The sequence below is a fragment of the Somniosus microcephalus genome, chromosome 15, assembly GCF_052327205.1.
Source record: "Somniosus microcephalus isolate GS21.2 chromosome 15, FLI_Smic_1.0, whole genome shotgun sequence".
Taxonomy (NCBI): Eukaryota; Metazoa; Chordata; class Chondrichthyes; order Squaliformes; family Somniosidae; genus Somniosus; species Somniosus microcephalus.
Genome location: NC_141001.1, coordinates 27184440 through 27256528, shown reverse-complemented (window position 1 = coordinate 27256528; position 72089 = coordinate 27184440). Strand labels below are relative to the sequence as shown.

The following is a 72089-nucleotide window of genomic DNA, read 5'->3' as shown; positions in this document are numbered from 1 at the left end:
AAATGTAATTAGTTAAATAAAATACAATATAGATGGCAGGGGAGGTGATGTGTTGCAGCTGGAGCACATGGGAGCTGGTGGACCCCAGTGTGATCCACAGCGACCACATCTGCAGTAAGTGTCTGCAGCCCGAGGAACTTCGGCTCAGAGTTGATGAGCTGGAGTCCGAGCTTCAGACACTGCGATACATCGCGGGGGGGGGGGGCGCGGGGGAGGGAGGGTTACCTGGACAATTTGTTCCAGGAGACAAGGAGACAGTCACATCCTTTAGGTTAGATACTTCAAATTTGGACTGTGGTCAGGGACAGGATGTAATGAGCAGGGTGGATCAAGGGGAACCAGTAGATGTAGTGTATTTGAACAATTTCCCGTTTGTTCTGTAAATTAGCTCCACTTGTCCCAACTCACATCAAGTCCCGTTCACCCCTGTGCTCGCTGACCTACATTGGCTCCCGGTTAAGCAACACCTCGAAATAAAATTCTTATCCTTGTTTTCAAATCCCTCCATGGCCTTGCCCCTCCCTATCTCTGTAATCACCTCTAGCCCTACAATCATCTGAGATAGTTGTGCTCCACCAATTCTAACCTCTTGAGCATCCCCGATTTTAATTGCTCAACCATTGGCGGCCGTGCCTTCAGCTGCCAAAGCCCTAAGCTCTGGAATTCTGGTAGTGTCTTACTTGGGGGAGTAGTGTCTCAGTGTAGGGGGAAGTGTCTCTGTGAAGAGGGAGCAGTGCTACTATGGATACAGTAGTGCCTCAGTGAATGATTGACTCTGTGGCTCGATATAAATACAAATGATTGAAATACAGATTCTTATTTGTCATGTGGCATGGGGATGAAACTCGCACCTACCCTTCAATTCTGGATTAGGAGCGTGAGCTAGGATTAAATGGGATAGTGATGGTGGCAACACAGTAGAAATCTAAAAACTATTTGTGCCAGGTTTAAACAGAATGCTCAGTGTCTCCAATGAAATGTATTTGTTCTGTTTCCAAGATTGTGGCTGAACTTCCAAGTGGCGCTGTCTATCACTCACTGTGTTTTCTGTGGTTTCAATTTGTTTGTTTTTTTTAAATCTGTCTAGTCTGCGAGTTATCTTTAAACCTCTGCGATGGAACTGTGGGAACCTACCCACTGTTTTCAGCTTCCTGGCCACACATACTTGTGAGTATCGAGGATGTGTTACCTGTCAGAGTTCTGTTCAGTCCAAAGAGGTACTGTGAGCACAGATCGCTGTGATGTGCCGCGTTCTGTGTGGCATTCTGTGGTACCATGCCATCACACAGCCACTCTGAGTGTATTCACAAAATATTTACTCTGTGAGCCAACTGTGAAATTCCCACAGTCGTGTTACTGTACCATCAGAGTTGAGAATACTGTGGAGCACGGAATTTATTCCAGGGGTGAGGAAACTATTAACTGACTCATCAACATCTCTCCCGGGGCTGGAATTAATTCAGTGTTCTGCAGCTCCCTGTGAAATGTTGTTTGTGGATTCTCTCTACCTTTTTCTCTCTCTACCGCTCTCTCTACCTCTCTTAAGAACATAAGAAGTAGGAGCAGGAGTAGGCCATTCGGCCCCTCGAGCCTGCTCCGCCATTCAATAATAACATGGCTGATCTGATCTTGGTCTCAACTCCACTTTCCCACCCGTTCCCCGTAACCCTTGACTCCCCTGTAGCTCCAATTTGTTTAGTGACACAATATCAGGGCTATAATCAGGGCTCACATGATAAATATGAAAATTTTCAGTGGCTGTGAGTATTTACATTTACATCCGCAGTGCTATTTATAGTGGATCCAACAAATTCTTCGAAAAAAAACTGTTTACCGGATGGAAGCAATAAATTCTTTATCTTGTAAAGTTTTGCATCACCATAATAAGAAAAAAAATAAGTCTGTGTTTAATCTAAACATTAAACTATCATTGTTACCCTCATCTCACCCTCAGTAAGCTCCCCGCTGGAGTGGAGCTAATTTACAGAACAAACGGGAAACTGTTCAACCTCCATCGCCACCAGTCCAGATCCAAGGTCGTCCCATCCTCTGTCATCGAATTACAGTATGCAGACGATGCTTGCGTCTGCACTCACTCGGAGGTCGAACTCCAAACCATCGTAAACACCTTCACCGAAGCGTACGAGAGCATGGGCCTTACACTAAACATCCGTAAGACAAAGGTCCTCTACCAACCTGCCCCCGCCACACAGTGCTGCCCCCCGATTATCAAAATCCACGACAAGGCCTTGGACAACGTGGACCACTTTCCATACCTCGGGAGCCTACCGTCAACAAGGGCAGACGTCGACAATGAAGTCCAACACCGCCTTCAGTGTGCCAGTGCAGCTTTCGGTCGCCTGAGGAAGAGAGTGTTTAAAGACCAGGACCTCAAACCCGGCACCAAGCTCATGGTCTACAGAGCAGCAGTGATACCCGCCCTGCTGTATGCCTCAGAGACATGGACCATGTACAGCAGGCACCTCAAAGCACTGGAGAGGTACCACCAACGCTGCCTCCGCAAGATCCTGCAAATCCACTAGCAGGATAGGTGCACCAATGTCAGTGTTCTTGCTCAGGCCAACATCCCCAGCATCGAAGCTTTGACCACGCTCAATCAGCTCCGATGGATGGGTCACATTGTCCGCATGCCCGATACGAGACTCCCAAAACAAGCGCTCTACTCGGAACTCTGACACGGCAAGAGAGCCCCAGGTGGGCAGAGGACTTCAAGGACACGCTCAAAGCCTCCTTGAAAAAGTGTAACATCCCCACCGACACCTGGGAATCCCTGGCCCAAGACTGCACAAAGTGGAGGAGAAGCATCCGGGAAGGTGCCGAACACCTTGAGTCTCTTCGCCGGGATCAAGCGGAAGCCAAGCGCAGGCAGAGCAAGGAGCGCATGCCAACCCAAGCAGCCCACCCACCCGCCCCTTCAAGCACCGTCTGCCCCACCTGTGACAGAGACTGTAGGTCCCGCATTGGACTCATCAGTCACCTGAGAACTCATTTTTAATGTGGAAGCAAGTCATCCTCGGTTCCGAGGGACTGCCTAAGAAGATGGGTGAACGGGACTTGATGTGAGCTGGGACATGGGCCGCTGAGTTTTGGATGACCTCAACTTTACGTAGGGTAGATTGTGGGAGACTGGCCAGGAGTGCATTGGAATAGTCAAGTCTAGAGGTAACAAAGGCATGGCTAAGCTGAGGCAGGGCAGAGTCAGGCGATGTTACGGAGGTGGAAATAGGCGGTCTTAGTGATGCCGCCAATATGTGGTTGGAAGCTCAACTTGGGGTCAAATATGACACCAAGGTTGCGAACAGTCTGATTCAACCTCAGACAGTTTCCAGGGAGAGGGATGGAGTCAGTGGCTAGGGAACGGAATTTATGGCGGGGACCAAAGACAATTTAGTTCGAGGACATTTCTGCTCATCCAATACTGGATGTCAGACAAGCAGTCTGGTAAAAAGTGGAGGGGTCAAGAAAATTGGTGGTGAGATAGAGCTGGGTGCACTGTTTCCCTTAAGCTGCGCGGCCACACAGCTCTCTCAGTGTCGCACACCACACGTTGCAGGCCTCGAGCTCGCGCGGTCCCGCAGGAGCAGGCTTCAATGTACAGGCGCCGAATCCCCCAGAGAGTGGGTCCTGGACAGTGGGGCCTGGATGTTGATCTGGCTTCAATCGGGGGTCTGTGCGCCCCCACCCCCCACTGGCAGTCATGAGAACATCGCAGGGTTTTTAGTTGGTTTGCTCCATCAATATACAGGCAGGACTACTGATAATACCATTATATCAGCGGCAGTCTCTCCTGTCCCATCCCCCGTATATTGAGTGGAATAGTCACCGCCACTGTTCCCTGTTAAGGTGAGTGGGTACGTGACCGCGCACTGATCTGTAAGATCCCGCGCACTTAAATTCAACGGTCGTGCAGCCCGCGCACAGTGAGCTGGAGCGATGGGAGGGGTCCAACACACAATAGCCCAGGAATCCTCACAGAGAGTCGCTTGTGGCCTGAGTCAGAGCCGATCTGAATTGGAACAGCATTTGCTAAAATACGGAGCCCCAGAACCTGGCGAGCGTTGTCTCGGGATTCTGTCAGTACTTTTTCTGTGGAGACATGTAGTCCGTTCCCGGGGACTGAGCGGCGGCCGCACTTTGAAACAACACAGGTGGAGGCACAGCACGTATACAATGGCTGCTGGAAGGAGCCTAAAGCAAACAATTTTTAGGCCCGCGCTAAAACAAAAATATGAGAAGAATTTAAAAAATTCGGAAAATTGTTTAAAGCCAGAGAAAATACAGGAAAGTGATGTTGAATGTCCCATGGTAAGTTCCAGTTAAATTTTGCCAGGTGTTGTCCCCTTATTGAAAGAGTATATCAGGGTTATTTAAATCATGTTGTGAGAGAGGGGAAAAAGTTTGTGCCCCCATTTGTACCTCAGAGTCTGTGAGAGACGGAGGAAACGGCAGCAGAAAAAGAGGAAACAACTTCTCCAAAACTGATCCCAACTCATCGCCAAGGCTGGGGATAGATAACCTCACCACCTTCTTAGGAAGTTTAACCACTTTATTCACTTTCTTATTTGAGCTCCGTTTGGAATTAGAATTTATTTTATTTTGTTGTTGTTGTATATTTAACTCCGCAAACATTTAATGGATGTTCAGGAGAAAGTGAAACATAAGGAATTATTACTGAGTAAAAAGGCAGAGGAATGTGATCACTTAGTCGAACAGCTGAAGTCACTGCGCTTTCCAGAGGATGCGGAGAGTGAAGCCCCGGTGACTGGGGTTTGTAAGGATTTGGCCAAGTGCAGTTTGCCGTAAAAGAGTGTCAAGAATCAATCTGGGAGCCATTCAGATCCTCCCTCCCCTTCGAACGATACCGACTGCGACCCGGGGAACTCCACGCACAGTAAGGCCTCAGACCCGCCTTGTGTCAAGGTGTTTTCGACTTTACAAAATTATTTTTAGTAGTCCTCAATGAAACGCAGCCTTGTGGTTTAGTCGTAACAGAGTAGGAGGGACAATAGTCCCTCTTGTATGAGCATACGATGTTTAAAAGCTACTTCATATCGTTAGATATTAGATGTGTCTTAAAGAATGCCCAGAATATGTGACTTAGACTTAAATTCAGTACGGAAATGGATTGTTCCACCAAAAGATTTACTGAAGGTGACATTTGTCCCTTTCTTCAACTGTAAGTCATTACATTGTATTTTGAATTGATAGTATTTAAACAAATGCAATTATTAAAATACAAGGTCCGGACTTTCCTGGTCACACACTTTAGAGACAGGGATTAAACAAATTACTTCATAGATAACATTTTCTGGGATACAATGATGCATTACAAAAAAGTAATCCACTGTGTAAGAAACACAAAATGGATTCAAGTCGCAAAAGTCATTTGTGATCCATAGAAATAGATTATAGCATAACCCTCACCCTATTGATTTAAAGATTTAACTGACATCCTGGCAACTTCATTAAAGAATTGGAACAAGTTCCAAAGATTGCAGGGATCCATTCTAACAGTCTGTTGTGTGTAAGACTACAATAAGATTGCACTGCTCTTTAAGATGTTGATAATGCAGATCAAGGAGTCTGTGGTTGTGTAGGGTGATGTAGTTTGAAACATTAACCTACACACAGTGCATCGCTCCTAACTGTACAGCTTCTTCCTACACACTTATCTTGGACATACCCATTAAGAGAAGTTCATGTAAGTACACTGTAGTACAAAATATATAATTCAGATGATAGGTACTGTGAACAAAAGCAGACTAAAATATGTTTTATAGTTACCATAAAATGAATGAAATCATTTAAAATTGACATTTTTTTGCCAAAGATGCCAATAATAAACAATAAGGTGTTAGTTAAGACTCATTTTGGTGAACAATTAACAGAGTGGCATTTACAAAAGTGAGAACAGGCTGATTATTTTGCACTGTGTATCTGGGCTGCAATATCAGACATTTACATGTGATTTTATAGAACAAAATAACTCCAATGAAAATGAGTAATGAATACTGGGATTTTTTTGGCATGTTAACATATCAGAAAGTGAAATAGACTATAGAACATTTTATAACGAGCCAATAAAAAGCTTATTAGTTTTAATGTGACCATTTTACAATACTGGCATATTGGAGAAGAGTTTCATCTTTCCCACCTGAGCGTTAAGCTCCATTTGGGCCGAGAGCAGAAAGGAAAATCTGGTGGGGAGGATTGTATGCAGTGACAGAACCTGGCTGAATTTCCTTTCCTTGAAATAAACAAAAGAAAAATCCAATTGGTTCTGTGAGGGGCATGCAATCCCCTCTGCCAGATTTTCCCTTGTGCATTCCACCCAGGTCATGCTTAACAGACTGTAAAGACAGACATCTTTATTTTAATCTTTACTGTAACTGTTTTCGGGATTTTAAAATGAGTCTGTCCATTGTGTTCTGCCCTAGAGCAGGTCCTAACAGAGGTCACACACATGAGATTGTTCAGCCTCTTACTCGGGAAGAGTAGCTCAGGTGGTTTCCTGTTGCCTTCCTCGCGGGTTTTTATCTTCAGGTGTACCTTTTTCGAGGTGGGTCGCAACCAACACTAAAGAACCCCACCGATATCGAGGGGCACCCACACACATCGGACTCAAGTACCCCTGCTGGGGGTTAACCCAGTATTCAGAGTTTCAGTTCTTCGCTCATCAGGGTTGTCTGGAGTGGGGCCCGAACCCAACCCTTCTGACTCGGAGGTGGGAATATTACCACTGAGCCAGTGGTCACTCAATCTGGACACAAGTACCCCACTGGATGTTGTAATGTATATACCTTTAAGGGGGGAACTATGTTTTACAGCTCATGTATACTGCAGTACCGGCAGTGACCACACCTGTATATAGCACTGAGTAGTAATCTGTACAGATCAGTTGCAGTGTGAGCCATGTTGAGTAAACACCTGTTGTACCGTTCTCCGCAGTCTGTGTCTTATTATACACGGATGCAACATTGGCGACGAGGCAAGTTCGAACCTACCTGCAACTCTGCATCACCTCCCGGGGATTCGCTCCTGGAGATCAGTGGATTGGAGGTCAAGGCCAGAGACTTGGGCGTCGACCACGGGCAACCGCCCAGTCATCCAGCAGAGACTCGAGAATTGCGGGGGAAGCTGTCGAGAGCCAGGCTTGGCTTTCCAGTCGAGGTGGTCCAGCGAAACGGGCTGGCAACAGGTAGTGCGCAGACCCTTCCCAGACAGCGGCGGGCTAGAGCCCGACCGAGCGGCACAGCAAAGGGCCGAGCAGTGTCGACGGGGGAGAGAGAGAGAGGGCAGAGCGCACAGGGCGCAGCCGGTGTTCAGGGGCCGAGCAGCGTCAGAGAGAGGGAGAGACGCGCAGAAACACGCGAGGTGCCGCCATTGCCACGAGGACCGCCGAGAGCGGCGTTGGCAGCAGCACAGGAGAAGCGCGCGAAACCTACAGGGCGCCGCCATTGCCACGAGAACCGCCGGGAGCGGCGTTGGCAGCAGCGGGGGAGGAAGGAAAGCGTGGGAGACGCCATTGGGAGACACCATTTTAAACCACACCCAAAATGCCGAAGAGTGGCAGTATCACCGCATTTGACAATGAAGTCGAAGATTGGACTACATATGTCGAACGAATAGAGGTGTACTGCAAGGCAAATGAGGTGTCAGATGACAAGAAAGCGTCGGTATTGTTAAATTTAATGGGTGCAAAGACGTATGGGTTATTACGAAATCTAGTAACCCCAACGAAGCCAATGGAAAAGAGTTTTGAAGGCATAGTAACGATACTAAAGGAACATTTAAACCCCACACCACTGCTGATAGCAGAAAGATTCAAGTTTCACAAACGGAACCAGCATAAGGATGAAAGCAATGCTGATTATTTAACAGAACTGCGCAAACTATCGAAACACTGCCAGTTTGGAGCGGGACTGGCAGATACCTTAAGGGACAAGTTTGTGAGTGGGCTTCAAAGAGAAGGAACCCAGAAATGGCTTTTTTCTGAAAAGGACCTTACGCTGGAAAAGGCTTTCAGCATTGCGGTATCATATGAAGCAGCAGCACGGGGCGCTGCAGAGATACAACAGAGACCACAAGAATATGGCACAAACGAAATGTCATATGGAACAGAGAAGTGCTATCGCTGCGGCAGAACAACACACGACCAGAATGATTGCTGGTTCAAAGACAAAGTGTGCAGACAGTGTGGAAAAGTAGAACACATAGCACGAGTCTGCAGGTCGGGAAAGAAAACCAGCAATAAGAAACCTACCAAAGGAAAGTACAAGAAGGTACATAAGATGACGGAGAATAGTTCAGACAAACAAAAGAGTGATAACGACTCCGAAAGCAGGGAACTGAGTTGTTTGAAACTACATAATGTGATCACAATGGAGGATCACCAAACCATTTGGGTCACTCTCAAGTTAGCAGGAGTCCAGGTAAAGATGGAATTGGACACAGGATCAGCCCTAACAGTCATAAACCGATGGGACTATGAGCGGCTATTCACACACATACCCTTGAGAGACACAAAAATTATTTTGAAGACGTACACGGGGCAAAAGGTCTACCCCAAAGGAAAAATAAGGGTGACCGTTATATATAAAACGGTAAGGAAACACCAAAACTAGACCTGTGTGTATTGCAAGATGGAGGACCACCATTACTGGGACGTGAATGGATCCGGAAAATACAACTGGATTGGCATTCCATACAGGCACTGACTGTGGCTGACAAAAAGGATGATGACGTCACACCTGGGTGACTGTCAAAGATCCTAACTGACGCGAAAGAAGTGTTCCAGCAAGGACTCGGAACACTAAAAGGCATGACAGCGACAATTAAAATTGAAGAAAACGCAAGCCCAAAATTTTTTAAGGCCAGACCGGTACCTTATGCGATCCGCCCAGCCGTCGAAGCAGAGCTGGAGAGTCTGGAACGTTCAGGTGTACTGTCCAAGGTAGACTGGAGCGAGTGGGCTACACCCATCATCCCTGTGATGAAAAAGTCGTTGAGCAGCACGCCTGGGGAACCAAGGAAGGTTCGCATCTGTGGGGACTTTAAGGTAACAGTGAACCCGGTCCTTCACAACGTACAATATCCACTTCTGCGGATTGAAGATATTTTCGCCTCGCTATCTGGAGGGAAACGCTTCACTAAGATTGATCTGGCCCAGGCGTATCTGCAAATGGAGGTAGAAGAAGCATCAAAAAAATACCTCACAATCAACACCCATAAAGGTCTCTACCAATACAACCGGCTGGTATTCGGGGTAGCATCAGCTCCGGCTATTTGGCAGAGGGCAATGGAACAAGTCCTGCAAGGGATCCCAGGGACCCAGTGTTATTTGGACGACATCCTGGTCACGGGCGAAAATGACAGTGATCACCTTGCCAACCTGGAGCAGGTGCTCACTAGATTGCAGGAATATGGGCTCCGAGCTAACCGCCCCAAATGCGAGTTTTTTAGAAAACAGGTCTCGTATTGTGGCCACGTTATCGATAAAGAGGGGTTACATAAGTCCCCAGAGAAGATTGAGGCAGTAGCCAAGGCTCCAGCACCGGAAAATGTGTCACAACTGAGGTCGTTCCTCGGGCTGGTAAACTACTACCATAAGTTCTTGCCAAATTTGTCTACAATACTACACCCACTGAACACCCTACTGCAAACTGGGGTGCCATGGAAGTGGAGTGATGAATGTAGACGAGCTTTCCAGAAGAGCAAAACACTAATCACATCGAAAGAGGTATTGGCCCATTACAACCCGGCATTACCAATTCGGTTGGCATGTGATGCGTCACCCTACGGCATTGGAGCGGTGCTGTCGCACAAATTCTCGGACGGCTCATAGAGGCCAATAGCCTTTGCGTCATGATCACTAACCTCAGCCGAGCATAACTACACCCAGATTGACAGGGAGGCCCTCAGCCTAGTGTGGGGAGTGAAAAAGTTCAATCATTATCTGCATGGGCAGAAATTCACCTTGCTGACTGATCACCAGCCTCTTGTCTCCATTTTTAATCTGAAGAAGGGCGTTCCGGTGATGACTGCGCAACGACTACAAAGATGGTCACTTTTTCTAGGGGCGCACCACTATGAGATTGAATATAAGGGCACGAAACAGCATGGAAATGCTGATGGGCTATCACGCCTGCCACTGCCTACTGTGGAGGAAGCACCAGCAGTGGATCCTGTCGAAATATTCCATTCGACTATAGTTGAATACCTACTGGTAACTAACGCTTGTATCGAAAAGGAAACCCGAAATGACCCGACACTGTCTCGGGTATATGATTTGGCGGTGAAGGGATGGCCAGCACATGGCGACTCACTGTTACCAGCATTCTCGACAAGGAGAGAACAGCTGTCAGTGTGCCGGGGGACCTTGATGTGTGGATCCCGAGTGGTAATTCCACCCAAGTTAAGGGATAGAGTGCTCAATGAGCTTCATGAGGGTCATCTGGGAGGGGTAAAAATGAAAAGCCTAGCCAGGGCTTATGTGTGGTAGCCGGGAATCGATAAACAAATCGAGGACCTGACCAAGAGCTGCTCAGGATGCCAGAAAGTCCAAAATGCACCACCACAGGCCCCTCTACACCCATGGGAGTGGCCCTCATCTCCATGGCAACGGGTGCATATTGATTTTGCTGGTCCATTCATGGACTCAATGTTTTTAATAGCCGTGGATGCGCACTCGAAATGGCCTGAGGTCATCAAAATGTCCTCCACCACCATGGAGAAAACTATTGCAGTCCTACGGACCATTTTTGCCAGGAATGGCTTGCCAGAACAGATTTGCTCCGACAACGGACCACAGTTTGTGTCCGAAGAGTTCCGGAGGTTCTTGAAAAAGAATGGGGTAAGGCATTACACATCCGCCCCGTATCATCCAGCCACAAATGGATTGGCTGAGAGGTTCGTACAAACCTTTAAGAAGGCAACAAAGGCTATGTACAATGACAACATTCCGCTGCAGCACAAGGTGGACAATTTCAATTTCCTGTTCGCCTACCGGAATGCGACACATGCAGTCACCAACCAGGCCCCAACCATGATGTTCTTTAACCGAAGGTTAAGATCTCGCCTGGATTTGCTCAGACCAAACGTACGAAGAGATGTTGAGAGTAAGCAATTCCAGCACATCCATGAGAAGCCAACAAGGAGCTTCAATGTAGGGCAACCAGTCTTGGCCCGCGACTACTGAACAGAAAAATGGCAGCCAGGAACGATATGCACACGGCAGGGCCCACTAATGTACACAGTGGACGTTGGGGAGAGCATCGTGAGATGCCATGCTGACCAGATCCTAGAGTCACAGGAACAAGTCAACCCCATGCCTCGCCCATACGTACCTGGTGATGAACCCGACGTACAGGTCGCATCTACCCCAGAAACAGTAGCATCGGAAGCTGATGAACCAACCGACGACAGGGGGCCAGAATTGCCTCCGCACCAAGAGCAAGACACTCGGGAAAGGCGCTATCCAGAAAGGATCAGGAAACCTCCCCAAAGACTGAATATATAAATAGACTTTTTTCAGCTAATGTTGCATGTTAAAAGTGTTAATTGTAATTAGTTTGATATTTAATTGTTAAATGAGTGTTATGGTACTGTTAATCTAAAAGGGGAGGAATTTTAATGTATATACCTTTAAGGGGGGAACTATGTTTTACAGCTCATGTATACTGCAGTACCGGCAGTGACCACACCTGTCTATAGCACTGAGTAGTAATCTGTACAGATCAGTTGCAGTGTGAGCCACGTTGAGTAAACACCTGTTGTACCGTTCTCCGCAGTCTGTGTCTTATTATACATGGACGCAACAGATGTCAACCCAGTATTTAGAGACCGTATTCTAGTCTCCACCCGCCGGAGTTGTCTTTAATGGGGCTCGAACCCATCACCTTCTAACTCAGATGGAGCGAATGCTACCACTAACTAAAGGCTCACTGATTTTTCAGTTTGTTTGATTGTCTCTTGATTTGAGATGGTGGGGTGGCAATTAGAGGGTGAGAAGGTTGGATCTCAAACAAGCGTGCTAAGCTTGAATAAAGGAGACTATGAAGGTATGAGAGCGGAATTGAGTAGAGTGGATTGGGAAAATAGATTAAAGGGTAAGACGATACATGATCAGTGGTGTACATTTAAGGAGTTATTTTACAACTTCCAAAAAATATATATTCCACTGAGAAGAAAAGGGTGTAAAAGAAAAGACAGCCATCCGTGGCTAAGTAAAGAAATTAAGGATAGTATTCAACTAAAAACAAGGGCATATAAGGTAGCCAAATCTAGTGGGAGGATAGAGGATTGGGAAAACTTTAAAAGACAGCAAAAAATAACAAAAAGATTGATTAAGAAAGGGAAGATAGATTATGAAAGTAAATTAGCAAAAAATATAAAAACAGATAGTAAGAGTTTTTATAGTTATATAAAAAGAAAAAGGGTGGCTAAAGTAAATGTTGGTCCCTTAGAGGATGAGACCGGGAAATTAATGGTGGGAAATATGGAGATGGCAAAAACACTGAATGAATATTTTACATCAGTCTTTACAGTAGAAGACACTAAGAATATCCCAACACTGGACAAACAGGGGGCTAAAGGGGGGGAGGAGCTAAACACGATCAAAATCACTAAGGAAGTGGTACTCGGTAAAATAATGGGACTCAAGGCGGATAAATCACCTGGACCTGATGGCTTACATCCTAGGGTCTTGAGGGAAGTGGCGGTAGGGATTGTGGATGCATTGGTAATAATTTTCCAAAACTCCCTGGACTCGGCAAAGGTCCCGGCAGACTGGAAAACTGCTAATGTAACACCCTTATTTAAAAAGGGCAGTAGACAGAAGGCTGGAAACTATAGACCGGTTAGCCTAACATCTGTGGTAGGTAAAATTTTGGAGTCCATTATTAAGGAGACAGTAACAGGACATTTGGATAATCATAATTTAATAGGGCAAAGTCAGCATGGTTTTATGAAGGGGAAGTCATGTTTGACAAATTTGCTGGAGTTCTTTGAGGAAGTAACGTATAGGGTGGATAAAGGGGAACCAGCGGACGTAGTGTATTTAGACTTCCAAAAGGCATTTGACAAGGTGCCACACAAAAGATTATTGCTTAAGATAAAAAAATCACAGGATTGGGGGTAATATTCTGGCATGGATAGAGGATTGGCTATCTAACAGAAGGCAGAGAGTTGGGATAAATGGTTCATTCTCAGACTGGCAATCAGTAACTAGTGGTGTTCCGCAGGAGTCAGTGCTGGGTCCCCAACTCTTTACAATCTATATTAACGATTTGGAGGAGGGGACCGAGTGTAACATATCAAAGTTTGCAGATGATACTAAGATGGGAGGGAAAGTAGTGAGTGAGGAGGACATAAAAAACCTGCAATGGGACATTGACAGGCTAAGTAAGTGGGCAGAGATTTGGCAGATGGAATACAATACTGGAAAGTGTGAGGTTATGCACTTTGGCAGGAAAAATCGTAGAGCAAGTTATTATCTTAATGGCAAGAAACTGGAAAGTATTGAAGTACAAAGGGATCTGGGGGTCCTGGTGCATGAAACTCAAAAGGTTAGTATGCAGGTGCAGCAAGTGATTAAGAAGGCCAATGGAATGTTGGCTTTCATTGCTAGGGGGATAGAATATAAAAATAGGGAGGTATTGCTTCAGTTGTACAAGGTATTGGTGAGACCGCACCTGGAATACTGCGTACAGTTTTGGTGTCCATACTTAAGAAAGGACATACTTGCTCTCGAGTCAGTACAAAGAAGGTTCACTCGGTTAATCCCGGGGATGAGGGGATGGACATATGAGGAGAGGTTGAGTAGATTGGGACTCTACTCATTGGAGTTCAGAAGAATGAGAGGCGATCTTATTGAAACATATAAGATTGTGAAGGGGTTGGATCGGGTGGATGCGGGGAAGATGTTCCCGATGATGGGTGAAACTAGAACTAGGGGGCATAGTCTTAGAATAAGGGGCTGCTCTTTCAAAACTGAGATGAGGAGGAACTACTTCACTCAGAGGGTGGTAGGTCCATGGAATATGCTGCCCCAAAAAGCTGTAGAAGCTACATCATTACATAAATTTAAAACAGAAATAGACAGTTTCCTAGAAGTAAAGGGAATTAAGGGTTACGGGGAGCGGGCAGGAATTTGGACATGAGTCTAGGTTCGGATCGGTCATGGCCCTGTGGGTAGCGGAGCGGGCCCAGGGGCCGTGTAGCCTGATCCTGCTCCTATTTCGTGTGTCTAATTCTGTTAGATTCAGGAGATGGTTCTGTGATAGTGGATTGGCGGTTAGGATCAGATCAGCCATGATCTTATTGAATGGCGGAGCAGGCTCGAGGGGCCGATTGGCCTACTCCTGCTCCTATTTCTTATGTTCTTATGTTCTTATTACTGTATATATATATATGCTTTTAAGTGGTTGTTGTTGTAAAAGTTGTTGCAAAATTTGCACACGGACAAAAAGGTCGCGCTCAAAGGAGTGCGTGGCCCGCTCAGTACCAAAAACAATTAGAGGGAACATTGGCTGGGTGTCGTCAGTGTACATGTGGAAACTGACGCTGTGTTTTCGGATGATGTCGCCGAGGAGCAGCAGGTAGATGAGAAATAGGAGGGGGCCAAGGATAGATCCTTGGGGGACACCAGAGGTAGCGGTGTGGGAGCGGGAAGAGAACCCATTACAGGCGAACTTCACTAAGGCACTACTCCCTTCACTGAGGCACTTCCTCCCCAGAAACTTCCTCCCCTCAAAGAGGTACAGGATAGTGCGGCTCAGCCATTTTGTATGATGGAAGATTCTGCAAGAGTGTTAGATATAGACTGTACATGGGCCTCTGTCAACTACAAACTGACTATAGTTTACTTAATCGGTTAACTTGTGGGGGACTTTTATTCGATTCATGCAGCACATTCCATTAGCCTTTTAAGTTATTTTTTGTACCTGTCCACTAGGTTTTAGTGATTTCTGTAGTTGGATTCCTAAATCTCTCTACTCCTCCAATGTTCTTAGCTTCTCGTCATACTCTGATCCATCTTTCTTAGATCCAAAAGTTCTTAGGACCTCACACTTTTACAACATTAAACTCCATCTTCCACAGTTTTGCCCACTCACTTAATCTATCAATGTCCCTTTGCAACTTTCTGCTCCCATCTACATTATTTACTGCGCCAGCTAATTATGTGTCTTCAGAAAACTTAGATATATGGCTCTCTATTCCTTCATCTATATAATTGATAAATATAGCGAAAAGCTGAGGCCCCAGTACAGTTTCCTGGGTGACAGCACCAGTCACCTCCTGCCAATTGGAGTACATACCCATTATCCCTACTCTCTGCCTCCTACCTCCTAACCAATTCCCTACTCATGCCAATAACTTGCCTCCAATTCCACATGCTCTTTAACAGTTGCAGCATTATGTGCAGTTCCGAGCACCCCACTATAGGAAGGATATGAAAGTAGTGGAAAAGGGGCAGTGTAAATTCACTCAGACGTTACCAGGGTATGAGGGGATTGTGCGTATGAAGAAAGGACTTGAGGCGTTAGGACTCAGAAGGCTAAGGGTGACCTGAAAGAGGCTTTCCAGATTATGAAGGACTATGATAGGGTAAATGGTGATATACTGTTTCCACTGATTGGTGAGACAGTAATGGGAAGGCACAGATTTAAGATAATCACAAAAGGAGTTAAAGGAGTTTTTTTTAAATCCTTTACACAGAGGCTGGTTAGACTGTGGAATTCTCTGCCATAAACCACTGTTGAAGCAGAAGCCATAACTTCTTTTTAAAGGGAATTAGGTAGCTGCCTGAAAATTGGGTATATTAAAGGATATGGGGAGTTAGCACGATACAGGGATTAGACTCGGTGAGTTATGTGGAGGAAAACGCTAGCACAGACTTGATGAGCAAAATGGCTTCTTTCTGTGCCATAATGTTCCATGATAGAATTGGCCTCAGTGTCCTGATTAGGGAGGGGAAAACTGCCCAGTGTTTGTCAGTTTGCTTGCTACCTAGCACACCCTGCTGGAAAGTGTGCATGTATGCAGCACCTCCCAAACCTGCGACCTCCACCATCTGAAAGGACATGGGCAGCAGGTGCATGGGAACACCATCACCTCCAAGTCACACACACCATCCTTACTTGGAAATATATCGCTGTTCCTTCATCGTCGCTGGGTCAAAATCCTGGAACTCCCTCCCTAACAGTACTGTGGGAGTACCTTCACCACACAGACTGCAGCAGTTCAAGAAAAAGGCTCTTCTCAAGGGCAATTAGGGATGGGCAATAAATGCCGGCCTTGCCAGTGACGCTCATATTCCGAGAATGAACTTTATAAAAAATGACTGTCAATGAGGACAGGATGGGGATCAGCTCCGCTGCCTGTGGTGATCAATTAGCCTGCTGACAATCAATGTCAAGGCACACCCATGGAGAATGGTCACTAGGGCAAGGTGTCAGAAGATGCTTAGCCCTTGTGAAGTTAAACTCCAGCAAGTGGTGGAAAAAAATAGGGAAAAATTTACCAAAAAAAATTATAGCTAAAATAGTGTCAAAATCTTGAATAATTAGTTTCCAGTCTCCATTGTGAGGAAAATAAAGTACACATTCGTAAGTCGATAATATCAAACCTTGGACCATTTAAATAATGAAACAGTGAGCTCAAAGTCAGTGTAAAGTAAAAACAAGAAGGTTTCCAAACAATTCAAGGAAGCATGGAAGGAAGTAGATTGGGAAATATAGAAATGCAAAATATAGAAAAGCAAAATAAGAGATGCCAAAAAGATAAGGGGTTGAGACAGGGCATTGGAAAAGCAAATAGTAACTGACTGAGGAAAGAAAGAGAGACCATTTGGGTAGGTTTATGGGAGTTCAAGTATTAAAGAAAAATAGGTCCCTTAAAGAGGGAGTTTTACTTTTCATGTTAAGTGAAAGGGGAGTCTAGGAGAATACTTTCTTTTCAAAGTGCTCCTCTTTAATTTACAAGAAAATGAGAAGCTTACCGCAAATTTATTCGACTTTTTTTTTTTAATTGTCAGTATGAAGACCCTTGGAAAAGTAGGAGGATTTCTCTCCGTTAGTCCACTAGGGTGAGGTCAATTATTGGGAACCAACCGATTCATCCTCCCACAGCTCAATTGTAAACAGTTAATGGCACAACTTCAAAAATGGCCTGAGGGCTACTCTGGGAGCAGATCTAGCTCACTGCATGAATGATGCCGGTCTAGTTGGGTTAGTATCAGACTTGGCTCAGTGGCAGCACTCTTGCCTCAGAGTCAAGGCACCATGGGCTCTAAGCCCCATATCAGGTCTTGTACACATAATCTAGGCTGACACGACTGAGGGAGTGCTGCATTGTCAGAGGTGCCAATTTTTAAATAGGATGTAAAACTTATGCCTGCTTGGGCAGATGTAAAAGATTCCATGGCGCTATTCGAAGACGAGCAGGGGAGATCTCCTGGTGTCCTGGCCAACATTTAGCCCTCGGCTAACACCTCCAAAACAGATTAACTGCTCATTCACCTCACTGCTGTTTGTGGGGCCTTGCTGAGTGCAAATTAGTTGCTGTGTCTGCCTACATAACAGCAGTGACTACACTTCAAAAGTAATTTACTGGCTGTAAAGCCCTTTAGGATGTCCCATGCAAGTTTTTTCATCAAATCCAGCAATACTCCTGTGCACACTTAGTGGTCCCTCAGCCTTAGATCTTGGCAACTTGTGCCTAAGTCCTCGGAATTTAGGTAAGTGGGTGTGTCTGTACAGGGAGAGTGTGAATTCTGAATCAGGCAAACAGAAACTCCACCCGTGTGGATCTCTTAGTAGTTTAGTTTAGAGCCTCTCAACCATGGTGGTGGGATTCTACCTGTGAGAGACCCAGGTTTACCAAAACAAAGGGCCTCTAACCAGTTCACCGTCCTGACTGTAAAACGGATCTCCAATCCTCTCATCTAAGCTGTTTTTACATTGCTGCCATTTTAATTTTAATTTCCAGGAGACTACTGTCTGTGACCCAGCTTCCAGTGTTTAATCTGGTAAATCTGGCTCCCTTATCCTGGCCTCAGAATTGTAGATGCAGCTTCTCATCGGTCAAGAACTCTGCCACCAGACAAGGTGTCGGTCTTCCTACTGACCTTTAGTGGATTTCTTCATTGATGTAGATTGTTAGGTGAGGTTTTCAATTGGCTCTCAATTTTCTGGTGGATTGATAGATTAAACTTCTCTTCAGCTTATCCTTCTCGACCTCTCTGCAGCCTTGGACACGGTGGACCACACCACCCTCCTCCAATGCCTCTCCTCCGTCGTCCAGCTGGCTGGGACTGCCCTGGCCTAGTTCCTTTCTTATCTATCCAGTCGTAGCCAGAGAATCTCCTGCAATGGCTTCTCTTCCCGCTCCCGCACCGTTACCTCCTCATGGACTCTGCTTCAACGATGGTTTATGGCATAGAATTCCACATTCTAACCAACCTCTGTGTAAAGGGAATCATTCCTGACTGTTATCCTGCTGGAAGTGAGCGTCGTGCTGTGTCTGGCTCAATGACCACTTGGCTACAATGCGGAGAAGTACTGGAGTCAAGGAGTCATGTCTTCAGGAGAGATGGAGTAAGGAGAGAAATTTGAAGGGAATGTCAGAGGGAAAAAAACAAACCGAAGAATTTTCTTTCATTAAAAACAGAGAGCTTAATCCCTTCTATTTGGGGATACACATTTAAACTGTGCTGTTTGACCCTATACCAGGGCAATCCAGCAGCATCAGTAGCATTTGATGCTGCCATGTAAGAGAAACCAGGCCACATCCAATCTCGGGAAGCAGCCATACCCAGCTATCCAAATGGGAATCCTATAATCCCAAGGGCATCCCAGCTCCAAATGAGAGAACAAAAGAGTTAACTGCTGCTGTCAAAAAAAAGACCTCCATTACCAAATGTGAGTCAGTGTCCCCCACGGAAGATGTTGGCTAAGAACGCAGGAGGCAAGATCCTGAAAACCACAACTACACACTAGCATTTTCAATGCTCATAACATCAATAATGAGTCAGGGAAAACCACAATGTATGCATGTCTGTGGCCTAGCAGCTACACAAAGACTTGCATTTATATAGCGCATTTCACAACCACCGGACATCTCAAAGCGCTTTACAGCCAATGAAGTACTTTTTGAAGTGGAGTCACTGTTGTAATGTGGGAAACACAGCAGCCAATTTGCGCACAGCAAGCTCCCACAAACAGCAATGTGATAATGACCAGATAGTCTGTTTTTGTTAGTTGAGAGATACATATTGGCCAGGACACCGAGGATAACTCCCCTGCTCTTCTTCGAAATAGTGCCATGGGATCTTTTACATCTACCTAAGAGGGCAGACAGGGCCTCAGTTTAATGTCTTATCTGAAAGACAGCACCTCTGACAGTGCAGCACTCCCTCAGCACTGTATTGGGAGTGTCAGCCTAGCTTTATGTGCTCAAGTTCCTGGAGTGGGACTTGAACCCACAACCATTCATGAACTCAGAGTACGGGCGTGCTACCAACTGAGCCACAGCTGACACAAGGCAGAAGAGGGGACACAAGATAAAAAAAACCCTTCCCAAGACTGAACCCATCCAGGTGATCAACTGTAATGAGGAAAAGAAAAAAGTGGCAATCTTGAAGTGCCGGCAAGAGTTTATGGGGGCTAAATTGGGCCGTGTAGTCTCCGTTTTTTAGGCGCTACGCGACCACATAAGACTTGAAAATGGTGTCCGAGATGCGTGCACACATTTCCGAAAGGGGTTTGCCCACACGCGCCTAACGACCGCCGGCAACATGCAGAGCAGCGAGATGATGATGCAAATGAGTACAACGCTGATTTGACGCCAGCGCTGCCATTTTCCAACTCCCTGCTCCCGCCTCGCACAACTGAACACAATGTTAAACGGAATTAAAGATCACCCGCCTGCGCTATTTAAAGAGATCACGAACTACTTACAGGTTAGTTGCTGGATTATTTCTTCTGGCTGCTGGTACAATTCTACGTGTTTTGGGAGGTTTCCTATACTTGGCTAAAGTTTGAATACTCTACCAGCTGTTCTTGCAGTACTTTTTTTGTAAAGTAAAATATTATGCTGAAAGAAGTTGCTTCCAGACATGGGTGGCCTGGTAGGGCTTCCTCTGGGAATTGAGCATGCCTGGGAGAATGAAAAGAGGCCGCGCAGAGCAGGACAAGCTGCTAGAAGAGGGAGGAGGAGGAGGGCACTCAGCAGGAGGCCATATCCGCACAGGTTCTTCAGGGAGCAATTTGTTTTCCTCAACTTCAGTAAGGACCAATGCTTGAGACAGCTTTGCTTCACAAAAGAGGTTGTGAGTGAAATTTGCCAACTGTTGCAGCCACAACTCCAACCTCAAAGCAGGGCAAGGATAGCATTGCCTGTGGATGTCAAGGTGACCGAGGCACTTAACTGTTATACGTCTGGTGCTGGAGATATTAGCAACATCCTGCAGTTTGAAGTTCACTGCTGTATAAGGGAGGTCACTGAGGTTCTCCATACGCAGAGAGACAACTTCATCTCATTCTCTCTTGCCAAAGACAAGCAGGCAGAGAGAGCACGAGGGTTTGCACAGATTGCAGGCTTCCCCATGGTACAGGCTGCCACTGATTGCACACACATTGCCTTGCGTGCACCTCGAGTCAACTCGGCTATTTTCATGAACCGAAAGGGATTTCACTCCCTCAACATCCAGCTGGCGTGTGACCACAGGCAGCGCATCATGCAGGTGAATGCCCGTTATCCTAGCAGTAGTCACGATTCCTTCATTCTGTGGCAATCCTCTGTGCCACCTGTATCTGACCCACCACAGCAAGTCGAAGGCTGGCTACTGGGCAACAAGGGTTACATACAAACATAGAAACATAGAAGATAGGAGCAGGAGTAGGCCATTCGGCCCCTCGAGCCTGCTCCGCTATTCAATGAGATCATGGCTGATCATCCAAATTCAGTACCCTGTCCCTGCCTTCTCCCCATATCCCTTGATCCCTTTAGCCTTAAGAAATATATCCAACTCTTTCTTGAATATATTTAATGAACTGGCCTCCACCGCCCTCTGTGGCAGAGAATTCCACAGGTTCACCACTCTCTGGGTGAAGAAATTCCTCCTCATTTCAGTCCTAAATGGCTTGCCCCTTATCCTTAGACTATGACTCCCGGTTCTGGACTCCCTGGCCATCAGAAACATCCTTCCTGCATCTAGTCTGTCCAGGCCTGACAGAATTTTATAGATTTCGATGAGATCCCCTCTCAATCTTCTAAACTCCAGTGAGTATAAGCCCAATCGACACAATCTCTCCTCATACGTCATTCCTGCCATCCCAGGTATCAGCCTGGTGAATCTTCGCTGCACTCCTTCCATGGCAAGAACGTCCTTCCTCAGGTAAGGCGACCAAAACTGCACACAATACTCAAGGTGCGGTCTCGCCAAGGCCCTGTACAACTGTAGCAAGACATCCTTGTTCCTGTACCCGAACCCTCTTGCTACGAAGGCCAACATATATTTGCCTTCTTAACCGCCTGCTGCACCTGCATGCTTACCTTCAGCGACTGGTGCACAAGAACACCCAGGTCTCTTTGCACTTCCCCTTCTCCCAATCTATTGCCATTCAAATAATAATCTGCCTTCCTGTTTTTGCCACCAAAGTGGATAACCTCACATTTATCCACATTATAGTGCATTTACCATGTTTCTGCCCAATCACCCAACCTGTCCAAATCGTACTGGAGTTTCACGACATCCTCCTCACAGCATACCCTCCCACCCAGCTTTGTGTCATCTGCAAATTTGGAGATATTACATCCAATTCCCTCGTCCAGGTCATTAATATATATTGTGAACAGCTGGGGTCCTAGGACCGATCCTTGCGGTACCCCACTAGTCACTGCCTGCCACTCGGAAAACGACCCGTTTATTCCAACTCTTAGCTTTCTGTCCGCCAACCAGTTCTCTATCCAAGTCAATACCTTGCCCCCAATCCCATGTGCCTTAATTTTGCACGCTAATCTCTTATGTGGGACCTTATCGAAAGCCTTCTGAAAGTCCAAATACACCACATCCACTGGTTCTCCCTTATCTATTTTACCAGTTACATCCTCAAAAAATTCCTGTAGATTAGTCAAGCATGATTTACCTTTTGTAAATCCATGTTGACTTTGTCCGATCCTGTCACTGCTTTCCAAGTGCTCTGCTATTACATCTTTTATAATAAACTCTAGCATTTTCCCCACTACCGATGTCAGACTTACCGGTCTATAATTCCCCGCTTTTTCTCTACCACCTTTTTTGAATAGTGGGGTAACATTAGCTACCCTCCAATCCATGGGTAATGTTCCAGAGTCTATTGAGTTCTGGAAGATGACCAGCAATGCATCTACTATTTCTAGGGCCACTTCCTTAAGGGGGGCACGGTGGCATAGTGGTTAGCACTGTTGCCTCACAGCACCAGGGACCCAGGTTCAAATCCGGCCTCAGGCGACTGTCTGTGTGGAGTTTGCACGTTCTTCCTGTGTCTGTGTGGGTTTCCTCTGGGTGCTCCAGTTTCCTCCCACAGTCCAAAGATGTGCAGGTTAGGTTGATTTGGCTATGATAAATTGACCCTTAGGGGATAGGGTGGGATATGTGTCGGTGCAGGCTCGATGGGCTGAAATGGCCTCTATCTGCACTGTGGGGATTGTGTGATTCTGTGATACCCTGAGATGTAGATTATCAAGCCCTGGGGATTTATCAGCCTTCAGTCCCATCAATTTCCCTACAAATACTGATTTCTTTCAGTTCCACCCTTTTGTTCCTCAGCATCTCTGGGAGGTTATTTGTGTCCTCCTTTGTGAAGACAGAACCAAAGTATGAATTTAGTTCGTCTGCCATTTCTTTGTTTCCCATTATAAATTCCCCTGATTCTGACTGCAAGGGACCTACGCTTGACTTCACCAATCTTTTTCTCTTCACATATCTATAAAAGCTTTTACAGTCAGTTTTTATGTTCCCTGCTAGCTTACTCTCATATTCTATTTTCCTTTTCTTAATTAATCCCTTTGTCCTCCTTTGTTGAATCCTAAACTGCTCCCAATCCTCAGGATTATTGCTTTTTCTGGCCAATTTATATGTCCTCTCCTTGGATCTTATGCTATCCCTAATTTCCCTTGTTAGCCACGGTTGAGTCACCTTTTTTGTTTTATTTTTATGCCAAACTGGGATGAACAAATTCTGTAGCTCATCCATTCGGTCTTTGAATGTTTGCCATTGCCTATCCACCGTCAACCCTTTGAGTGCCATTCCCCAATCAATCCTACCCAACTCGCTCCTCAGACCATTGTTGTTTCCTTTATTTAAATTGAGGACCCTAGTCTCTGAGTCAACTATTTCATTCTCCATCTTAATGAAGAATTCGATCATATTATGATCGCTCCGACCCAAAGGGCCTCGTACAACAAGATTGCTAATTAATCCTTTCTCGTTACATAATACCCAGTCTAAGATGGCCTGATCTCTGGTTGGTTCCTCCACATATTGGTCCAGGAAACCATCTCGTAAACACTCCAGGAATTCCTCCTCCACAGTATTATTACTAATTTGGTTGGCCCAATCTATATGTAGATTAAAGTCACCCATGATGACTGCTGTGCCCTTACTGCACGCTTCTTTAATTTCCCTTTTAATGCCATCCCCAACCTCCGCCTTACTGTTTGGAGGTCTATATACCACTCCCACTAATGTTTTTTTCCCCTTAGTATTTCTCAATTCTACCCATGCAGATTCCACATCATCAAAGCTAATATCCTTCATTACAATTGTATTAATCCCTTCTTTAACCAGCAATGCTACCCCACCTCCCTTTCCTTTTGGCCTATCTTTCCTGAATATCGAATACCCCTGGATGTTGAGTTCCCAGTCTTGGCCATCCTTGAGCCACGTTTCCGTAATCCCAACCAAATCATATTAGTTTACCTCTATTTGCGCAGCCAATTCGTCCACCTTATTACAAATGCTCCTCGCATTAAGACACAAAGCCTTCAGGCTTGTTTTTTTAATGCTCTTAGACCTATTAGAATTATTATTTACTGTGGCCACGTTTGATTTAAACCGTTGATTTCTCTGACTGCCACTTTTGTTTGTCTCCTTCCTATGTTTTGCTTTTTTCCCTGTTTCCCTTTCCTCTGTCTCCCTGCTCAGGTTCCCAACCCCCTGCCATTTTAGTTTAAACCCCCCCGAACAGCGCTAGCAAACCTCCCCGCAAGGATATTTGTCCCGTTCTGGTTCAGGTGCAACCCGTCCGACTTGTACAAGTCCCACCTTCCCCAGAAGCAGGCCCAGTGATCCAGGAAACTAAAGCCCTCCCTCCTGCACCAACTCTTTAGCCACGCATTCATCTGCTCTATCCTCCTATTCCTATACTCACTAGCACGTTATCCACTCCTGACATGGCTCATGACTCCGGTCTGGAACCCAAGCATATGTACACAGCAGGCCTACAGTGAGAGCCATCCTGCCACAAGGAACGTTATACGGCACACGATCGGCGTCCTCAAGCAACGCTTCCACTGTCTGGACCGCTCTGGATGAGGCCTGCAGCACTCAGCTGAGCATGTTTCAAGATTTGTGGTAGTATGCTGCACAGCCTGACCACTATGAGGGAACAGCCCTTGCCACCACCTATCAGGCGAGAAGCTGAGAAGCAGGAGCACAAGGTGGAGGAGGAGAAGGAGGAAGTGCAACAGGATGTGGAAGAACAGGAAGAGGACCATGTAGACAGCTCCTTTCTGCCTGAGCTCTACATGATCAGATTATTCATGAGCAATACCAGTAACCTCAACCACACTGCCCCATTCACCAACAGTCCCACGCTTCTTATCTTTCCTTTATCACTGACCATATTTCCCACAACACAAAAATAAAAACCACCAGAAAATGTACATTCAAATCCAATTTTATAAATTCACTCATTGAATATTGCATAAAAAATTTAATTAATCACACTTGAGCATGCCCTTAGTGGCTGTCTTGTGTGTGCTCTGCCTGTCCTAGTGCTCCTACGAGGTGTTTCCCCAGTGGCTGCAGCATGTCTGGTGGAAGGCTGCTGACCTTCAGTTGAGAACACTGCTAATGGCCTTGGAGAGCGACCTCATGCAGCTCTGGGCCTAGACCCAGCTTCAGACTGCACCATCTAGCCCTGGGCTAACAGGCAACAGCAAAGGGCACTGGCAGGGTGGCAGTGGTGAGAGTAGGAGTGCTATCATCCAGAGAGCGGACAGCAGGTTCGTATCCAGGGCCATGATGGTAGCAGTCTAAACTTCCACCGAAGCACTTAGGTCTTTGACGGAAGCTGTTTGTGCTGCAATGGAAGCTGTGACATCGGCCTTCAGACGCTGCATCATGCTAGGTTCCACAGGTATGCTGATGGAGGTGACCACCTGTTACATGCTGGAAAGGGTGGGCGCCAGGCTCTGCACAAAGCCCTGTGTCAAATTGGTGCTGGACTCCTCCATGCTCCTTGACATTGAACACAGTCTTTCTGGCAGGCTTTCCAGAGCACCAACCATTTGGTTGTGTACATCCATCAGCCTTCTTCTGTAATAACAACAGAAAATGCTGGAAAAATGCAGCAGGCCAGGCAACATCCGTGGAGAGAAAATAGAGTCAACGTTTCGGGTCTAACCCTTTTTCAAAACTGGAAAGGAAATGAAATAGATCGAAAGGCAGGGCTGGGAGAGAACAAAAGAGAAGTGAAGAGACATTAAGAGGTATTCAAAACGAGACGGTGATAGGACTAGTGGAGACAAAAGACGGCTCTAGATGAGGTGTGAAATGTTCTGGCAGAATGAAAGACAGCTGCCATGTGGGAGAGAGAAAAAAAAGGGGGGGTGGGGAAAGGGCCAAAACAAAGATGTGGATAAAATATAAGTAAAAATGTAATAGGGGCCGAGGTTATGATCTGAAATTGTTGAACTCGATATTGAGTCCGGAAGGCTGTAAAGTGCCTAATCGGAAGATGAGGTGCTGTTCCTCGAGTTTACGTTGAGCTTCCGTGGAACAATGCAAGAGCCCGAGGATGGTGAGGTCCGAGTGGGAATGGGGCGATGAATTAAAATGACAGGCGACCGGAAGCTCGGGGTCCCCCTTACGGACTAAACTGAGGTGTTCCGCAAAGTGGTCACCCAATCTGCGTTTGGTCTCCCCAATGTAGAGGAGACCGCATCGTGAGCAGCGAATACAGTATACTAGATTGCAAGAAGTACAAGTAAATCACTGTTTCACCTGGAAGGGGTGTTTGGGGCCCTGGACAGTGGGAAGGGGGGAGGTATAAGGGCAGGTGTTGCATCTCCTGCGCTTGCACGGGAAGGTGCCGAGTGAAGGGGAAGGGGTGCTGGGCGTGATAGAGGAGTGGACTAGGGTGTCTCGGAGGGAGCGGTCCCTACGGAATGCTGAAAGGGGAGGGGAAGGGAAGATGCGTTTGGTGGTGGGATCACTTTGGAGGTGGCGGAAATGGCGGAGGATGATCCGTTGAATGTGGAGGCTGGTGCGGTGAAAGGTGAGGACAAGGGGAACCCTATCGTGGTTCCGGGAAGGAGGGGCAGGGGTGAGGGCAGAAGTGCGAGAGATAGGATGGACACGGTCGAGGGCTGTGTCAACCAAAGTAGAGGGGAATCCTCGGTTGCGGAAAAAGGAAGACATGTCGGAAGCACTGGTGTGGAAGGTGGCATCGTCGGAGCAGATGCGGCGGAGACGGAGAAACTGGGAGAATGGAATAGAGTCCTTACAGGAGGCGGGGTGGGAGGAAGTGTAGTCCAGGTAGCTGTGGGAGTCAGTGGGCTTGTAGTGAATGTTGGTCAATAACCTATCCCAGAGATGGAGACGGAGAAGTCGATTTACTTGTACTTCTTGCAATCTGGTATACTGTATTCGCTGCTCACGATGTGGTCTCCTCTACATTGGGGAGACCAAACGCAGATTGGGTGACCGCTTTGCGGAACACCTCTGTTCAGTCCGTAAGGGGGACCCCGAGCTTCCGGTCGCCTGTCACTTTAATTCACCGCCCCATTCCCACTCAGACCTCACTGTACTCGGGCTCTTGCATTGTTCCACGGAAGGTCAACGTAAACTCGAGGAACAGCACCTCATCTTCCGATTAGGCACTTTACAGCCTTCCGGACTCAACATCGAGTTCAACAATTTCAGATCATAACCTCGGCCCCCATTACATTTTTGCTTATATTTTATCCACATCTTTGTTTTTTCTCTCCCACATGGCAGCTGTCTCCCATTCTGCCAGAACATTTCATACCTAATCTAGAGCTGTCTTTTGTCTCCACTAGTCCCATCACCATCTCGTTTTGAATACCTCTTACTGTCTCTTCACTTCTTTTGTTCTCTCCCAGCCCGGCCTTTTGATCTATTTAATTTCCTTTCCAGTTTTGAAAAAGGGTTAGACCCAAAATGTTGACTCTATTTTCTCTCCACGGATGTTGCCTGGCCTGCTGAGTTTTTCCAGCATTTTCTGTTGTTATTTCGGATTTCCAGCATCTGCAGTATTTTGCTATCGTACTAGCCTTCTTCTGTAGCCTGGCCCATCATGGTCATCATCTGAGTCCTCTGCAGCAGAACTAGTGTGCGACCTTGCCCACCAGAGAGCTGGCACCTGCACTATCCTTTCCTCCAACCAACCCTGGCTCCTGCACACTTGTGCCTGGTGTCTCACCATATGGAGATCCCTCCTCTATCCTATCGCAGTGTCAATCTCTGAGCTTGTGACTGCGAATATAAGATCTAGCGATGGTGTCTCATCCTCCTCTGATTGGGGAGGTTCCAGTTCTTGTGTATCTGAAATGAAAAAGGGACAAGGGTTGGGTTGTGGTAAGGGGGAAGAGGGGAAAGTAAGAAGTGTGTGCTTACACCATATGCCGCTTGTGAGTCAGAAGAGATTGTGGGATGAGGGAGAAGTGGGATGAGAAAAGCAGGATTAGTTATACAGATTCCTTCATAATTGATCCCTCTAGCCCCGCCAGTAGCCACGGCCTCAGTGATGCCTCTTCCCATGATGGCCAATACCGTCTCCGCCATGGGGGTTAAAACAACCATGTACACTATCCTCCTCGAGTTCTTTCCTGCTGCCTCCCGTCATGCGCCACCTTCTCTTACAAGAAAGAGGGAAGTGTGTAAGTGAGTTGGTTGTCATGGTTGAATAGCTTCCACTGTATATGAGCTGTGAGTTGTGGGTACGAGGCTTGGAACAGTGCTAAATGTATGAGGGTGAAGTAAAGCATATGAATTGAAAGGTTGAGTCCTGATTGATAGAGATTTTTGGTAGGTGGGTGAAAGAGGTGTGGTGCATTATGCTGTGGATGAGGCTAGTGGTGCAAGTGGTAGGATATGGCAGGGAGGCGACGGAGTGCGACAGGGAGGTGACTAGAATGTGACGGACAGGGAGGTGACTAGAGTGCGACAGGGAGGCGGCGGCGGAGTGCGACAGGGAGGCGGCGGCGGAGTGCGACAGGGAGGCGGCGGCGGAGTGCGACAGGGAGGGCGACAGGGAGGCGACGGGAGCGCGACAGGGAGGCGACGGGAGCGCGACAGGGAGGCGACGGGAGCGCGACAGGGCGGCGACGGGAGCGCGACAGGGAGGCGACTGGAGCGCGACAGGGAGGCGACGGGAGCGCGAGAGGGAGGCGACGGGAGCGCGACAGGGAGGCGACGGGAGCGCGACAGGGAGGCGAGGGGAGCGCGACAGGGAGGCGACGGGAGCGCGACAGGGAGGCGACGGGAGCGCGACAGGGAGGCGACGGGAGCGCGACAGGGAGGCGACGGGAGCGCGACAGGGAGGCGGCGGGAGCGCGACAGGGAGGCGACAGGGCGGCGACGGGAGCGCGACAGGGAGGCGACGGGAGCGCGAGAGGGAGGCGAGGGGAGCGCGAGAGGGAGGTGACTGGAGCGCGAGGGGGGAGTGACTGGAGTGCGAGAGGGAGGTGACGGAGTGCGACAGGGAGGTGACGGGAATGCGACAGGGAGGTGACGGGAATGCGACAGGGAGGTGACGGAGTGCGACAGGGAGGTGACGGAGTGCGACAGGGAGGCAATGGTGTTGACAGGATGGCTCTGCATGTTATTCTCTGTGGTAGAGGTTGCTGGGTTGGGCGGTACCATCTAAGTACTCTACCTCGACATACAACCTATACACATTCACAGTATTGTAACATGCTGTGGTCCTACTGCAAAATCCACGAATACAAACAAAGTTCTAAGAAAATAAATGATGTCAGCAATAACTATAATTCTTTCTACTGGTTTAACTTTTAAAACCATCCCTGACAATGAGTCTCTTTTTAATGAGAGTTCTGAGGCAGCAGGGTGATTATAGGACTATGGTGGAGCATTTTAAAACAATTTATTTACATCAATTTCCAATCTAAGAGCAGAGCACTGCCCCCAAGCAGCTAACTGAACAGGATTTGAACGTAGAAAACAATATTAGAGGTTTATTAAGAAACAAATTAAACAGATGAGCAGCCCCACAAAGCCATGAATCTGCATAATAAACTTGCACAAGGAGCTGTTGCCTGGAGTGTTTCAGCATTGTGAGAATAGATTGGACCCAGTACAAAATTAATACACATACAGTAAACTAATGACCAAACAAACCATACCCATCTTCCAACTCTTTCTCCACAGCCGCCTCCAGAGATACCGGGGGCCTTGACCCTGGGGACAGCCTGTGGTCTGCTGGCAGTCCGCACTTCATCCACCCATACCCCATATACCAGCACCCACCTAACTCGGGCTCGCCCTCACAAACCCTCAGGTGAAATATCCATGTGCGGCAAACCAGAGGTCGACGATTCCACCTACCAGGTGCAGAGCTTCTCCACGCTCTCTCCCGTGGCCGCTCGCACCGTGCTGGTCCCCCCACCACTACCCCTAGCTGCTCCCTTCTGAGCCTTTCCACCAAACTGGGCCAACAGAGGAAGCCGCAGGAGCAGATAGCGGTGGCCAGGAGCAGAGACGCAGCGAAAGAATAACAGAGCAAAAGAGAGAAAACAAAAGATCTCAGTGTAATGTATATACCTTTAAGGGAGGAACTATCTTTTACAGCTCATGTATACTGCAGTACCGGCAGTGACCACACCTGTATATAGCACTGAGTAGTAATCTGTACAGATCAGTTCCAGTGTGAGCCACGTTGAGTAAACACCTGTCGTACCGTTCTCCTGCAGTCCGTGTCTTATTATACACAGACACAACACTCAGGATGTGGAGAGAATTGAAGGTCAACTCGTCCAGAATAGAAGTTCCTCAGTTGGAATGGTGTCCAACCCCCGAGTATTTGCTGTTCAGCAAGCAACAATCCCACCTGAGTCTCATAGACCCAGGGTCGCCCCTCCCCCTCCCCAGACAGCTTCCAGTCCCCACACCCCCTCCCATTGATAAACGTTGTCCCTCCCTGCCCGTGAAAGACCTGAATGAGAACAGCGGCTCAGTACAGGTAACACATCCAAGCTACCTCACGCTGCAAACCAGAGGTGAACAAGTATTTTTTAAACTTCAGATCGATTTCCCACCCCCTCCTCTCTGGAATGCAGTTCAACCAGTGCGAGCTCTCTTTCTCAGCCATCAAGGCAGCCCCAAAACTTCAAAGGAATTCAGAAACATACAAACTAGATTGACAGAAATACTTAATATGAGCAGCCCGAGGCTCAGATTGGGCACTAACTGCAAAAAAGGTTTGTCTAATTTAGTAAATGGGACGGTTTCAGGTTCCACGGTGAATTACTCACGAATAGATTTCAAGAGTATGTTGGTGCATCAGCACAATGTGGAAGGGTGTGAGGGGGATAGGAGCATGCGGCCCTTCTCCCCCACATCAGCACATTTATAACAACTGATGAATTTATGGTTTCTGTGACAAAAATTAAGCATTTAAGTCTAGTTTCAGCTTGGTAGTGGGTCCTTTAACTCAGTCATATTACATAAGTTTAAAATGAGCTACGCTCAGAATGAGGTGCCCAGTTTCCTTTGCCACAAGAACTTTTCAATTGTCTGCCGAGGCTATTGACTTGTGGGAAGAGCCAGCCCAGTCAGTTCAAACACAAACACCTGTGATTTGTTCAGTCAGGGGAACTGACGGTACTGTTTTAATTTAGCCAAGTTACTCAAATCCACACAGCTCGAGCATGTTGCGGTCATTGAATTAGCTTGGCTTGCTCAAATCAGAGTCAATGTGGCTCTTCAAGGAGGCTGATCAAGGCAAGCAGCGCCCATAATTGATGCAACAAATATACATAGTCGATCTTCTGTGCTGGCAATGCCTGCTGACATTTGGGGTGGGGTTTTGGGGGGAATGTGGCCCTCAACAGTTCCCTTCCCATCTCCTGCTCCAATCACTCATGTTTCCCCATCCCCTTGCTCCCTCAATGTCCATAACTTCTTCACCACCTCACTACCCCCTCCTCTTCCGATCAACCCCTCACATCCATCACTAACCCTACCTATTCTCCTTCAAAGTATCTACTCAACCTCTGGATCTGCCCCTCTGCATATTGTGTCACAACCCAGGCTTTTGGAGAGGCTGAGGCCTGCAAGTAAAACCTTTAATGAATGCATTAAAATACACTAAAGACAATTCAATGGATAATTGTAATCATGTCATTGGAAAATTTGTATTTAAACTCCTAAATTTCAGACATTAAAACAATTAAGTCACTGAGGGAAAAAATGACAGATCGAAATGTTATAGGAAAGTTGAGAAATTTGCACCACCCAGTGGCCACCCAGTAACATGGTTACTCAGAGCAATTTTTTTAATAGAGGAACTGCAAGTACACCTCCGTTCAGTCCGTAAGGGTGACCCCGAGCTTCCGGTCGCCTGTCATTTTAATTCACTGCTCCATTCCCACTCGGACCTCACCGTCCTTGGCCTCTTGTATTGTTCCACGGAAGCTCAACGTAAACTCGAGGAACAGCACCTCATCTGCCGATTAGGCACTCTGCAGCGTTCTGGACTCACTATCGAGTTCAACAATTTCAGATCATAACCTCGGCCCCTATCACATTTTTTCTTGTAATTTTTCCACTCCTTTCCCCCACCCCCCACCCTTTCCTTTTGTTTCTCTCTCACACTTGGCAGCTATCTCTTGCCCTACCAGTACACTTTACACCTAATCTCAGCCTATTACCATCTCGGCTAGCTCTTTTACTTCTTTTGTTTCTTTCACTTCTTTTGTCCGATCGCAGCCCTGCCTTCGATCTATTTTCTTTTCTTTCCAGTTTTGAAGAAGGGTTCAACCCAAAACGTCAACTCAAATTTCTCTCCACATATGTTGCCTGACCTGCTGAGTTTTTCCAGCATTTTCTGTTGTTATTTCGGATTTCCAACGTCTGCAGTATTTTGCTATCGAACTGCAGGTACAGGTTTTCTGACAGGGAAAATGTGACTAAAGTCTACGTAACTAAATGGGAAAACACGATTACAGCACCACCTACAGGTGTCATAGGCAGTTACAACTATAACAGTGGCATTGATAATTAATATTGAAAAGTCCTTGGGAAGTGTTTACAAGTGATAATACATCAATTTTAATATACACAAACATATAAATCAGCAGAGCTCCCATAGGATGCAATTAAGGCAAAAAATACACTGCTCCATAACAAAAAAGGAGTTATTAACAAAGTGTGATGGGGAGCCTGACAAAGTAATTGCAACACTTGCACAAGGTATACACTATAACCAACACTTGTTCGACACACATATAACCATATTTATAAAATTAGAATAGAAATTGTGAAACAATCTTTATTTTGAGACATCATTCATAGTCTTAACATCTGTAAATATATACATTACCATTTATTCATCTATTATCCACTAAGTTTGTTTGTTAGTAATGGCCTAAAAAGGGGGTCTGGTGTCTGCTATTCTGCTGCATCCCAGGAGTTTCGAGGAGATTCTTGTGGAGGTATGGGATAGGTCCAGTAAGTGAAGATCGCTGAAGAAAGATTTTCTGTTTGTTATTCCAGGCACGCTATTAAACCTGATATCAGAGCTGATGACAGGATTCTCCAGACTGTAGGGAGCTAAAGAAGTAACAAACTTGCAGCTATATAGCACCTTTCATGTCTTCACATCATCCCAAAGCATTTTACAGCCAATGAAGTACTTGTGTGTAGTCGCTGTTGTAATGTAGGAAATGCGGCAGCCAATTTGTGAACCGCAAGGCCCCACAACAGCAGTGAAAAGTGGCGCTGGTTAAGGGATAAATGTTGGTCAGGACAATGGCCCATGTTCTTCTTTGAATAATGCCATGGGATATTTTAGTTCGACCCGACAGCGCAGATGGGGCAGCGGTTCAACAATTCATCCGAAAGACAGCATCTCTGACAATGCAGCACTCCCTCAGTACTGCACTGAAGTGTCAGTCTAAATTATGTGCGGACAGCTCTGGAGTGGGACTTGGCCCTACCATCATCATCATCTATGAGAGTGGTCTAAAATAGACAAGGTGAAACATCTAGAGGAAGACGGGTAGAAAAGACCCAAAAGCATAAGTTTCATTCTACTGTTTTATGGAGTTTTCAATGTTTGTATTTTTTCTCTCTCACCGAGAGCTCACCTCCTGGCCGAGCTAACATTCCTCCCTTAAACACCATCACCAGATTAACTGCTCACTCACTGCATGGTCTTTTGTGGAATCAGGCTAGATGGCAGCCATCATAGCCTAAATGTCAATCAATGCGCTTCAAAGTGATTCATTGTATGGGAAACTCAAACATTTGAGAAATCCGATACACAAGTCTTTTCCTTTTAACAACCGACAGGTGTGGACTGATGCTAGTTTCATGGGTGGCAACTGCTTTCCACCGCTTCATCCAAGGGGCCATTCTTTACATGTGATCCCCAACAGGTCACTCAACTGTAAACTGCGTCCCAGCTAAACCACCGTCTTGTCCTCACCAGCCTCCACGTCCATGCCTTGGAGTCGGAGTCAACGGAAGAGATCGCTGGTGAGTTGTCCCCGCCACAGCCCAGCAGCGCTCCGGGCAACTGTAGCACCTCACCTGCTGCCCCAGCCGAATTCAACACAGACCACTGCCTTAACCTGGGACCTACATGGGTTTAGTGCGACAGTGGCTGGTGCCTTTACCCACTTTGGGGGGGGGGGGGGGGGGGCGGGGGGGAGAGAGAGAGAGAGCCTCATTGATTAATTCTGGAGGTGGATGTGAAGTAGCCGGAAACGCAGGTGCTTTTAGTGAAGAAAATTAGAGGCCCAAGGATACAGCAGGATTAATGGGAATGGTTAAGGTGTGGAATTTCTTCTCCTGGTGGGATGGTCTTTGTCAGGGGTAGTCTCTGCAAAAACAAAATATATGGTCACCATCACTTCGCCGGGGTGAAGCGCATTTATAATGAAAGCAAGCCGACTGTTCTCCATGGACCTGGAGCACCTCCGCAATGAGCACCTTTCACCTAACAGGCAGGATACACTGACAGGACTGGGATTATATATATATAGCACCTTTTACGTCCTTAGGACATCCCAAAGCGTTGCACAGCCAATTAAGTATTTTCAAAAAAAAGAAATGAAGTCACTGTTGCAATGTAGGGCAACGTGGCAGCCAATTTGCACACAGCAAGCTCCCACAGACAGCAATAAAGTAAACAAGATTATATGTTCTTTCATAAGTGGTGCTAGTTAAGGGATAACTGGGGGCCAGGACACTGGGAGAACTCCCATGTTCTTTTAATAATGCCAATCCTCGAGGTCAGAGCAAGTTAAGATCTCACGTTCAATGTCGGGTTTTTGCCAAGTTAGCCTATTTCAGCAGTGACAGAAGGGGTGCTACAACTGAGCTTGGCGCCCCTGGAATCTGGAGTGAGAGGAGGGCGAACCACATTCAGGAATCGTTGCTGGAAGTGTGGACATCGAGAGGGGAGAGGGGGGCAGGCGGAGATGCCCCCCAGGGGTGAACTGCCTGCTAGCACCCGCTGTCTTGGCTCACACCTGAAAGAACGGTCACTCAGCGCAGCTACTAGAACTCACCCGGCAAGGAAACTGAAGCTTTCAGAAGAGGGGAGAAAATGGGTGCAAGGAGGAGGAAGAAAATAAACCCCGGCAAAGCGGGAAAACGGCCCATCCCCTGGTACTACAGTCCGACAAAAACACAAAGGAACAGAGGCCCCGGAACTTGGAACATGCGCCGTACAAGACAGGACTGAAGTGTTGGCTCAATATTGGTCAGAGCAGGAGATAGTGGATCAGATGAAGAACAGCTCTCACACCAGTGAGCAGGAAACATACTCCCTACACATTCAGCCCCACTCAGCACCAGCATCCTTTACCTTGACTAGCATAAAAATATATATACATTCGCATTTAATTATACAACACACACATGATGCCAGGTACATTAGACTCATCAGCTTAATCGCACTCTGATACAGGGCACACGCACAAAGCCTACCTGCATTCATCAACAAGGTATGAAAATAAAATTCTGTATAAAATACAACAAATAAAAAATGTCTGACAGCGTCAATTCAAATTGACCTGCCTATCTGTACTTATCATGATGTGGTTACAATGCCCATCAGTGATTCTTAAACATTCAGATCAATGGGCGATTCTATTTTTGACAGCAGTGACTGAGGAAGGAGGCCCTCCCCCTAATCCCCGGTAAAGTAACACTGTTAACTGGCTGTGTTGTACAAGGCCCCAGCCCTTGCCTTGGCAGAGTAAAGTGATGCCATTAAACGGCGGTGTGGCACAAGCCAGGTGTCACAGGCCGCCTTCTGCCGAGCGGGGCTGGAAGTCATCTTTCCTCGTCCAGTTCAGGTCCGCCCGGGTCACAACCTCGCAGCGGACCAGCAGCGTGTCATCCTTCACGTACATGCGCTGATTGAGGGCCTTGAGGTGCAGGAAGGTGACATAGCCGAAGCCCTTGGGGTTGCGCGGCAGGGTAGGCCTCTGGAAGGCCAGCAGCTCGGGCTTGCTCTCCATGACCTCCTCGTGGTTCTGCTTGACGGGGCCTTCGGACTGGTCGAGGATGGAGAGCCGGATGGTGCCCTGGAAGGGCCAGGACAGGTAGCTGTCGTACTCGCCCTGCATGGTGTGCACGAAGAGCGAGATGTAGTTGGAGCAGCGTTGGGCGCTGGGTGTCTGCAGGTGGAGGCGGAGGCACAGCTTGTAGCCCGGCTTGCCCGTGTAGAAGCCGGGGCTGTGGAGCACCACGGGCTGGTCCTCGGCCTGCGCCAGCAAGTGGGCGCTGAACTTTTCTACCTTCCAGATAAAAATCCCATTGAACTGCTGGGCCTCCATCTCGCTGAGGCGTTCCTCCAGCGCACGGGCGCCGCGCTTCAGCTCCCCCACCTGGCCGCTCTGCGTCTCCATCTTGGCGGCGAGCTCGCGGATCTGGTGGTCTTGCCGCACCAAGCGGCCCTCCAGTTGCTGGATGGTCTCATTCAGGTTCTGGACCAGGGGCAAGCAGTCACACGATGCCGAGGCCCTGTGCGGCAGTGGTGGAGGCGGCTGAGAGTGCGAGGCCTGGAGCGCTGACGGCTGGAAATCGACCTCCGAGCTCAGCACGTCGATGCAGGACACCGGAGAGTTTAGTCCCGTGCTCACGCTGCGCAACGTCTGGGCCATCATCCGCATGTGGGCCTGCGTGTAATCCTGCAGGTGCATGGCCAGGTCATTCCTCTGCATCTGAATGAGTTGAAGCAGTCGTGTTAGCCGGCTTCCGTTCTACAGCATGCAGTAAATTAAATTTTACAAATAAAAGCAGCAACAACTTGCATTTATACAGCGTCTTTAACGTAGTAGAACGTCCCAAGGAGCAATTATCAGACAAAATTAGACACAGCCATATAAGGAGATATTGGGACAGGTGATCAAAGGCTTGGTCAAAGAGGTAGGTTTTAAGGAGCCTCTTAAAGGAGGAGAGAGAGGCAGAGGGGTTTAGGGGGAATTCTGGAGCTTAGGGCCTAGGTCACCAAAGGCACGGCCGCCAAGCTGGGGGTCTGGCGGAATCGGGGATGCGCAAGAGACCAGAATTGGAGGAGCGCAGAGCTCTCGGAAGCTTTCAGGGCTGGAGGGAATTCGAGTTTGGGAGGGGATTCATAGAAATATAGAAGATAGGAGCCGGAGTAGGACATTGGGCCCCTCGAGCCTGCTCCGCCAGTTAAGGAGATCATGGCTGATCATCCAAATTCAGTACCCTGTCCCTGCTTTCTCCCCATATCCCTTTAGCCGTAAGAAATATATCTAACTCCTTCTTGAATATATTTAATGAACTGGCCTCAACTGCCTTCTGTGGTAGAGAATGCCACAGGTTCACCACTCTCTGGGTGAAGAAATTCCTCCTCATCTCTGTCCTAAATGGCTTACCCCTTATCCTTAGACTGTGACCTCTGGTTCTGGACTCCCCCACCATCGGGAACATCCTTCCTGCATCAAGTCTGTTTAGTCCTGTTAGAATTTTATCAGTTTCAATGAGATCCCCACTCATTCTTCTAAACTCTAGCGAATATAAGCCTAATCGACCCAATCTATCTTCATGCGTCATTCCTGCCATCCCAGGTATCAGCCTGGTGAATCTTCGCTGCACTCCCTCCATGGCAAGAACATCCTTCCTCAGATAAGGCGTCCAAAACTGCACACAATACTCAAGGTGTGGTCTCACCAAGGCCCTGTACAACTGCAGCAAGACATCCTTGTTCCTGTACTCTAATCCTCTCGCTATGAAGGCCAACATACCATTTGCCTTCTTAACCGCCTGCTGCACCTGCATGCTTACCTTCAGCGACTGGTGCACAAGGACACCCAGGTCTCGTTGCACTTCCCCTTTTCCCAATCTATTGCCGTTCAGATAATAATCTGCCTTCCTGTTTTTGCCACCAAAGTGGATAGCCTCGCATTTATCCACATTATACTGCATCTGCCCAATCACCCAACGTGTCCAAATCATACTGGAGTTTCTCTGCATCCTCCTCACGGCACACACGCCCACCCAGCTTTGTGTCGTCTGCAAACTTGGAGATATTACATCTAGTTCCCTCATCTAGATCATTAATATATATTGTGAATAGCTGGGGTCCTAGCACCGATCCCTGCGGTACCCCACTAGTCACTGTCTGCCAGTCGGAAAAAGACCCGTTTATTCCAACTCTTTGCTTCCTGTCTGCCAACCAGTTCTCTATCCAAGTCAGTACCTTACCCCCAATCCAGTGTGCTTTAACTTTGCACGCTAATCTCTTATGCGGGGCCTTATCGAAAGCCTTCTGAAAGTCCAGATAGACCACATCCACTAGTTCTCCCTTATCTATTCTACCAGTCACATCCTCAAAAAATTCCAGATTAGTCAAGCATGATTTACCTTTTGTAAATCCATGTTGACTTTGTCCGATCCTGTCACTGTTTTCCAAGTGCTCTGCTATTACATCTTTTATAATGGACTCTAGCATTTTCCCCACTACCGATGTCAGGCTTACCAGTCTATAATTCCCCGTTTTCTCTCTACTGCCTTTTTTAAATAGTGGGGTTACATTAGCTACCCTCCAATCCATGGGAACTATTCCAGAGTCTTCAGAATTTTGGAAGATGACCAGCAATGCATCTACTATTTCTAGGGCCACTTCCTTAAGTACCCTAGGATGTAGATTATCAGGCCCTGGGGATTTATCGGTCTTCAATCCCGTCAATTTCCCTAACACCATTTCCCTACAAATACTGATTTCATTCAGTTCCTCCCTCTCATTAGATCCTATGTTCCCCGACATCTCTGGGAGGTTATTTGTGTCCCCCTTTGTGAAGACAGAACCAAAAGTATGTATTTAATTGGTCTGCCATTTTTTTGTTCCCCATTATAAATTCCCCTGATTCTGACTGCAAGGCACCTACGCTTGACTTCACCAATCTTTTTCTCTTCACATATCTATAGAAGCTTTTACAGTCAGTTTTTATGTTTCCTGCAAGCTTACTCTCATACTCTATTTTCCCCCTCTTAATTAATCCCTTTGTCCTCCTTTGCTGAATCCTAAACTGCTCCCAATCCTCAGGTTTGCTGCTTTTCCTGGCCAATTTATATGTCCTCTCCTTGGATCTTATGCTACCCCTAATTTCCCTTGTTAGCCACGGTTGAGCCACCTTTTTTGTTTTATTTTTATGCCAAACAGGGATGAACAAATTCTGTAGTTCATCCATGCGATCTTTAAATGTTTGCCATTGCCTATCCACCGTCAACCCTTTAAGTAACGTTCCCCAATCCATCCTAGCCAACTCGCGCCTCATACCATCATAGTTTCCTTTATTTAAATTCAGGACCCTAGTCTCTGAGTCAACTGCTTCACTCTCCATCTTAATGAAGAATTCGATCATATTATGATCGCTCCTCCCCAAGGGGCCTCGCACAATAAGATTGCTAATTAATCCTCTCTCATTACATAATACCCAGTCTAAGATGGCCTGATCTCTAGTTGGTTCCTCGACATATTGGTCCAGTTCGAGTTTGGGAGGGGATAGGCCAGAGAGGTATTTGAACACAAGGATGAGAATGCAACTGCAATAATCTAAATATAGTCATAGGAATTGAGTTAGAGAAAGATTGCAAGTGCTGGAAATCGGTTTTAAAACAAAAAGGAGAAACTGCTGGAAATGCACAGGTGGTCAGTGAGCAACTAAAAGAGGACAGAGAGGGGTTAATGTTTCAGTTCAAGGGCCCTTTGGCAGAAGTGGAAAAGGAAGAGTGCAGCGTCCTCTACAGGACCGACCCAAGCAAAGGGGGTGGGGGGAGGGGAAGAGAGACAAGACAGCGTTGTTAAAACTCGGAACTCCGACTTGCAGAAGTGTTAATGCTCACCATTCACTGGGGAGACTATTTGAACGGCAATAGATTGGGAGAAGGGGAAGTGCAGAGAGACCTGGGTGTTATTGTGCACCAGTCGCTGAAGGTAAGCATGCAGGTGCAGCAGGCGGTTAAGAAGGCAAATGGTATGTTGGCCTTCGTAGCAAGAGGGTTCAAGTACAGGAACAAGGATGTCTTGCTACAGTTGTACAGGGCCTTGGTGAGACCGCACCTTGAGTATTGTGTGCAGTTTTGGTCACCTTACCCGAGGAAGGACGTTCTTGCCATGGAGGGAGTGCAGCGAAGATTCACCAGGCTGATACCTGGGATGGCAGGAATGATGTATGAGGAGAGATTGTGTCGATTGGGCTTATACTCACTGGAGTTTAGAAGATTGAGAGGGGATCTCATCGAAACCTAAAAAATTCTGTCAGGTCTGGACAGACTAGATGCAGGAAGGATGTTTCTGATGGCCGGGGAGTCCAGAACCAGGGGTCATAGTCTAAGGATAAGGGGTAAGCCATTTAGGACTGAAATGAGGAGGAATTTCTTCACCCAGAGAGCGGTGAACCTGTGGAATTCTCTGCCACAGAGGGCGGTGGAGGCCAGTTCGTTAAATATAGTCAAGAAAGAATTGGATATATTTCTTGAGGCTAAAGGGATCAAGGGATATGGGGAGAAGGCAGGGACAGGGTACTGAATTTGGATGATCAGCCATGATCTCATTGAATGGCAGAGCAGGCTCAAAGGGCCGAATGGCCTACTCCTATGTTTCTATGATAGGACTAGCAGTAGGCCATTCAGCCCCTCAAGCCTGTTCCGCCATTCAATTAGATCTTGGCTGATCTGTACCTCAACTCCATCTACCTGCCTTTGTTCCATATACCACAATACCCTTGGCTAATAAAAATCTATCAATGGCGGGTTTGAAATTTTCAATTAACCCCCAGTCTCGACAGCTTTTTTTTTGGGGGGGGGGGGGTGTGGGGGGGCGGGGAGAAAGAGCTCCAGAGTTCCACTACCTTTTGTGTGAAGAGGTGCTTCCTGACATCACCCCTGAACGGCCTAGCTATTATTTTAAGGTTATGCCCCCATGTAAGCTTTCTACACATTTAAAGCTTCCTGCCTGAAGGGTGAGCAGTGAACCCTCTGAATCGTCACAAGAACAGAAGGTAACCAGTCAAAGGTACAAATAACTGCTTTTAAAAAGGGGCAGCTACTGGGTTTATTAGGCTGCAAAACAACTGGTCATAAACAGTTCTCTCAGGCCAGGCACTAGAAAGACAAAAGTTGAGTAAAAACAGCATTTCTCTCTCTAGAGGTCGAGGCAGAGAAGCAAATATTTTTATGAAATGGTATTGAGGCAGCCAACAGTGTTCGTGTGTGTGGCCTCGAGCAGAGGGAGGTGAAAGAGCTTTTCGGGCTGTCTGCTCTCGGCACTGTTCATTTCACACCATCTGCAGTCCTGGCAAATACAAGGATTTCTTCCGAACTTGTCACAATGTTTTGAGTTCTTGCCCCTTTGCCAGCTGTCTCATTCATCGAGACTGCCAGGTTTACCAATCGTGCCGGTGGGGGTGACAGGAAATGCTTTCACCCAAAGGGTTATTGAGAATATGTAGTACGTCACTACAAATGGCCACTGCATTGAGCCAGCAGCTAAAAGGGAATGACAAAGACTGACATTGGGTAAGGGATTAGAGTAGATAGCTTCAGCACAGGCCCGCGACCTCCTTCTGTCTTGAAACTTCTATGGCTCAACTCGATTCTCCTTTCCTACCCTCGCTCTTACCCAGCTTTCCGTCTTACTCCTGTCTGGTCACACCTGTTCAGATTTGGACCCAACAAATGTTGGCAATTATATAAATGTTAGTTTAACTGCAAACTCAACTATTCTGTCCTGGTACACACTTATCACCCCATTATCAAGAGTAACTGATACTGGCATAAGGGCATACTATCAGGAGTAAACCTTACCCTCTAACGGTACACAAGCACACTATTATCAGCAACAAGGAGTGTGAAGGGATACTCTCCACTTGCCTGGATGAGTGCAGCTCCAACAACACAAGAAGCTCGACACCATCCAGAACAAAGCAGCCCGCTTGATTGGCACCCCATCCACCACCTTAAACATTCGCTCCCTCCACCACCAGCGTACCGTGGCTGCAGTGTGTACCATCTACAAGATGCACTGCAATAACTCGCCAAGGTTTCTTCGGCAGCACCTCCCAAACCTGCGACCTCTTCCATCTAGGACAAGGGCAGCAGGCACATGGGAACACCACTACCTCCAAGTTCCCCCCCAAGTCACACACCATCCTGACGTAGAAATATATCGCCGATCCTTTATCATCGCTGGATCAACATCCTGGAACTTCCTACCTAACAGCACTGTAGGAGTACCTTCACCACACGGACTGCAGTGGTTCAAGAAGGCAGCTCACCACCACCTTCTCAAGGGCAATTAGGGATGGGCAATAAATGCTGGTCTTGCCAGCAATGCCCACTTCCCATAAGTGAATTTTAAAAAACATTATCCGTTCTGATATATGGGCATACGGCAATCAGGAGCAATCCTTGCTCCGTAGTGGCTGAAGAGCATCCCATTGTTGGCTTTAAGGGAGTAACTGGTTACATGGAAGTCTCACAATCAGGAGTAATCATCACTCTGCGCTGGTACTTGGAATTACAGTTATCAGAGTAATTATTATTCTGTGCTGGTGCACAGATGTACAATTGTCAGGAGTAAAGGAGTAACTGGTACCCAGGGGTACTATCAGGAGTAATCCAGATCATATCCTGGCTCATGGTGCATCAGTATTAGGAGTGAAGAGGTAACAATTTGTAGGCTTCATTTCTCCTGTGCGCCATCGATGGCGAACCAGTTAATAGTTTTGTATAAACTCCTGTCTGTGCTATGTTAACAGCTACTAACCCATTTAAAATAAATGACACTAAAAGTAACAGAGGAACTCGTACCCACTTCTTGTTCTAAACTAGTACACAGAGGTACAATTATCAGGGTAAGGAGGCAATACTTCATTTGTTTTACACTCGTACTGGGTTATAGACATCAGGATTATGCCAGTCCCTTGAAAAATGCCTTGAATCAGGCTCTACAATGGCACAGAACACGTCAGCACCGACTCACCTTTTCTGGGCAGCCAAAGGTACTGAAAGTGCAGGGGACTGGTGCTTTTGGGCAGTCCAGGTTGTAATGGTTCTGCATCTGTAGAGGGAAACATTTAATTTAAGTTAAAACCAAAAAGTGAGTCATAAAAATGGAGAACACAGAAATGTACCCGTTAGCAGTGCAGTGTCCTGTGGATTTACTCTGCTGCGTTCCTCTTCCTTCCGGCAGTTGGCCGCTCCACATCCTCCTGCCCCTCCCCCTACAGCTGCAGGAAGGACAGATGGACAGATTCCACCACAACTACTTTCAATACAGCCCAACCCTCAACCACAAACAGACCAGATAACCTGCTCCTCTCACTGACACGGGAAGCCTCACAATCACTAATGTAGGGGCTTGAAATTAAGGCCAAAGAACCAGCTGGGCAGGAGGACCAGCAACATATCCAGCGGCTCATCGACATAACGCTAAAGGAAGTGTAACGTGCTTTACGTTGGAGGTGGTTGATCGAAAGCTCAGGCAAGGGGCCTCCTGCGTGTGACAATATCGCGCAGCGAGTGTCGATGCTGAAAAGCATTTACTCGTCCACTGGACTAGTTGCTAAACACACACTGGCTGATTTTATCCCCTCCCTGGCCCAAGACCACTCGGGCCAATTATCACCCAGATCAGCTAACTCAGAATAGACCAGGGGCTCAAACCGGAGACCTTGGTCTGTATGGTTGAGTACAACACTAGGTGGATATATTCCACCGAGTCATGGGAAGTTTGAACTGTACCTTTTGTAGTAAACATTTGCTGCTTCGGAGAGTTACAGCATAAAAATATTACCCACAAGGGTAAAGAATTTACAGCACAGAAACAGGCCATGCAGCCCAACTAATCCATGCGAGTGTTTATGCTCCACACGGGCCTCCTCCCACCCTACTTCATCTCACCCTATCAGCATAAACTTCTATTCCTTTCTCTCTCTCATGTACTTATCTAGCTTCCCCTTAAATATATCTATGCTAGAAAAGTCAACAACAAACCCTCCTTGGGGATACAATGCACACCTAATCACTCCAACCCCTGCATACTCTCACTTGTGCCGGTACAGATGCCTGTGCACTTGTGAATGCTTGTACGCACCTCCTTCAGGCACTCCGACAATCTGAGGGGTAACCCATCAGCGCACACAGAGTGAATACTTGCACGGCCAGAAGTTACCTTGCAATATTCTCCAGCACTACAGTCCTCCGATGGGGCGCCCCAAAGACAACAGCAGGAAACACCACACCAACCACCCATGTAAAATGTTAATACGACGCGCTACTTAACCTTTCCAAAAACAGTATATTCAGATTTAAGTGCTGTGGAATACAGCGATAAAAGATTACAATACGGGGGGCGGACCGAACATATCACGCTTAGCAAACAAATAGGTCTCTGGCTGTGGACTACATGAAACCCTATGAATCACACCCCACTTTGCTGCTTACAACATGTAGCATTTTACATTGGAAAAAGACCCCAAAACACAGGACAAGGAGGAGTTTTGCGGTCTGAGAGTGTAAAAGCGCGCGTTAGTGTGGTAAATACTAAGGAGTGGGTGTGCACTGAAGCCAGATTGGTTCTGGTCCTCAATGGAACTGAAATCCTGGAAACAGCCGAGTTGTTCCTGTTATCTGCAAATTTCATTCTGCAGTCCCGGTGTACAGACTAGTATTAAGGAAGCTTAATTCATCTGAAGGAGCTGCACCTCTGCCTACTGGGGTAATCTAACTCGGAAGGTCTGCTGACAGGCACCACCAATGTTCCCTGGAAGCTGCCCTTTGTTCTGTGCGGCCTGTTTCTTTCAATGCACTGTCCCGTTAAATTTTTGTGCCTGCGCGGTGTTTACAATGGAAACGCCGGTGAGCGGCCTGCGCGGGATTATTGCGCGGCCCTTAGGGGGAACATTGGGCACCATCCAAGGGTCTCTCGCTCCCTCTCAATATCCCCACCCCTATCTCTTTTTATTAATTTATTCATTCACGAGATGTGGGCATCGCTGGCAAGGCCAGCATTTATTGCCCATCCCCAATTGCCCTTGAGAAGGTGGTGGTGAGCCGCCTTCTTGAACCGCTGCAGTCCGTGTGGTGAAGGTGCTCCCACAGTGCTGTTAGGTAGAGTATTCCAGGATTTTGACCCAGCGACGATGAAGGAACGGCGATATACTTCCAAGTCAGGATGGTGTGCGACTTGGAGGGGAACTTGGAGTTGTTCATGTTCCCATGTGCCTGCTGCCCTTGTCCTTCTAGGTGGAAGAGGTTGTGGGTTTGGGAGGTGCTGCTGAAAAAGCCTTGGCGAGTTGCTGCAGTGTATCTTGTAGATGGTACACACTGCAGTCATGGTACGCCGGTGGTGGAGGGAGTGAATGTTTAAGGTGGTGGATGGGGTGCCGATCAAGCGGGCTGCTTTGTCCTGGATGGAGTCGAGCTTCTTACTGTTGTTGGAGCTGAACTCATCCAGGCAAGTGGAGAGTATTCCATCACACTCCTTACTTGTGCCTTGTAGGCAATGGAAAGGCTTTGGGGAATCAGGAGATGAGACACTTGCCATAGAATACCTAGCCTCTGACCTGCTCTTGTAGCCACAGTATGTGTGTGGCTGGTCCAGTTAAGTTTCTGGTCAATTGTGACCCCCAGGATGTTGATGGTGGGGGGATTCAGCAATGGTAATGCCAGTGACCGTCAAGGAGAGGCGGCAAAACTCTCTCTTGTTGGAGATGGTCATTGCCTGGCACTTGTGTGGTGCAAATGTTACTTACCACTTATCAGCTCAAGCCTGAATGTTATTCAATTCAATTCAATTTTATTTGTCATATATGCAGCAAACGTGTACTGCACAATGAAATGTTGATTTTTACGAGTCCTCCCAACATTGGAATAAATATGGCATAGCAATGATAAAAATACTAATAGAAATACAGTAATAAATAAAACAGTAATAAATAATAAATTATTCGTTCATGAGTCTTATGGCCTGGGGGTAGAAGCTGTTTCGAAACCTGCTGGTACGAGACCGTATGCTTCGGTATCTCTTACCGGACGGGAGCAGGGCGAAGAGGTTGTGGCTGGGGTGACTCGCGTCTTTAATGATTCTCGGGGCCTTCCCCCGGCACCTCTCGGGGTAGATATCCTGGACAGCAGGTAGTTTAATTCCTGTAGTGTGTTGTGCAGCTTTCACCACCATCTGTAGAGCCTTGCGGTCTGTGGCGGTGCAGTTGCCATACCAGGTAGTGATGCAGCCGGACAGGATACTCTCGATGGTGCACCGGTAGAAGTTGGTGAGAATCTGGGGGGCCATTCCAAATTTCTTCAGTCTCCTGAGGAAGAACAGGCGTTGGCATGCCTTCTTGGTTACAACGTCGATGTGATGGGACCACGTTAAGTCCTCCGTAATGAATACACCCAGGAATTTGAAGCTGCTGACCCTCTCTACCTCAGCCCCTTCGATGTAGATTGGGGCGTGTCCCTCCCCCTGCCGCTTCCTGTAGTCCACGATCATCTCCTTTGTTTTGCTGATGTTGAGGGAGAGGTTGTTGTACTTGCACCATTCTGCTAGGGCCCTTACCTCCTCACCATCTGTGATCAGGCCTACAACGGTAGTGTCATCAGCAAACTTGATGATGGAGTTGGAGTTGTGCGTGGCCACGCAATCGTGAGTCTTGCTGCATGCGGGCACGGGCAGCTTCATTACTTGAGGAGTTGGGAATAGCACTGAACACCGTGCAATCATCAGCTAACATCCCCACTCTGACCTTATGATGGTAGGAAGGTCATTGATGAAGCAGCTGAAGATGGACACTGCCCTGAGGAACTCTTGCAGCAATGTCCTGGGGCTGAGATGATTGGCCTCCAAAACCACAACCATCTTCCTTTGTGTTAGGTACGACACCAGCCAGTGGAGAGTTTTCCCCCTGATTCCCAAAGACTTAGGGCTCCTTGATGCCACACTCGGTCAAATGCTGCCTTGATGTCAAGGGTAGTCACTCTCATCTCGCCTCTAGAATTTAGCTCTTTTGTCCCTAGGCTGTAATGAGGTCTGGAGCCGAGTGGTCCTGGCGATAACCAAACTGAGCATCAGTGAGCAGGCGCCACTACTGCTGACAACACCTATCACTTTGCTGATGATTGAGAGCAGGCTGATGGGGCGGTAATTGGCCAAATTGGATTTGACCGTTTTTGTGGACAGGACATACCTGGGCAGTTTTCCACTTTGCCAGGCAGATGCAAATGTTGTAGCTGTACTGGAACAGTTTGGCTAGGCTAGTTCTGGAACACAACAGCCAGGATGTTGTCGGGGCCCACAGCCTTTGCTGTATTCAGTGCGCTCAGCTGCAACTGTATATATGACTCCCTACCTAACAGCTTTGTTGGAGCACCTTCACCGCACGGACTGCTCCAAGGCAGTGGCTCACCACCACCTTATCCAGCCATAGAGGGCAATAAATGCTGGCCATGCCCATATCCCAAGAATTAATATCAAAAAAAGTAGATGCCCGCACAAGATTTTTAGTAATATATCATTGGATCCACTTACCTGTTCTCTGATGAGCACCACGTTGCAGTATTCACAGGTGACATTGGCCAACGGACAGTTCAAATCATGACCCTGGATCATAAACAGAAACCAGGATTCAGTAAAAGCAAAGGAGCAAGTCAGGCATCATATTGGGGGGTCAAGATCAGGAATGGTTCTAATTGCCCTATTGGACAACGTTGCCTACATTATATTTAGTTCACTGACATTCTACATAAAGTTTGAGTGAATGGGAAAGGGTTTGGTCCACGGGAATTCTGTACAATGGGGTGAACGGGAAAGGGGGTTTGGTCCACGGGAATTCTGTACAATGGGGTGAACGGGAAAGGGGGTTTGGTCCACGGGAATTCTGTACAATGGGGTGAATGGGAAAGGGTTTGGTCCACGGGAATTCTGTACAATGGGGTGAATGGGAAAGGGGGTTTGGTCCACGGGAATTCTGTACAATGGGGGTGAATGGGAAACGGTTTTGTCCACGGGAATTCTGTACAATGGGGGTGAATGGGAAAGGGTTTGGTCCATTGGAATTCTGTACAATGGGGGTGAATGGGAAAGGGTTTGGTCCACAGGAATTCTGTACAATGGGGTGAATGGGAAAGGGTTTGGTCCACAGGAATTTTGTGCAATGGGGGTGAATGGGAAAGGGTTTTGTCCACGGGAATTCTGTACAATGGGGTGAATGGGAAAGGATTTGGTCCATTGGAATTCTGTACAATGGGGGTGAATGGGAAAGGGTTTGGTCCACGGGAATTCTGTACAATGGGGTGAATGGGAAAGGGTTTGGTCCACTGGAGTCCTGTCCATAGTAACGCTATGGCTGGATAAGGTGTGTGTTTTGCATGGTGTTAGCTGTGTAATTAAAACAGTGAATAAATTGGTTAACGAAACACTAAATATACAAACGTATAAAATCTCTCAGTGGCACAAGTACATGAGCCAGAGAGACCGGAGACACAATGGGGAGAAAAAACAAAAGGTGTTTCGCTTTCACTGAAGGGCAAAAACACTTTTTTTTTTTTTAAAAACCTCTATTTCCACAGTCTACTGACTGAGCCCAGCAAGTAATGTTATTTCTGACATGTTGAGAAAATGAAGTAAAAGCAAAGATTAAAATGGTAATCTAATTCTTGGATGGAACAGATTTAACTTGGTTATGGGAAGCTGAGCCGATTACAACACTGATTCTGACATGAGGCCTGCAGTGAGACACTGCCCCCTGGTGTACAAATCAGTCACACAAATGTAAAATACTCATTTTCATACAGTGGACTTTTTAAGATCGTGTTTCAACGTGAAAATTATTTTTCCTCTCCTTTTTTTCACAACATAATATAACGCAGTCGAGAGGGGCCAGGAAACCTGCCGTCAGTCATCTGCCATCCTGCACTGCCTGCTAAGCAGTGAGCAAGAGGAGCCAAAACAAGTTTCCTCTCTGAATACTTTTATTTGTCATTAATGTGAGGAAGTACTTGGTTCCTGCTCAGCATCCTTCCTCCGCAGGGTTAGCAGTTCACAATGGAGCCCACAGGGTGGAGCCATCATCCTTATCTACCCTCAGTCCTAGTCTCTGCAGAAAACACAATTTATTTCAGCACTGGATTTAGAAAATACCAAAACCTGCGGAGACGAAAGGAGGGAGGGGAGAAGGTGGTTCACTAATTCTATTTTATTTCTTTTCTGTTATCCTGGGCCTTCGTGGTAGAGGGGACAGGTAGCTGGCTGTACCAGAGCCTCTAAGTGAGACACCCGACCCACGGAGATTTCTACCAACGTCCGCTCCTTCCTTTTCGGGTGTCGGAGTTATCCATTACGGAATGGCATGGACCATCTCCGTGAAACACCTCATCAACAGCACAGTGACCCCTCGCACCAGTCGTAACTTCGCCATTTAAAAACTAGGATGGGACCTGCACTTTACAAGCACTGGCAGCATGTTGGTGCTGCAACGCATTTGCCCTCTGCCTGGCAACCATTTAAAAAAAAAAACTATCCTCTGCCGAAGAAGAGGGCTGTGCTTCACCGCCTGAACAGGTCAGGGAGAAGCTTGCCGCTCAAGAGGCCCCACTGGTTACAGGAAGAAGCCTGGAAGCTGGAGTGGTTCAGGGGACAAGCTGGAAATCCGAATGAGGCAGTTCAACTAAAAACATACGAGACATGACACATTCACACCGTCTGTCTGGGTTAGATTCAGAATCCAACCATGGCTCAATTGGTAGCACTCTTGCCTGAGTCAAAAGGTCGCGGGTTCAAATCCCACTCCAGAGACTTGAGCGCATAATCTAGGCTGACACTTCACTGCAGTGCTGAGGGAGTGCTGCACTGCCGGTGGTGCCGTCTTTCAGATGAGATGTTAAACTGAGGCCCCGTCTTCCCCAAGGTGAACGTAAAAGATCCCACATGGCACTATTTTGAAAAAGAGCAGGGGGCAGTTCTCCGATATGCTGGTCAATATTTATCCCTCAACCAACATCACGAAACAGATTATCTAGTCATTATCCCGTCATTATCCCATTGCTGTTTGTAGGAGCTTGCTGTGCGCAAATTGGCTGCTGCATTTCCTACATTACAACAGTGACTACACTTCAAAAAGTGCTTCATTGGCTGTGAAGTGCTTTGGGCCGCCCAGTGGTTGCTATATAAATGCGAGTCCTTTCTTTCTCATTCTTTCTTTCCAGAGTCAGTGGTTAGTAACGAGGGGAACTGCAGGTCAATGCTAACATTAAGCAGCACAGGCTGGCGTCACCGTGTCACCATCTCTCCCAGGCTCTGATTCCTGATCTCCACAGAACGAGGGGTAAATGGATTTTGGGGGGGGGGGGGGGTGGGGAAGGAAAAAGAGAGTGGAGAGCGAGACCCTCCTGACATGCACTTGTTCACTCAAGGGCAGCAAATTGGCAGAGACCTGGGAAAAGACCTCGTCGTCCAGCCTTCGCATTTAGGAAATGACGTCAATAGCAGCGACCGCCATTTATTTTCATTTAGAAAGGTCGCCTGTATGAGGTACGTCACTGTGGAAAATAACTCCAGCTCCACAGGCGCTCGACTGGGCTTGCAATCTGTGCCCATCTCACTCTAACATGCCCTCAGTGTTGACAGCTGGGTGACACGGGACACCCAAGGACAGCGAGGAAAGGGGAAGAATACAAAATAAATCACTTTCAAATGGGGAAGCGATACTAGAACATTTTGCATTATCTACAAAATGACAGGAAGTCCACAGGCTATGTGGGTCTCCAGGCCGAGGAGGACAGAGATGTGGGAGTGATGGGGGATTTGGGAAGAGGAAGCCTGCCTTTTTATCCTGATAGGCCATCTGCAAGGCGCAGTTCTCGCAGGCGACGATCCTCTTGGGACAGTCCGATCCCCTGTGTTCCTGCAGTTCCTTTCGCCAGAGCACGGTGTCGCACTGCACACATTCAACGAAGGCATACTCACACTGCTCCTGGTGATCCTGCAACACACACGACACAAGGCGGTCAACAGCAATTCCGACCGGCAAAGAAACAGATTTCTGCACACGGTAATCGGTCACACACTCACGGCCGTCACCAGGAACCAGTTTAAATTTCCCTCAGCATTTTTAATATCAATACGCTGCAACCAGATCTCCACCCCACCCTGAGCGGGCCTCAAGGTCGGCTCACGGGAACACTGGCAGGGAGATCTGGCTGTGATTGATGGAAAGTGTTGAAAAGTTTTCTCCAGCAGCAAGGAGCATTATTTAAAATAAATTGGGCCACTACTGGATGAACACTTCCTTCCCCCAAACCTCACTGCTGCCTCCGCCCCCCCCCGCCCCCCCATGATCAGGCTCCAAGCCCAGGCACCCATCCTTGGTGCTGATTCAGAGTCGGGTTACGGGGAGGAAAGGGGAACAAAGTGCACTGACCGGGTCTGTACGGTCGATGACCACACTGGACAGTGCACTGACCGGGTCTGTACACTCGATGACCACACTGGACAGTGCACTGACCGGGTCTGTATGGTCGATGACCACACTGGACAGTGCACTGACCGGGTCTGTACGGTCGATGACCACACTGGACAGTGCACTGACCGGGTCTGTACACTCGATGACCACACTGGACAGTGCACTGACCGGGTCTGTGCACTCGATGACCACACTGGACAGTGCACTGACCGGGTCTGTACGGTCGATGACCACACTGGACAGTGCACTGACCGGGTCTGTACGGTCGATGACCACACTGGACAGTGCACTGACCGGGTCTGTACGGTCGATGACCACACTGGACAGTGCACTGACCGGGTCTGTACGGTCGATGACCACACTGGACAGCGCACTGACCGGGTCTGTACGGTCGATGACCACACTGGACAGCGCACTGACCGGGTCTGTACGGTCGACGACCACACTGGACAGCGCACTGACCGGGTCTGTACAGTCGATGACCACACTGGACAGTGCACTGACCGGGTCTGTACGGTCGATGGCCACACTGGACAGAGCACTGACCCACTGAAACTGCCGGCTGCTTTGCGAATAGGTTGAAGCAAGGTGGGCTTTGTGGTGGTAGACAGTGTATTGACAATCTAGATGGGATACCATATTCATTTTAAGAAGCAAGGCACACAATTTAAAGCAGGGGACCCTCATATTACCCTATTTCAATAAGTGTTGTCCAATGAGAATCACGTGGTGACAATATCCATGATCGGTGGGTAATAACAACTCCTCCAAACCAACCTCCAATTGTCGCAGCTCCATTTTCTGGTAGCAGCCCTTGTTGGGACACTTGACTGTCAGTGAAAGAATTTCCCGTTTTGCAAAATTATCAGGGAAAAGTTGGGCTTCCAGCAGCATCTCGTTGTCCACTGGGCACTTGTGTCCCGCATCCCTGCGAAAGGTTTCAAATAAAGAATGGTTAGAATCCAGATCTCAGCCTCTCTCCATCACTCCCAGAACTCGGAGTCTCTCCATCTCAGCCTCCCGGCCGTCGCCCCCCCCATCTCAGCCCCCCCCGTCGCCCCCCCCATCTCAGCCCCCCGGCCGTCACTCCCCCATCTCAGCCCCCCGGCCGTCGCCCCCCCATCTCAGCCTCCCGGCCGTCGCCCCCCCCATCTCAGCCCCCCGGCCGTCTCTCCCCCATCTCAGCCCCCCGGCCGTCGCCCCCCCATCTCAGCCCCCCGGCCGTCTCTCCCCCATCTCAGCACCCCGGCCGTCGCTCCCCCCATCTCAGCCCCCCGGCCGTCGCCCCCCCATCTCAGCCCCCCGGCCGTCTCTCCCCCATCTCAGCCCCCCGGCCGTCGCCCCCCCATCTCAGCCCCCCGGCCGTCTCTCCCCCATCTCAGCACCCCGGCCGTCGCTCCCCCCATCTCAGCCCCCCGGCCGTCGCCCCCCCATCTCAGCCCCCCGGCCGTCGCCCCCCCATCTCAGCCCCCCGGCCGTCGCCCCCCCATCTCAGCCCCCCGGCCGTCGCCCCCCCATCTCAGCCCCCCGGCCGTCGCCCCCCCATCTCAGCCCCCCCCCCCCCGTCGCCCCCCCATCTCAGCCCCCCGGCCGTCGCTCCCCCATCTCAGCCCCCCGGCCGTCTCTCCCCCATCTCAGCCCCCCGGCTGTCGCCCCCCCATCTCAGCCCCCCGGCCGTCGCCTCCCCCCCCCATCTCAGCCCCCCGGCCGTCGCCCCCCCCCCCCCATCTCAGCCCCCCCCGTCTCAGCCCCCCGGCCGTCGCCCCCCCATCTCAGCCCCCCGGCCGTCGCCCCCCCCCATCTCAGCCCCCCCCCTCCGTCACTCCTCCATCTCAGCCCCCCGGCCGTCGCTCCCCCATCTCAGCCCCCCGGCCGTCGCCCCCCCCCCATCGCGCCCCCATCTCAGCCCCCCGGCTGTCGCTCCCCCATCTCAGTCCCCCGTCACCAGCCCCCCACCCCCCCCCCCCATCGCGCCCCCATCTCAGCCCCCCGGCTGTCGCTCCCCCATCTCAGTCCCCCGTCACCAGCCCCCCACCCCCCCCCCCCCCCCCTCAGTCAAGGGGGGTTGCTGTGGGAGATTCACTCCAGGTGAGTCGGGGAGGGTGGTTCACTTCAGGTGAGTCGGGGGGGGGGGGGGGGGGAACAGATGTTGATTAGAAGATAAATAAGCTGACTTATTGATACTGTTGCAGATTCCATCAGAAACTACAGAAAGAAAAAACTTGCATTTGTATAGCGCCTTTCGCAACCTCAGGACGTCCCAAAGCTCTCCACAGCCAATTAATTCGTTTAGCTGTGATTACCATTACAATTTAGAGAAACACGACAGCCAATTTGCACACAGTAAGGTCCCATAAACAGCAGAGATAAATGATCAGATAATCTGCTTTTTGTGCTATTGGATGAGAGATAAACATTGGCCAGGACACTGGGGAGAACTCCCTACTCCTCTTCGAATATTCGAATAATGTTGTGGGATCTTTTACATCCACCTTAGAGGGCAGACAGGGCCTTGGTTTGAACGTCTTATCCGAAGGACAGCACCTCTGACAGTGCAGCACTCCCTCAGTACTGTACTGAAGTGTCAGCCTGGACTGGGCTTGAACCCATGACCTAGTGACTCAGAGGCGAGATCACTACCACTGAGCCAAGGCTGACACCTATGCTACCCCCGCAGTGGTCCAGCTCTCACGTGACAGGGAAATGTCAATGTTATTGCTGCATAACGGGCGTGTTGCAGTCCTGGATTACATTGTACACACTATTATGTAACTCTTGCTGCTCCCATGGCTCCAACACAAGCTTAAACTTTTAGGAACAGAAGCAAAAACCAAATCCTTCCTGGGTGGAGATTGACTCTTCAGTCTGACTGAAGGATCTGAACTAATGCAGAAAGACACCGAGAGGTGCTAGCAGCTTGAGCAACGTGCAACAGCTCCCTCGCATGTGCTGTGTTTGCTGGCACTTCAAGTGCCAGAGACAAACTCATTCTAAGCATCAGCCTGCAAACCTGGACAAACAGCCTCTCGTTCTGGATTAGCAATCTGGGAGGGGCGACAGTGGGACATTTGCTTTGAGGTTGGTGGCAGATTACTTCTGGAAACAAAAATCCAAAAGTATTCACAAAGGAACGCACCAGTTTCAATCCTTCATGATTTGGAAGCATTCAGGATATTTTCTTTGTGGCCAAGGCGAAAATCTGTTCCACAGGCAAACTCATGCTTCCCATGAATCAAAAGACAATCTTAACGTTGAACTGATCTGGACACAGGTTGAACAATGAATCACAGACTGAATTACCAAATAGGTAACAGTATGTATAAGCATTGGGAAGCCAGCATCTTCAGTCCCCACAACAAACCCCGTACTCTAGTCATCGATTCCATTCTACTCCACAGCCACTGTTCCAGGTTGAACCACACTCAATCTCAGCGTCCTATTTGAACCCAGCTTCCTACTCCGTATCCTCTCAATCACAAAAGACCTCCTAATTCCACCATCAAACATTACTAGCTTCTGCCTCAGACCATCTACGGCTGAAACCCTCATCTGTGCTTTTGTTACCTCCAGACCTGATCACGCAGCTCATCCAAAACATCTTATCCCGCACCAAGTCCCAATTCACCCATCACCCCTGTGCGCGTGGACCTGACCCCCAGCCCCACAAATTTAAAATTCTCATCCTCATGATGAAATTTCTTCATGGCCTTGCCCCTCTCTATTTCTGGAACCTTCTCCAGACATTTGAACTCATATTCTCTGGATTATCAGTCCAGGCCTCTAGGTTTCTAACACAATCATACCCTGAATTAAGACTGATCTTAAAGCAATGGTCAACTTAGACAATAAACCTAATTAAAAGCATAGAGCTTTAATTAGTTGGTAAGTTTTGCAGAAGGGGCCACATCATCCTTTTCAGAAGCAGAAGATTGGTACAGAACGGTTGGGGAGTTGCATCAGTCTATGGAAAAAGAACTTGGAAACACAAGTTACTGCACAGACACAGGACAGGCAGAAAAGCTCCCTTTGATCATTCAAAGTTAGGGAGCGCGAGTCAATAAAGGGAGTTACGGATCGGTGTGCAGCAAGGCCAGTGTTGAATGATAACCATGTAATGTAACGATGCAACGTGTTGTTTGCCACAGAGGGGTTGAAAAAATATGTAAAAAGTGGGCGTTGAGATACTTTGGAAGTCGATCAAGATCTGATCAACCCGAGCTCGGAGCTAGAACGTGTTTGGACTCTCCAGCTAAAAACTCTCAAAGTGCTGCCGCTAAGTATATGTTTAATAATAATTATTGTTGTACGCTTAATAAATCTGCGACAGACATTTAATATTGTGAACCCTATTGTTTTGAGGAGTAAATTATAAGAACAGCCCTCCTCTAACCATTTCTATTTTATGTAGTTTGAAAATTCCAAGTTCCAAATCCACAACATGGCTGGTCCCTGCTGCATTTTATAAAAACAGGCATTTTCTTCTTTCAGTTTCCTTTTCCTTCTCTGTCCTCATGAACTGATGTTTGCTTTCAGTTTCTGTCTTTTTTGCTCCCTCTCTATCCAATGACATGGTACCCCCGAACTCTGGGCAACTGAACAGAGCAAGGTTGACATACAAGGGTGAATTCATCGATCCTGCACTGAAGGACGCATGGGTCGGAGAATCAGTGCTACAGAGCTGTATCTTTAGCTCCAACCTGTATTTCCCTAGAGTTCAAGAGAAAGCCCATCTTGAATCCATTTTGTTAGGAATAACATTTTGTAAAAAAAAAATCAAAAACTACAGCAGGGTGGTTAACAGGAATAATTTTCTCCCCCCTCACCTTCCTTGCTCTTTGGTCTCTGCACGTTAGACATCATGCTCAGCTGAGAGGGTAGGTGACTGGGTCCCAGCATTTGCCTAAAATACGGAAAAGTGCATAATTCCACTCGAAGTGTTGGGTTGATACCAAGAACCTCCAGGCCCAGAACAGCACTGGTCAGATGTCAAGTAAAGCACCTGTGGCTTCTGCTGAGCAACGCACCTCAAATCGCAATCACAGAACTCACTACTACAAGCGTTTGTTCCCCACCCCATTTCCCACAGCAGCAATCCTTACGGTCCCGAATTAGTGCCACAGCCCTGTGCCCATTAGGGCTTGGGTGCAGCCCCAAACACCGTTCACTTTGAACCTTTCCAGTCAGCAGAGAAACAGCTTGCACTCGTCTGGGATAGATTCGCACCCCGATCAAAGAGGTGGAAGGACAGTGCGCTAATTACTACTCCATACAATTAGAACGGATGGAAAAAGATCTTGCTGCACTGGAATTCTAAACAATGGGAAGGAATTTGGACAATTGGAATTCTAGATGACTGGACCAAGTGCAGAGGTTTGGTCGATTGGAATTCTAAGATCCCGCTCCAGGCATTAATCTTTTTCACCTACTCACAGTAAAAACAAGTTTCTAAGTGGGTATTGCCCTTCACCCGACAGCAGCAACTCCTTTACAGGAGCTGCGAGCAGCTTTTTTGGTCACTCTGGGGCGGGTGGTTAGCTGCTGCTGGCTGAAACACAGGAAATAAAAAATTTCTGTCCCTTCAAAAAAAAACTCAGCAGACTTGAGAGTGACCAAGAGTACTAGCCGCCCTCCCCTTTAATGATGAGCTGCAACCCAATGCTCACACGATGCCGATACTAATCTACCAACAGTGCTATAAATACGTGCAAAGCAGTCAAGAGCAAACTCCTTTTTAAGTGAAGTGATTGCCCAGTCCAGTCCTCTTCATTGAAATGGTTTGCTTTTGGTAAAAGTCTCATTTTGCAGATATTTGCATTGCTTATTTCAAACTATTGGATAATTCAAATTTTTAATAAGCGCAAAAGACAACTTTTAATTGTCAGGAGCAGACTGCGATTGCTGCTATTAACTCGAGAGCTGCCGTAGCTTGGATCCTGCAGGGTCCCTTTAATGGAGAATACTTGGTGCCCAGCGAGGCTGCTGTTGTTGTTGAACAGGGTTCAACAACCTTCCCGTTCTTGTTCATTACCACCTGGGGCATGCTCGTGATCTGTTCACATACCTACAAACTCTTATCTGGCTACTGAGTATACAAGCAAAAGATTAGGTGGAAAAAAAATCACAAGCATCTCGCCACGAGAGCGCAAAGCCTTCCCGCTCTACCTGCAAATGAACTGTTTCATACATCACTAGCTGACCTTCCGTGGTGTTGCTCATGAGGGGCATGGATGTGATGTTCAGCTGCTAAGATGGACTGTGCTTGGACGAGGCTAGAAACAGAGGCAAGGAAGGAAAGGTATCGTGGAAAGCCTGATCCGCCCCACTGTCTACACACATTTCCCAGCAGTGATCCCTGGCTCATTTCCCCAATCCCTAAACCAAGGATGCTGAAACCAGATACACCACCCAGGACCAGAGATTGAGTGAGACCTTTTTAAAAAAAAAATTCAGGATGTGAGCGTTGCTGGCACTTATTATCCAATAGAATATATATATTTTTTATCCACATTCTTTGTCCTTTTTTTTCTTCTCCCCCACATGGCAGCTGTCTTTCATTCTGCCAGCGCAATTTACACTTCATCTAGAGCCATCCTGTTTCTTAACCTGCCCCATTACCATCTCCTCTCGCCTTGAATATCTCTTACTGTCTCTTAACCTCTTCCGCCTTCCATCCTATCACAGACCTTCCCTTTTGTTCTTTCATCCCCTCCCCCATTTCCCAGCCCCTACACTAGCTTAAAAATCTGTTCCATTTCCTGCTTTTTTCCAGTTCTGACAACAGGTCATCGACCTGAAACGTTAACTCTGTTTCTCTCTTCACAGATGCTGCCTGACCTGCTGAGTTTTTCCAGAATTTACTGTTTTTATTTCAGATTTCCAGCATCTGCAGTATTTTCTTTTTGACTTACTGTCCAGCCCTGGTTGCCAGTTAGACACAACCGAGTAGTTTGCTCGGCCACTTCAGAGAGCAGCCAAGAGTTAACCACGAGAGCAGGTTTCCTTCCCTAAAGGACATTAGTGAACCAGTTTGTTTTTACAGCAATCCGACAGTTTCACGGTCACTTTTACTGATGCCAGCTTTTATTTTCAAGCTTTTAAAAAAAAAACACAATTGAAATTCTCAAACCATGGTGGGGATTTGAACTCTTATTCCCTGGATTATTAGTCCAGTAACATAACCACGACACTACCGCACATATCCATATGATGTTTGCATCACACATGCATTTAATCAGTAAGCTACCAGGGGCAGCTCCTTATACCACTTCCTTTTGTTAATACTTAAAGGCAAGAACAACTCTCTTCCCCATTCCTCACATGGGGCTAAAGCGATTCATTGGCACCCTGGCACATGTATGTCAAAGCAGGGGATCTGATTTACCCCCGAGTATGGGGGAGGCGGGGGGGGGGGGGGTCACTGGACAAGAGATAAAAAAAAGAGATTAGCCACTGACCTAATAGATTTCACAATGCAGCCTCGACAGAACCTGTGGCCACAGGGTGTCTGGACGGCCTCCCTTAATGCCATCAGACAGATTGGACATTCATATTTGTTTTCCAGTGGTGGGTCAAACTCCACATCGTAGCCCTGCATCTCCTCAAACAAAGTCTGGGAGTACTGCCCATGGCTGCTGCAATCGTCCCTGGTGCCACTGCTCACAGTGCAGCACGAGCTCTGGAAGGCGGAATCGCGGCCGCTGTCACAGTCCACCATGCTCCTAGTAACTGCCACAAGTGGCCGGCGCTGGCTTCAGTGTGCTGGGTGATTCATCATCCTGTGACGGAAAAGCAGATTAGAGAAGATCAGGCACATATAATAGCCACAGCCGCTTACCTAAAGCACCCCGCTGTTAGACTCGGGGGGTACCTGCCAACCACTGCACAAGTAACCAATGCCCACTCAACCACGAGAGCGCAAAGCCTGCCTGCTCGACCTGCAAATCAGCTGTTTTATACATCATTAGCTGGTGTTGCTCATTAGCAGCATGGTTGTGATGCTCAGCTGCTTCGATGGGACTGTGCTCAATGTGGCTTGCCCCCTTTTAAAGCTACTGCTCAGATACTCCCTGGAGAGAAGTGATCACAACTGGCGGAGGTAAACTGGAGGCTAATTGCTCGGGGAAGCTTCTGTATATTGACCGCTACTTGTAAAGCCGTGGCTCCGGCCCTTGAAGAAAGGCTAGGTTATCAGGGTCAGAAAAACGAGGAAGTGGCGGCTTTATTTTTATATTTTGGAACACTCTGAACTGGGTTTAATACGTATTGGATATTACATCTATATATAGATGAAGAATCTTGCATATGTGTGCAGTTCCTGCCTAACTTCCTGCCGTCAGGATTTTTGGTCACACTTTTGTGTCAACATTTAACTGTAGATGCAAACATTTAGAATGGGAATCCTATATGTAAACATCTGCCTGTAACAATGTAGGTGCAGGCTCTGGGAAGTAGGTGGCACTATGAAGTATCTCTCCCTACTCCATTAACATAATGCATTTTTTTTTAAACTTATATTCATGAGCTCACCATGAGAAACACTATAGGAAATTGGTATATGATCAGAACAACCGAAGTAACAGGTAATAATTACAATATGGTAGAACCGGACAATAACTCCTCGGGACAATCGAAACCTCTTCCCTCCTGCGGACCAGCAAAAAGAACGACAGGTGGAGGTCAGATTCTTAAGGATTGTATCGACTCATTAAAAGACTGCATTATCCAGCATGCCTGTCAATTCCCCAAGTGTACCAGAAACAAATGAACCAGGTCGCCATTGCAACAGGTACGTCTGCTGGGCCAGTCATTAATGTCAAACCACAACTTCAATCACTGAGGACGGATCACAGTTCGGCTGCTTCTGGCATAAGCCCCAACACAGACTGGACGCATCCGGAGTGCATGAACAGGGGCAGATGTAAAAATAAACCACCAGGCGACTTCGAACACTGGCGGCTCGCTTCCTGTCACCTTAAAAGGGAATACTCTCAATTCATAGTGATTCAATGGTGGTAATGCAGCGGAAGGACGCCTGAAGTGAAATCAGCAAAGGGAAGGGAAAGTGCTCCAGAGATTCTTTCACAACCCTTCGAAGTATCAAAAAACACATTAGAAATTTAAACCCATTTGGGTTGTTTAGAAAACGTGCTCTGGAGTCATCATGTTTCTTTAACCAACAAGTGGCACCATCATAGCTTTCATTCTCTCTCTCACCCTTCCCCCTTTTCTCTAACCCCCCGCCCCACCCCACCACTACCTCACACTAAAGTTCTTATGGGTTGTGGTCCACATTTCAAGCATGACCTTGACAGCGAGTTTTAACAGCCTAACTGAATGCAGCATCAGTGAGCCAGGCCCCGCAATCATTGTTTAGCGATCAGGAGTGAGAACCCCAGCTGAATCCTTTCTCCCCTCCATAGCTCAGGGGCACAGAGACCAACTGTATTGCCCCTGCAGCTGTCCCAGGTTCAAGCCAGCTAACTTCACCTCAATCAGGAACGGAACTGGATCTTGTGTGCCACACCGCATGATGTGACGCAATTACACAGAACTCCCAACACGACTCTTCAAATACTAACTCGGTCCAAGAGCCACTTCTTGGGGTTTATTTTGGGCAGAGTTATCAGCATCTTCGTAAACTTTTCCTTTTTGCTCACAGAGCAGTTCTGAGAACGAGCAGGACTTTAGGATGTGGTTTAATGAAACACCACCTCTTTTCCGTTAATCTATAGTTCAATTAATCTCTTAAGCGTCACTTCTACCCACAGTACAAGGCAAGTCTTCACCATAATGCAGGCTTTTATATTACACAGCTAATGTGGGGCATACGGTTTTATTTACGGCCCAGCACACAGTGAATATGAGACATGCAAAATATAAAAGTGTTCCATATTCACTGTGTATGTGTGGCCCACATTTCTTAGATTACAACAGTGACTACATTTTGAAAGTATTTATTGGCTGTAAAGTGCTTTCAGACGTCCTGAAAGGCGCTATATAAATCTATGACGTGCGTGGATTCTTCAGCGCAGTCAAGACCACCTATGGCCCAAGCACCCAAGGTCCTACCCCACTGCGGGCCAAGAACGGAGAGGTACTCATCAAGGACAAAGAAGCAGTTAGTGCCCGCTGGAAGGAGCACATCAAAGATCTCCTTAACCGAGACTCGGTCTTCGACGCGAGTGTCCTCAACTCAATCCCGCAGCATGCTACCCGCCACCACCTCAGCACAACCCCAGCCCGGCATGAGGTTGAAAAGACCATCCGACAACTGAAGAACAACAAGGCCTCAGGAGCAGATGGAATCCCCGCCGAGGCACTAAAGCATGGCGGAGAAGCACTATTGGCGCGAATACATGAACTAACTAATCTTATTTGGAAGGGGGAGAGCATGCCAGGGGATCTCAGAGACGCCGTAATCGTGACCATCTTCAAGAAAGGTGACAAGTCCGATTGCGGTAATTAGAGGAGCTTCCCTGCTGTCTTCTACAGGGAAAGTCATCGCATGAATCCTCCTCAATCACCTTCTCCCAGTGGCTGAAGAGCTCCTCCCAGAGTTGCAATGCAGATTCCACCCACTAAGGGGCACAATGGACATGATCTTCACCGCGCGTCAACTACAAGAGAAATGCAGGGAACAGCACCAACCACTTACATGGCCTTCTTTGACCTCACAAAGGCCTTCGACATTGTCAACCGTGATGGATTATGGAGTGTCCTCCTCAAAGTCAGCTGCCCTCAAAAGTTTGTCACCATCCTCCGCCTGCTTCACGACGACATGCAAGCTGTGATACTGACCAACGGATCCACCACCGACCCAATTCACATACGGACCGGGGTCAAGTAAGGCTGTGTCATCGCACCAACGCTCTTCTCGATCTTCCTTGCTGCAATGCTCCATCTCACCCTCAGTAAGATCCCCGCTGGAGTGGAGCTAATCTACAGAACAAACGGGAAACTGTTCAACCTCCGTCGCCTCCAGTCCAGATCCAAGGTCGTCCCATCCTCTGTCGTCGAATTACAGTATACAGACAATGCTTGCGTCTGCACACACTCGGAGGTCAAACTCCAAACCATCATCAACACCTTCACCGAGAGCATGGGCCTTACACTAAACATCCGTAAGACAAAGGTCCTCTACCAACCTGCCCCTGCCACACAGTACTGCACCCCGATTATCAAAATCCACAACGAGACCTTGGACAACGTGGAGGCAGGCCATATTAGATTTAATAATGAAAAAACGACTTGCATTTATATAGCACCTTTCACTACCTCAGGACTTCCCAAAGCATTTTACAGCCAATGAAGTATTTTTGAAGTGTAGTCACTGTTGTAATAAGCAATGAGCCAGATTTAGTGAACAGCCTAACGGTGAATGAACATTTATCTAATAGCGGCCATAATATGATTGAGTTTAACAATGTTTGAAAGGGAGAAACGCGAAACAGCTACTAAGGTTCTAGATTTAGGCAAAGCCGACTTCAACAGGATGAGGCAGAAACTGTCCACAGTAAACTGGGCAAATCTGTTAATGGGTAAAATGACAGAAGATCAGGGGGAAGTGTTCAAAAACAAATTTAACATGATACAGAATCAGTTTATACCTTTAAGAGGCAAGAGCTCTACATGCCAAAAAAAACGCCGTGAACGACTAAAGAGGACGGGGCAACATAAAACTGAAAGAAAAAGCACAAATGAAAAAATAGCACAGATCCTGGCGAATGGGAGAGATACAAAGAACAGCAAAGGGTGACAACACAGATTGTAGGAGCTAGAAAAAAGGAGTATGAAAAGAAACTTGCAAGGGATATCAAAATCATCATTAAAAAAATTACAATATTAGGAAAGAGAGGCTGGTTAAGAGCAATGTAGGCCCCTTAAAAACTGACCCCTCCCCTGGTGTGCTGGTGCTGCCTGTTTGGTCTCTCTCTGGTGTCTGAAGAATCTTTTTAAAACTTCCTTCTTCCCCTTTGCTGTCAGTTGTTGTGCTTTTTAGCACTTTACAAGAATCGAATGGGCTGAAGACTGACATCCATGATGGTGGTGGACCTCAGGAGGAGGGCAAGAAGGATCATCCGTTTGGAACTTCTGGCTTGCAAATACATCAGCCTTGTCTTTTGCACTCACGTGCTGGGCGCCGCCATCGTTGAGGATGGGGATGCTCATGGAGCCTCCTCCTCCTGGTTACAGGAAACTTTGTGGTATCCGGCACCGACAGGACCGAGCTGTTGCCGTCCCATCAAAACTGCCGGACAAACCAGCGCTAATGTTGAAACATACGGAGATTTTGAGCTCCGTATCTGGCAACAAACCCTACAGCTTCTAAACAGTCGGCCGTACCTTGCAAGCGTCTCTGTAGCTTAGCAACAGCTTCAGCGAGACCTTGCAGAGCCTGACTGGTGAAAAAAAAAGCAACGAAAAGAAAAAAAACGAACGAAATGGCTCCTGATTTTTGCCGGTGGCTCGAGCATTCCGGACAGTTAACCTCCGGATAAACCAAAGTTTCCTGTAGTTGCTTAATTGTGTCCACCACCGTTCATGATTGGACGTGGCAGGGTTTCAGAACTTTGACCTGATCCACTGGTTGTGGGATCGCTTAGCTCTGTCTATAGCATGCTGCTTCTGTGGTTCATCAGGCATGTAGTCCTGTGTTGTAGCTGCACCAGGTTGGCACTTCTTTCGAGGACCACCACCCCCATGCAACTGAAGTACAGGTCCTCCCTTTCCCTGTACCACTAGACAGACAGACCCGACAGACCAGACCCGACAGAGGTTTCACAGAATAATGGACAAAGTTGTGGAATTTAATCTCCAAAGCACCATTAAAAATTCCAGAATACCATTTGACTTAGTCACTGTAAATCAGTGGCCTCGATATCACATACCAGAAAGACCTTTATTTTTTGGAAAATAGCTTGTCCCCTGACTCATCCTGCACATGCCAAGTCTTGCATAGAGCACAATCTTCCTCTAGCACTTTCCCATCAAACTCGGTTGATTTGATAGAACAGAATTTGACTTATCCATTACCATGAATCAGAATCCCTGTTCACGTGTTACCTGGCTTGGCAGCTCTATAGTTATAAACCAGCAGATGCTCCAACTGCCTGGGAGCAATGTGGCAGAAAATCTGCGGGTAATATATTAACAGTCTTACACCCATGTGTACTTGCTGTTTGGTGACACTTTTGGAACATCAACCTTTCGCCATCACGTTATGCATCAGCTCGAAGTAAGACAGCAGCAAATCAGAATTGAATGGATGCAAATCAAACACGAGGAAAGCAGCCATGGCAAAACTACTAAGGACTTATGAAACCAGTCAGAACCAACAAATAAAAAAAACACATGGAAAAGACAAATCAGCAAGATGCTCAAAGTGCTCTTTGGAAAAACAAAATTGTCCAATTTTTATTTCTCAGTAACTGAAATTTCTAATGACCGAAATAAGCTTTTAAACAAAGCATATTTTCACAATAACATGATTAAATTTGCCCGCTGAATTGTCTTTTAATACCTTCACTAAAGTTTTAATTGCAAGGCATCTGCAGGTCAGACTGGATTTCAGTTTCAAAAGCCTGGGCTTTAACCATATATTTTCCCCCACAGCAGTTGAGGGGATGTAACCACCACATCTGTACATTTTGAGCGCCTGCAGCATCAGCCCTGTAAAGAGGGTATCGGAGAGAGGGATGAAAGTGCAGAAAAAAAGAGAATAAGTCTATCTAACATACTAAAATAGAATATAATAAGACAGATAGACTTATTCTTTTTAACAGCTGCATAACAATCTCAAAATACTGGGTGTTTCTGAGCCATAGTCTGAAACTAATGAGCACATTCCAAGCTGCAAATATTCTTGACCTAACAGCAGTTAAACTGCAATTGCTTAAGCCTTGATCTTAGCAAATGCAGTTAAAGAGAGACTGAGGTTACAGTCATTTTAAAAAGTAATTAAAATACTTTAAGTCTAAAAAGGTGTGTTAAAAATAAAATCTACACAATTTAGTTAAACCTTTTCAGTCCTTGCTTTGATTTCAAGAATGCAAAGCAATTATTCCCTGCAGCCTTAAAGGGACTGAAGAACAACAAGGCCTCAGGAGCAGATGGAATCCCCGCTGAGGCACTAAAGCATGGTGGGGAAGCACTACTGGCGCGAATTCATGAACTCATTTCTCTTATCTGGAAGGAGGAGAGCATGCCAGGGGATCTCAGGCGCCATAATTGTGACCATCTTCAAGAAAGGTGACAAGTCCGATTGCGGTAATTACAGAGGAGTTTCCCTGCTATCTGCCACAGGGAAAGTCATCGCAAGAATCCTCCTCAATCGCCTTCTCCCAGTGGCCGAAGAGCTCCTCCCAGAGTTGCAATGCGGATTCCGCCCACTAAGGGGCACAATGGACATGATCTTCACCGCACGTCAATTACAAGAGAAATGCAGGCAACAGCACCAACCACTGTACATGGCCTTCTTTGATCTCACAAAGGCCTTCGACACTGTCAACCGTGAGGGATTATGGAGTGTCCTCCTCAAATTCGGCTGCCCTCAACCATCCTCCGCCTGCTTCACGACAACATGCAAGCCATGATCCTGACCAACGGTTCCACCACAGATCCAATTCACGTACGAACCGGGGTCAAGCAAGGCTGTGTCATCGCACCAACGCTCTTCTCAATCTTCCTTGCTGCAATGCCCCATCTCACCCTCAGTAAGCTCCCCACTGGAGTAGAGCTAATTTACAGAACAAATTGGAAACTGTTCAACCTCCGTCGCCTCCAGTCCCGATCCAAGGTCGTCCCATCCTCTGTCGTCGAATTACAGTATGCAGACGATGCTTGCGTCTGCGCTCTCTCAGAGGTCGAACTCCAAACCATCGTAAACACCTTCACCAAAGCATACGAGAGCATGGGCCTTACACTAAACATCCGTAAGACAAAGGTCCTCTACCAACCTGCCCCCGCCATACAGTGCTGCCCCCCGATTATCAAAATCCACGACAAGGCCTTGGACAACGTGGACCACTTTCCATACCTCGGGAGCCTACTGTCAACGACGAGGTCGCCTGAGGAAGAATGTTTGAAGACCAGGACCTCAAACCTGGCACTAAGCTCATGGTCTACAGGGCAGCAGTGATATCTGCCCTGCTGTATGCCTCAGAGACATGGACCATGTACAGCAGGCACCTCAAAGCACTGGAGAGGTACCACCAACGCTGCCTCCGCAAGATCCTGCAAATCCATTGGAAGGATAGGTGCAGCAACATCAGTGTTCTCGTTCAGGCCAACATCCCCAGCATCGAAGCTCTGACCACGCTCGATCAGCTCCGATGGACGGGTCACATTGTCCGCATGCCCAATAGGAGACGCCCAAAACAAACGCTCTACTCGGAGCTCCGGCACGGCAAGAGAGCCCCAGGTGGGCAGAGGAAACGCTTCAAGGACACCCTCAAAGCCTCCTTGAAAAAGTGCAACATCCCCACCGACACCTGGGAATCCCTGGCCCAAGACCGCACAGAGTGGAGGAGAAGCATCCGGGAAGGCGCCGAACACCTCGAGTCTCTTCGCCGGGAGCAAGCGGAAGCCAAGCGCAGGAAGCGCAAGCAGCGCACGTCAACCCAAGCACCCCACCCACCCGCCCCTTCAACCACCGTCTGCCCCACCTGTGACAGAGACTGTAGGTCCCGCATTGGACTAATCAGCCACCTGCAAGCTCATTTTTAATGTGGAAGCAAGTCATCCTCAGTTCCGAGGGACTGCTTAAGAAGAAAGGGACCCCATTCACCCCTCCCCCTCCTCACACCTCACCAGCAGAATAACACATGGTGCATTGCAATGTACAATTCTCTTGATCTTTTGAAGCAGTATATCCTCTGGCTTACCGTGAACAGCACCACTGGAGATCTGCTGTTAGATCCAGGTATAAAAATAGTACATCTGGCCAAAGGCTTTACCCGTTACACTCCACGAGTCACAGTCCAGGCATCATACTTCGTTACAGATGCAAAACAATCTAACAAAAAAAAAGAGAAAGACAGTCAATTCATGCTGGGTGCTTCTGACTGGAAGGCTGCGAAAGGGACAAGAATCTTACATTTTTCCAGTTGCAAAGAATAATACAGCACAGGCGGCCATTCGGCTCATTATGTCTGTGCCGGCTCTTGGAAAGAGCAATCCAATTAGTCCCACTCCCCTGCTTTTCCCATTACTCTACAAATTTTGCCTTTAAGTATATATCCATTTCCCTTTTAAAAGTTCCGAGTGAATCTGCATCCAGCGCCCATTCAGACCGTGCATTCCAGATCATAGCTCGCTGCGCAAAATCATTTCTCTTCATCTCCCCTCGGATTCTTCTGTCAATTAGTTTAAATCTGTGTCCTCCGGTTACCAACCCTTCTGCCACTGGAAACAGTTCCTCCTTATTTACTCTATCAAAACCCTTCATGATTTTGAACACCTCCAGCGAATCTCCCCTTAACCTTCTCTGCTCGGAGAACAAGCCCAGCTTCTCTACTCACCCCACATAACTGGTCATCCCTGGTATCATTCTGGCAAATCTCCTCTGCACCCTCTTTAAGGACGTCTTATTCTTCCGAAAGTGTGGTGCCCATAAATTGGACTCAATAATCCAGCTGGGGCCTAACCAGTGACAGCCAAAAATGAACCGGTTTAGCCTCAGGAGTTCATAAAGAGTTAACTGCATTTGGCAGCACGGTGGCATAGTGGTTAGCACTGTTGCCTCACAGCGCCAGGGACCCGGGTTCAAATCCGGCCTCGGGCGACTGTCTGTGTGGAGTTTGCACATTCTCCCTGTGTTTGCGTGGGTTTCCTCCGGGTGCTCCGGTTTCCTCCCACAGTCCAAAGATGTGCGGGTTAGGTTGATTGGCCATGATAAAAAATTGGCCCTTAGTGTTAGGGGGGATTAAATATGTGGGGTTACGGGGATAGGGCTTGGGTGGGATGGCTGTCGGTGTAGGGACCGGGTGCTAGGGTTTGGATGATCAGCCATGATCTCGTTGAATGGCGGAGCAGGCTCGAAGGGCCGAATGGCCTACTCCTGCTCTTAATTTCTATGTCTACCTATTTCGAACATTTCCCCACAGGGAGAGTCCAAGAGTCCAAGTACTTGCAGTAAAGGGGCAAACCAGATTAGCTAAACATCATAACTGTACTGCAACTTCCAGACTATGCATGAACGACGTCACAGGAGGTTGGCTAGCAGTCTATATATTATATTTTACGCATATCACACACTTCCTGAGCTTACAAGGTCAGGAGATGCTATTCTTCTCACACCTGTCCTTCATGCGCTAATTTGAAGCTGAAAAACATGTTTACATTATAATTATATACTTAGCTTACAGGCCACTCGGAGCTACATGGCACTGTGCATCACCCGAGTACACAAACCTGGCCCGATCTCGGGTACAGCACTCGCCCCATCCTTGCTGCCACCTTGGGCCTCAGCCATCATACATTAACTGCAACACCCTCCTCCCCCGGGCCTTCACTCCACCCCTCCCCCCCCCGGGGGCGTCACTCCTCCCCTCGGACCCCCCGGGACCGTCACACTCCTCCCCATCCCCCCGGAACCGTCACACTCCTCCCCTCTCCCCCCCTCGACCGTCACACTCCTCCCCATCCCCCCGGAACCGTCACACTCCTCCCCTCTCCCCCCCTCGACCGTCACACTCCTCCCCTCTCCCCCCCCGAGGCCGTCACACTCCTCCCCTCTCCCCCCCCCCCCCGAGGCCGTCACACTCCTCCCCTCTCCCCCCCCCCCCCCCCCCGAGGCCGTCACACCCCTCCCCCCCCCCAGACCGTCACACTCCCTCCCCCCCGGGACCGTCACACCCCCTCCCCCCCGGGACCGTCACACTCCCTCCCCTCCCCCCCGGGACCGTCACACTCCCTCCCCTCCGGGACCGTCACACTCCCTCCCCTCCCCCCTGGGACCGTCACACTCCCTTCCCTCCCCTCCCCCCCGGGACCGTCACACTCCCTCCCCTCCCCTCCGGGACCGTCACACTCCCTCCCCTCCGGGACCGTCACACTCCCTCCCCTCCCCCCTGGGACCGTCACACTCCCTTCCCTCCCCTCCCCCCCGGGACCGTCACACTCCCTCCCCTCCCCCCCGGGACCGTCACACTCCCTCCCCTCCCCCCCGGGACCGTCACACTCCCTCCCCTCCCCTCCCCCCACGCCCCAGACCGTCACACTCCCTCCCCTCCCCCCACGCCCCGGACCGTCACACTCCCTCCCCTCCCCCCGGACCGTCACACTCCCTCCCCTCCCCCCACGCCCCGGACCGTCACACTCCCTCCCCTCCCCCCACGCCCCGGACCGTCACACTCCCTCCCCTCCCCCCACGCCCCGGACCGTCACACTCCCTCCCCTCCCCCCACGCCCCAGACCGTCACACTCCTCCCCCTCCAGACCGTCGCGCTCCCTCCCCCCCGGGGCCGTCGCGCTCCTCCCCTCCCCCGGGGCCGTCGCGCTCCTCCCCTCCCCCGGGGCCGTCGCACTCCTCCCCTCCCCCGGGGCCGTCGCGCTCCTCCCCCCGGGGCCGTCGCGCTCCACTCCTCCCCCCCCCCCCCCCCCGGGACCGTCGCGCTCCTCCCCTCCCCCCGGGACCGTCACACTCCTCCCCTTCCCCCGGGACCGTCACACTCCTCCTCTCCTCTCCTCCCCCCGGGACCGTCACACTCCTCCTCTCCTCCCCCCGGGACCGTCACACTCCTCCTCTCCTCTCCTCCCCCCGGGACCGTCACACTCCTCCTCTCCTCCCCCCGGGACCGTCACACTCCTCCTCTCCTCCCCCCGGGACCGTCACACTCCTCCTCTCCTCCCCCCGGGACCGTCACACTCCTCCTCTCCTCCCCCCGGGACCGTCACACTCCTCCTCTCCTCCCCCCGGGACCGTCACACTCCTCCTCTCCTCCCCCCGGGACCGTCACACTCCTCCTCTCCTCCCCCCGGGACCGTCACACTCCTCCTCTCCTCTCCTCCCCCCGGGACCGTCACACTCCTCCTCTCCTCCCCCCGGGACCGTCACACTCCTCCTCTCCTCCCCCCGGGACCGTCACACTCCTCCTCTCCTCCCCCCGGGACCGTCACACTCCTCTCCTCCCCCCGGGACCGTCACACTCCTCTCCTCCCCCCGGGACCGTCACACTCCTCTCCTCCCCCCGGGACCGTCACACTCCTCTCCTCCCCCCAGACCGTCACACTCCTCTCCTCCCCCCCGGGGCCGTCACATAGAAGATAGGAGCAGGAGTAGGCCATTCGGCCCCTCGAGCCTGCTCCGCCATTCAATGAGATCATGGCTGATCATCCAAATTCAGTACCCTGTCCCTGCTTTCTCCCCATATCCCTTGATCCCTTTATCCTTAAGAAATATATCCAACTCCGTCTTGAATATATTTAATGAATTGGCCTCTACTGCCTTCTGTGGTAGAGAATACCACAAGTTCACCACTCTCTGGGTGAAGAAATTCCTCCTCATCTCTGTCCTAAATGGCTTACCCCTTATCTTTTGACTGTGACCCCTGGTTCTGGACTCCCCGACCATCGGGAACATCCTTCCTGCATCTAGTCTGTCCAGTCCTGTCAGAATTTTATAAGTTTCAATGAGATCACCTCTCATTCTTCTAAACTCCAGCGAGTATAAGCCCAATCGACCCAATCTCTCCTCATACGTCATTCCTGCCAACCCAGGTATCAGCCTGGTGAATCTTCGCTGAACTCCTTCCATGGCAAGAACATCCTTCCTCAGATAAGGCGACCAAAACTGCACACAATACTCCAGATGTGGTCTCACCAAGGCCCTGTACAACTGCAGCAAGACATCCTTGTTCCTGTACTCAAAACCTCTCGCTACGAAGGCCAACATACCATTTGTCTTCTTAACCTCCTGCTGCACCTGCATGCTTACCTTCAGCGACTGGTGCACAAGGACACCCAGGTCTCATTGCACTTCCCCTTCTTCTAATCTATTGCCATTCAGATAATAATCTGCCTTCCTGTTTTTGCCACCAAAGTGGATAACCTCGCATTTGTCCATGTTATATTGCATCTGCCATGCTTCTGCCCAATCACCCAACCTGTCCAAATCATCCTGGAGTTTCTCGGCATCCTCCTCACAGCACACACGCCCACCCAGCTTTGTGTCGTCTGCAAATTTGGAGATATTACATCTAGTTCCCTTGTCTAGATCATTAATATATAGCTGGGGTCCAAGGACCGATCCCTGCGGTACCCCACGAGTCACTGCCTGCCAGTCGGAAAAAGACCCGTTTATTCCAACTCTTTGCTTTCTGTCTGCCAACCAGATCTCTATCCAAGTCAATACCTTGCCCCCAATCCCATGTGCCTTAACTTTACACGCTAATCTCTTATGCAGGACCTTATCGAAAGCCTTCTGAAAGTCCAAATACACCACATCCACTGGTTCTCCCTTATCTATTTTACCAGTTACATCCTCAAAAAATTGCAGTAATTAGTCAAGCACGATTTACCTTTTGTAAATCCATGTTGACTTTGTCCGATCCTGTCACTGTTTTCCAAGTGCTCTGCTATTACATCTTTTATAATGG

General features: G+C 48.3%; 1 protein-coding gene across 1 annotated transcript; it reads right to left on the bottom strand.

The window, feature by feature from the left end:
• Positions 1 to 32570: 32570 nt before the first annotated feature.
• traf6 (TNF receptor-associated factor 6) lies at positions 32571 to 67626 on the bottom strand. The gene is made up of 7 exons (XM_086007582.1): positions 67377 to 67626; positions 58950 to 59270; positions 52273 to 52423; positions 50857 to 51015; positions 47565 to 47636; positions 43017 to 43094; positions 32571 to 36726 (listed from the first exon to the last, which is right to left on the bottom strand). Exons 2-7 carry the CDS (start codon positions 59207 to 59209, stop codon positions 35800 to 35802), a joined length of 1647 nt encoding a protein of 548 aa, XP_085863708.1. The 5' UTR covers positions 59210 to 59270; positions 67377 to 67626; the 3' UTR covers positions 32571 to 35799.
• Positions 67627 to 72089: the final 4463 nt, after the last annotated feature.

Coding starts and splice junctions, on each gene's coding strand:
- traf6 (XM_086007582.1), bottom strand. CDS start 59,209: ATGGTGGACTGTGACAGCGGCCGCGATTCCGCCTTCCAGAGCTCGTGC. Junction 51,016..52,272: donor TGGAGCTGCGACAATTGGAG/GTTGGTTTGGAG, acceptor TGTGTGTTGCAG/GATCACCAGGAGCAGTGTGA. Junction 43,095..47,564: donor TGGTGCTCATCAGAGAACAG/GTAAGTGGATCC, acceptor TTCCCTCTACAG/ATGCAGAACCATTACAACCT.